Raw genomic sequence first — 72089 nt, forward strand, 5'->3', positions numbered from 1 at the left:
TTTTTTTTAGGCACTGCAACATTTATTACTATAGTAACAACATACAGCCCTCTAATTTGCTTGATTGCAGACTAAAAATCAGAGGAAAAAGCACATTGGTGAAATTTTTGGTAATATATGAATCTTTCAAGTTAAAAAAATGTCCAAGAAAGAACATTGTGTTCTCTCTTGTTGCTATACAATAATGAAACCATTTTATTTTTCCCCCTCAGCAAAAGCTGATTGAATAAAAAATAAAACTCTTTCTGTTTTCTTTTAGTTTTGCCAATTTGAGTATGGAACTTTCCAAAAAGCTTACTACTTCAATATTCTGATATATATCCAGTTTTCTGACAAACCACCCCTTTCCCATTATCAATCCCTTTGATTCACTGTTCTTTATTTTACTGAGGAACACCAATAGCTCTGTTTCAAGGAACCACTTAATTTATCTTTTTTCTCTCTTCAAAGACATATAGAGGCATAGAAATTTTCTCATTGATATTGCTCTGCAATTATATAGGGCTGACAGAAGTGGATTTATCAAGTTTCTGCTGGATTCTTTACTCTGTTTTTAAACTTGCAGAGAACAAATGCTGTTTGAACATTTATCTGCCTGTGTTTCCAGAAGGGTTCAGGGATCAGCCTTGTGCTGGCACATTTAAACATCCTGAATGTTTGGCATCTAATCTATATTTGCTAAGGAGGGCAGAAATGGCAAGTCTTGTTTTCATCCACATTTCCATTGCTGTCAGGCTCGACACTGATTTCTTCAGATCAGCACTTGAGGTCCAGATGTCTCCTGTAAACAGAGAAACCCAGAGAATTGCCCAGCAACTAATTCCTCTTTTACTTGATATGTATCTCATGATTGAGAGCCTGTAGTTGAACTGCAGGACAATAATAAAAAGGTTTTTAACTTGGCTGCTCAAGATAGGCTGGCATAGTCTATCAGTCAATGAGGCTGGCATGGTGGCACAAAGGTTTTGGGGAATGTGTGGGCCCAGGTGAGCTCTGGGAGGGGAATCCTAACCATGCCCTAGCTGGATGGCAGTGACAATCACAGAGAAAGACATCAAAATAAAGAACAGTTCTTTCTGCTAGTTGCTGTATTTACCAGATTGCAGATGCCAGATGCCTTCAAATGGTCAAGTGAAAGCATCTTTGATTATTTCATGCTTTACACCCATTTTCAGGCAAAATTCATAGTTTTACATCTGCAAAGATCCTGGTGAAAATACAGCCACTTCCAACTTCTATTTTAAAGCAGAGATCATTTTGCTCTACTAAAGCTCAGATTTCTTTTAGTGAATCTGTACTATTCAGATTCTTGCATCAGAAGACCATTTTATATGTTATTTTTCACTTGGATATAATTTGAGATACTGTTATTCTGGGAATGTAAAGCAGTAAATGAACTATATTTTACTTGAGAAAAAAAAGAACTCACTTGCCTAGAGGTGTTATTATGTCTGCTGAAACCCAAGTGCTATTCAGTTACCCCTAAAGCTGCATAATTTGCACACAGCAAAAATTATACAGCAGAAACTCTGCTACTTACTCTCTGGTGTAATTCAGTCTCTGTATCCACCTCCTCCAAAGCCATTATACACTTGATAATAGAATGTTCAAAACTGAATACATGATTTATTTTTTTTTTCCCTACAGCCTATTATGACTGACATCAAAAGAGTCAGGAAAGCAGAAATCACACACAATTTGAGTAAACTGATTCAAAATGCACTGCATCTGTTCAATGATCAAAACAACGTGTGGGATTGATGAGGCTTTTTTCAATTTTTTTTAAGTTTTCCTTTTCATGCTTCTAAGGGTGATTGATGTTATGATTCCCATCCCAATGGCCACAGTGTGCTTTTTGGAGGAACTCATAAGGGCCCAAATGAAAAACAAGGAGAGAAATGATAATAAAAGGAGATCTACATGAAAGTGCAGAGGTCCTAGAACTTTGTGGTGAGCAATGTGTAAACTGATCACCAAACAAAAAAGCAACACTCTCAGGAAAACTCCTACAGATGTAAAGATTTGGAGAAGATCAGAGCTGCTAACCCACAGGATTCAGAAAATAGACCTCACCACCATTTCCTCCAGTTTGCAGTTTTCCTGGTGATGGAGATCCTAAAAACCTGAGTTTTAATGACCTGCTGGAAAACCTAGGTGTGACTGTAGCAAACAGAATAAGGTACATGCCTATAGACATCATGTCAGCCCACCCTGATATGCCAGACAGCTCTGTTGAACCAATGCCTGTTGCCACACTCTGCTATACCATAAGATTATAATGTACTACATGCTATCCTATAAAACCATAGGATTAAATCATTAATAGTGATAAGAGCCCAAATACTTCAGGAGATAAGGAAATGAGGTGAAATCAAACCTTGGTTTAGCACATGAGGAGAACACGATCTCTGTCTTTAACCAAGTTTTTAGTTTGTTTTTTGGGGGAGTTATTTTTTAACATTAAGAAAACCCAATTAAAAAAAGGGTAGAAGACTGGTTTGTGTGTGTAAACACACAATGAAAGTGTGCAATTTAATGAGTTCTACAAAGGATTAATAAATTCCCATAGGAATTTAATCAGAAAATTAGAAGATTTCTAAAAAAAAAAAAAAAAAAAAAAAAAGAGCTGAGATTTTCTGGAATAATTTTTTGTAAGAAAATGAAAATGGGATCATTGAAACTGTTTATGAATCTCCAGTATAGAAAATATTTTCTTGATCTCAAAGGATTATTACCCAATTAAAAAAAGGTAGAAGACTGGTCTGTGTGTGTAAAGACACAATGAAAGCGTGCAATTTAATGAGATCTACAAAGGATTATGGTCCCCTTAACCTATAACACAATAGCAAAGAATAGTTCAGGATATGGAACATGTGTCCTTATTTATTGCTTTTGTAAGGAGATGTCTAATTTTAAGGCAGTTGCTGCCATGACATCCATGGAAGGAAATCAACACAGCCAGGGAACCATGGAAAAAACCATCAGAATAATAAGTTCTGGGAGAAGCTTCAGTGACTGCTTCCATTCTCTGAATCTATGGTAGAGCAAAGGGGGACCAGCTATTTTAGAGGTAGTCATCCAGTCCTTTGGACTCTACATCTTTAGCAGAGAAAACACTGAATAAGGAGTTTAGTGTTTTTTCCATGCCTCTTCCAAAAGAGAGAGTTACTTTCACCAGGATTTAATACAGTCCTCTCAATTATCAGCAAAATGTCAGATAGTTTTGTACCTGAAGGCACAACCTGCTGCTAAGTAAAGCTCATGAAAACTTTGGAAGGCATTCTTCCTAAAGCATGGACATACATTTTTCTGTATTATTACATTTAGAATGAACTGGGTGCAGAAAAAAAAATCACAAGTGTGAAACTCTCAGAAGTGTTGCTCCTTTGATTTTAATTAGTTTTACATGGGTAGCTGTAAATACCTCAGTAAATTGAATAAGCCTGTTGGAGAAACAAAAATAAAGAGATAGAAAGAGTAAACATCCATACTGAAGCCTTCAGCTGCAAGGAAAGAAAATATATTTTTAGTGTCTGAAGTACAGGGAGTTAAAAATAAGCTGTAGGCTAGCTATTACCTCTTGATAGTTGCTTTGGATACCAAGGATCATTGCTCTGTCTGTTTGTGCAATGTGAGACATGGAATTAAGATTTCATGAACATAGTCTAATACTCAAGGGAGGCCAATAAATATGCATCAGCTAGGAACCTTAGTTTTAATATGGAAATTAATTAGATTACCAAGAAGTATGTTATCGTGTCCTTTAAAATACAAGTGGTGTTCAGTTACCCATAAAGTAGTGTTGGCTGATAAAAACAATGTTTTAAAACTGTATAGTACTTTGCTGTTTAACTCAATGAGAACATACTGTGTCTCCAGTCTCTTTCCCAGCTTCCCACAGGAATTTAATCAGAAAATTAGAAGATTTCTAAAGAAAATAGCAGAGAGTTTCTGGAATAATCTTTTGTAAGAAAATAAAAATAGGATCATAGAAAGTGTTTATGAATCTCCAGTATAGAAAATATTTTCTTGCTCTCAAAAAGATCTAGAGACTCAAATTCTCAGCAGTAATTTTTTTTATTTTTTTTTTTTCTCCTTTGCACAGTAGATGAAACCCCTCTGGCATATAGGATTATGGAAACTTGGGAGATTCATGTTATCTACTCATAGCATGTATCCATGTAACTGCAAAGGGAAGGATCTCACCCAGTTGGGACATACAGAAAATCACAGAACCATTTAAGTTGGAAAAGACCTTTAAGATCATTGAGTACAACCTGACACTCTCAATTCCACTACTAAACCATGTTCCTTAGCAATACATCTACACATCTTTTAAATCCCTCCAGGGATGGGGACTCCAGCACTACCCTGGGCAGCCTGACCGGGCCTGACAACCCTTCCCATGAAGAAATCCTTCCCAAGATCCAAATCTAAACCTCCCCTAGCACAACTTGAGGCCATTTCCTCTAATCCTCCCATGGTTTAGTGTAGCAGGAAGAGCCTTTCTTGCTCCGGAGGCTCAATGAGCTGCTGACCTCTCCATTGCCTCGCACCAGAGTGAGCTCCTCTCTGTGGGTGTGTGTCCCACCTTTATTGGCCCCCTGGTAATAGGGGGCCTGCCCTAACCAGGCACAGGTGGACTCACACCCACTCTTTGGCAACTCAAGGCACCTGGTTTATCTTGTTTCTCTACAGTTTAGGCTCAGAGAATAACAAAGGACCAAGGGGGTTCTCCCTCATCCTCCCCCCAAAAATCCACCCAAAACCTTGTGGGTCAAGACACTCAATGGAAGGGTTCCTCTCACTGATTAACTTCCCAGCCCAAATGGCTGGGGAAAAAAATCAACCTGGGGAAAAAAAATCAATTTGTCATCAATCAAATCAAAACAGGGAAAAGAGAAAACATGAAGCAGAACTTAAATACCTCACCCCACCCTCCCCTATTTCCTGGCCCCAAAATTACTTTGTCCTGATATCTCTGCTTCCTCTCCCCCAGAAGCACAGGAGGGTTTATCATCCCTTTGTCACAGGGTGTTTCTGCCTCTCCTTTCTCCTCAAACTTCACCTCTTCTCTCCTTCCTTCCTTCCTCACCTCACCTTACTTTCATTCTTATTTAAAGGTCATACAATTTTAGAGTCTGAACAATTCAATCATAACTTTTAAAGGCTAAAGGAAGAAAGATAAATTTAAGGATTAGGGAGATTAGGGGATTTCCTCTAAAAATGTATTGCATTCTATACTATCTGAGGCTTAGTAATTTAAATGAACAGTGGCTGCAACCAAATGGCCAAATCCACCCTGCATATTGTGTTAATTTAATAAAACCCTGTGGGTTTTTTAGCCACGCAGCATCTGCTAAGGTGGCTGTGAAGATTACTTGAAACCAGACAGCAGAACATTTTAATGTTCACTTGGATTCAGAGGGTAAGGTCTCTTTTTTAAAAAAAATTACACAAATGGATGTGAATGAACATGCTGGTGATGGTGAAAAGTAGCAGGAATATATCAAGGTCTTTAATTGAGCTCCATCACTCTTAAAATTAATAGCATGTAATAGCAATTTGGCAGTGGTAGCTGGGCTATTTTAAAGAGATACCTAATAGCATCCACAAGGCTATATTAATTTTCCTGACACCTGAAAGCGTTGGACCATCACATGATGGCTTAATATTCATTAGTCTCTTTTCTAAACCATCTTGGGTATGATACTGGGATCTATAATAAAGAAGAAATAGACAGCTAGATTAGTGTTTCTGTTTTCTAGGACAGAAGTCTACATTCTCTTCCCCTGATCCTTTTTGAAGCTTTTTCTTTTCCTGGCTGCAGCATGAAAAATAGTAAGTGGATGATATTGCCCTTCAGCAAAGAAGTGGTGTTTGACCATGCATAAGCTGTTTATCTGTTGTGGTGTGAAGTGAACTTTATTAGCAAATGAGTTAATGAAGTTTCAGAATCCTTTCAGGTTTTCCTGCAGTCAGGGGTAACTCTTCATTATAACCAAACTTGTCAATGGCAACCACCTGCTGATTGTATAATATGCTGACAAGTTTGAGCCACAGTGTTATGGAACTTTTGCACTGAGATGTGAAGGATTTGCTGGGAGCTGGTGGCCAACACTCATGTGAAAATTGTATTTTCCCTTAAAAAAAAAAATCTATTTTATTTCCTTAATAGTTAATGAAGAGAAACAGTTATTTTAGGATATGGTTTTATTTAATATATTTGAGATGCTTATTTGGCAAGGAGTGCAAGGTCATGCAACCCATGGACTAAATCTCCACTGCCTGTAGCGAGAGTCAGAGGTACTGGGTCATATAGAGATATCTGAGCTATAAACATATATATATACACTTTGTCCTTTAAAACCCATGCTTCACATCCAAAATCAGCCATTCTCCTGGTTTCCAAGCAGTCAGGCTTTAAAACAAGAATCCCAGAATCAGAGAATCCCAGGCTGGTTTGGGTTGGAAGAGACCTTAATGATCATCAAGTTCCAACCCCCCTGCCAAGGGCAGAAACATCTCTCACTGTATCAGTTTGCTCAAAGCCCCAGAGGAAGGAGTTCTGGAAAGAAAGCAGAAGGAAGAGATCAGCAGCAGCCTTCACACTCCCAGAAACAATTCCTTAAGCAATTGCACTTCCACCAGTCAGCTTATATGAGCAGATAAATATTTGCTCTGGGGTGTGCCCAGAACCATGTACATTCTGATGGCACGGAGCAGCTAAGCATGTAATTCATATTTATGAACTGTCAGAATTTAAAAACTAATTCTCTGAATCTAGTCAAGACATATACAGAAAGATTTTACACTTGTTGCAGGCTCAACAAAATGAAGCATTTTGGTTTTTTGCTTTTTATGCAGTAACTTGTAGTCAGAGATTTTAAGTCTGATATAAACCTGTCCTAACCATTAGGCTGAAGACTGGTGGGATTCTATAATCTTGCCTCATTTTTTTTTTTCTTTTATGCATGCTAATCATCAGTTACCTGAGCTTGGAAAAAAGGAGTGGGATTTGTGGTTAGCTGATGCACCCAGGAGACAGGGAGCTGCATTTACACCATGCTCTGCTGAATGCATACATTACTTACACTAATTGGAAGTGGGACTGAAGTCCTGCTCCCTTCTCTCCAGTAACTGACTGGTCGCTGGGGTTCAAAATTACATTTACTAATCTCTCTCCCTCTCAGTGGTCCAATACATACTGAATTATTTCATGTAAAGTGGAGCAACTTAAGGAAGGGCTGAAAGCTTCCCCTCTACTGGAGAAGTCCAGAGCAGCTGATTCCCTTTTGGATGAAATACCCCATGCACACCCTGTGCAGGCTTCATCTCTGGCAGCACACTAAGGTTTCTCAACATTGAGGGGAAGGTTCTGGTGAGCATCCTCTCAGATAAAGGCTGACAGTATTTCCTTCATGGAAAAAAATGATTCCTGAATATTTTGAGTGGGGTTTGTTGTTTTTTTTTTTGATTGGTTGGGTTTTTTGGTTGGTTGGGTTTTGGGTTTTTTTGGTTTCTTTGTTCATTTGTTTATTTTATTTATTTTTTTTTTTTCAAATTTAAACAAGACATTTAATTTCAGGAGTGTGCATAAAGCTGTGAATTCATTCTAAACAAAAGGCAGCCCCCCACAGTTCAGAATAAAACACCAAAATCTTCCAGAGTTGCTCTCTCTTTTGCATTACTATTGCACAAAACCTTAGGGACACAACTGGCTGTTCCAGTTCTCTTCCTTCTGTAATTCCAGTGAATTCTGCTGAACAACTTGGCAGCTGAAGACACTGTAAGAATCCTTACACTTTACACTGTGATAAATCCACCTTCCCAGCTCTGACCCAGAGTGATTTATTAAACCTCCCCCAAGATGTGTGCAGGGGACAGGAGGGTTGAACATCTCTCCTGAATCTTAATGTGAAAGCTTATCTACCTGATTACCCTTTCTCTGAAGTTGGAGCTTCCAGAAATCTTGACAACCAGATGCTCTTTAGTTACATTTTAGCACCTCAAGATTTAGTCATGTACATATTTCCCAGGTCAAAGTCTGATTTGGGGGATCAAAAGCAATTATTTCTCATTTTATGCTTCACAGGTAGATATTTTGTAATAGGAAATTTCACTTGACTGTCCTGTTTCGTGTATTGATGGTTTCTTTCCTAATTTGACCTGAAAGGATTATTATTTTCCTAATACATTTTTCATATGCAATAAAATTACTTCTTTCCCTTCTCTCCCCCCCCCCCATTCTTTCTTGGTTTTAAACATCTTGTGCAAGGGAAGTGTCATCATGATTTCTGAAACTTGAAAAAGAGGGGCAGTACATTCCACAAAGCTCAATAAAATAGGTTTGAATAGCACTAGTGCTTACTGAGCCTCAGTGAAAATAAAGGTAGATGAGTAGGACCATTCAGAATGCCTAGAAAATTAGTTTATTTTCATTTTATATTGTTCTCACATGAGGCAGAATTTATTCCTTAAGACTCAGGGACACTCTGCACTTAACAAAGTTTAAGTTTGCCATGATAAGCCTGAACAAACCAACTATCCTTGTATGGATCTAGGCAAAGTGACTGAATTCTATAACTTGGAACTGTAAAGTACCAAAACCCTAACCCAGAGGCAGGGGAAAGGGAGATAATGTTGTAATACATGGTCTGGTTTTTGTGCTTAGCAGCAAAGATAGCAGAGAGGCAGATGATGGCAATCAGTACCCAAAGAGCAAACTTCTAAAGAGGGAATTCTTGCCACATTAACAGGGTTAATAGGGTCAGATGCAGCTCAGGAAGGTTCTGGTTATCTGCAGACCAGTGAGAGACCACCAGAATTTGACACAACTTACAAAAGGTGCTATACAGGAGGTAGAAGTTAGTCAGTTCCTCTTCTAGGCACATATTAAGAAAATTAAATGTTTTAAATCAATGCTGCTGTATTCTGGTCCTACCTGTATTCTTTCCTTTCCTTTCCTTTCCTTTCCTTTCCTTTCCTTTCCTTTCCTTTCCTTTCCTTTCCTTTTTCCTTTGCTTTTGCTTTTTTTTTCTTTTTTCTTCTTTCTTTTTTTTTTTCTTTTTTCTTTTTTACTTTTTCTTTTTTTAATCTCTTTTTTCTTCCTTCCCATTACCTCCTTGTGCCCCATTTCCCTCACCAAAACACTGTTTTGTCAAGACAAGTTGATTCATACCTTGTGGGCAGAGTCCAGGGCACTGAATTGAACTTTCAGATTTCTGGACAGGTCTACAACCTCTGGAAAATGATCTCAGCCATGCTGCTGACTGTTCAAAATGAAAGACACACAGAAAGAGGTATCTGTTGACACCTCAATCCAAAAACATGATTTAAAAAGGCTTAATGATAGGAAAGATCAGAAGTTGGTCTCATCTGTCCACTTCCTCTTAGCCTTAGCATTTCAATCACTTTTCAAAGAGGCCAAAGAGTTATTTGTGTCCTGGAATGGGCTCTGTTTTGAAGAGCCTCCTTTCAAAACCTGGGGAAGCTGCTGCCATGTGCAAAAAGAAGCTTGGGTGAGGGAAGAGAGTAGTTAACTCAAAGATGATTTGCCCTCATTATTAAAACTTCATTTTGTTTTAATTTATGTTTGTATTGATACTGGTTCCCAGCACTAGGCTTTCCTCCACTAATACCTCCTTAGGAGCACACAAAGCTACATTCATAGATCCTAATAACTGTAATTTCCATCTCAACAAATCTAAACCTGATTCAACAGAAATATCTGCAAGAAAGGATGAACATTTATTTTAGAATTAAAAAAAAAATAGCAAAAACCAACAAAACAGCCCTGGGATAAATTGGAAGGAGCTGCCCTCTTTTCCTTACTCAATATACCAAAGCATCACTTGAATTCCTAAAGTTCCCTCGTTCTTTAAAACATAAAATCCATTCTTAGAGCAAGCTAAACCCTTCCTTTGTCTCATAATTTGCCTCATATCTATCAGATCACCTGCAGATCTTCATTATTTGTGTCTGCTGGGATCTCATTCTCTTCTGTCGTGCTCCAGAACTGCCAATGCAAAGAGAATGTTCTGTAGTGAAATGAGGCAACCAGGTGCCATTAATTCATTAATTGCCAGGGAGTGGGCATGAGCTTGTGTCAAGCCCACCTGTGCCTAATTAGGGTGCCCCCCCCCCCCCCCCCCGGCGCATGAGCAGGACCAGGGGGCCAATAAAAGGAGGGTGAGGCTTGAGTGGCACAGCTAAGACAGAGCACTGCAATGCTGAGGCCCTGGGTTTGAGACTCCTCAGAGCTTCACCCTGAGGGCGATGAGCGCTAGTGGCGCAATGAAGGTAATACAGTGATCCAAGAGCAACTGACCTCTCTGCAGACGTGCTCAAGACTGAGCTGAGCCTGTGCTTCAGGACTCACCTTTTATTGGCCCCCTGGTCCTGCTCATGCACAGTGGAGTCCCACCCTAATTAGGCATAGGTGGGCTTGACACAAGCTCATGCTCACTCCCTGGCAATTAGTGGCACCTGGTTGCCTCATTTCACTACAATGTTCCAGCCCCATGGATGCTGCACAAAAAAAAGGATGGCAAGGACAGTGTCCCAGTGGCTGTTTTAAGAAGAACAGGAAAAAGGGTCCCAGGTTCCCTCATGCAGTCTTCACACTGATAATTACTGCCTATAGGGTCTATAGGTTTCTACCTGTAGAATGGCAGAAATTTGCCAAATGTTTTTTTTGTCCATATTTCTCTTCCTACTTTAAATGACATTTATGCATGGTGGGTAGGTGACCTGTCAAATCCTGAACTGGTGATCCTTATATTCACTGGAAAGAAATGAAAGCTGCATTAGGGTGATTTATGTTGTTCTAAAATAAAAATTTCCTCTTTATGTCATTATTTGTCTCCAGTGACTATAAAAAATAGGAGGCTAGCATAAACTGAGAGCTGTAACTTAAATATTTATAATTAGGTTAGGTGAACTGCATGTTTTGTAAGTAGGACCTCAGGCAAAAACACTTTAAGTATGTTGTTCATTTAAGTGGCCAGAATGGAGACGTCTAACCATAAAATTAATTAAGATCAATTAACATATCAACCTAAATCACTCTGTAAAGCCTGAAGAAGAATAATATATCATGGTTTGTACTTAGAGTAAGACTGAACAGAAACAAAAAGAAATACCAATGTGACACTCTTGGGTTTTGTCAGCTTTGTTTTTCATCATTTATGTGGTCAATTTAAAAAGAACAGCAAAACATGGAATTATTTTTATTTGGTTTTGATTTGTGTGCTATGTGTCTCTGCTATGTTTCTGTCTCTGACATCTTGATCTGTATTATTTTCCAGATCTATCTGTTACATTCTGAGTAGGAATCCTATATAAAGCCAAAGGAAGAATACTTCCTCCCTTGTAATTGAAACCCCCCTCACAGCATTCTTTTAAAGATATAAAATGTAAAAAAAAGCATAAAGACATTGATTAGAAAACATTCTAGCAAGAAGTATCTCCAAAGAATGAGCAATATTCCTTCTCATTTCTGGATTTCATTAGATGAAATATCTAAAATATTATTTTTTAACAGAAATGTCTAAAATAACTCTTTAGATAAGCAGGTTCTTCTCTAGAGAAACTTTATAGACAACTTCTTGAGATCTTTCCAGCTCTATGTTCAATGATATTTTACTTTTGTGTTTAGCTGCAATAATCAACTAGAAAGCATGTCTATCAGGACATGGATTTTGTTGGGAGAAAACTGAGGAAAATCAGGAGCCAGGCTGAACAGAGAGCTTCAGAACAGGCAGATGAATTACTTGCAATTGACAGGTGACTCAAAATGTACAATAATAATTTTGGAGGATCATTAGAGATTGAAATTTCATGTTTATATGAGCTGCCAAACTCATGTTATTATTCCTCCATTAGTCTCTTCATTTAGTTAACATCACAGAACAAAAATTGGCTTTTTTTAGACTGCTTGGTAGATGCTTGATAGAGAAATTCTTGATCTATAGGAGCAATATGTGCTATAGATGAACATGTATATAAATGACTCCTTTCTCTCATTATGCACAGGGAAGTTGTCTTGTCTATAAAGTTTCTCTAGAGAAGAACCTGCTTATCTAAAGAGTTATTTTAGACATTTCTGTTAAAAAATAATATTTTAGATATTTCATCTAATGAAATCCAGAAATGAGAAGGAGTATTGCTCATTCTTTGGAGATACTTCTTGCTAGAATGTTTTCTAACCAATGTCTTTATGCTTTTTTTTACATTTTATATCTTTAAAAGAATGCTGGCATTCCAGAATATGAAAAAAATCTTTGAATTTTTCTCTCTGCTCTTTGGCTACACTTACACTGAGGACAGCCTTATTCTACCAAAAATATTCCTGAAGAATTGGGTCTAACAGAAGAAAGGTGGCAGAAAGTGTCCCACCTGAGCAAAACTCCATCCATTTAATTAGTGGGTAGAGAGGTGATTTATGCAATCAATTACCAGAAACAGCTGTTAGTAATGATATTTATTAGTGACTGCATCTGTAATTAAGGCCTAATCACAATGGAAAATAAACTGCTTATCCTTAATGTCCAAAGTCTTCTGGAGATGGAAAGACAGAGAGCACCTCTCCTGTGCTGGGTTTCTGGTTTTATTCTTTGATTCAGCTGTCCTTGGTTCAGCTCATCTGAATGTTAATTACTTTCCTTTCCATCCAAGTTTCTCTCTACAGGAACTTTACTGCCCCACCAGGGAAAGAAAACTGCTGATGCTCAACTTCTTTGAGCAGCTCTACATTGCTACCAGCTGAGAATGTGTCTTACAGAGCAGGAACTATGAGATGATAGATAGATATTACTATCTAGAAGGTATGGATAGGTAGAAAAATAGAGAGACAAGCAGGCAGGCAGATGAATAGTTCTGCTGCTACTTGACTGGTTCAGATGCCAAGATCTAACATCTGACTGATTGATTATCCTCCTCCTAGATACTTAATGGTTATAATAATAGCTGAGGTCAATCTGCCAGCAGTTGCTCATGAAAAGTAATTAATCTGGTTCATACCCTTTCCTGGGGGAAAATAAATTATGTATATATCTTCCTTTGGTTGTCCTTTGCAGACAGAATTTCCTGGCTTCTATAGAACATTCAAGCTAGATTCAGAGTAAGGGTTTCTTTATAAGAGAAATAGAAATTTAAGGTCTGTGAAAGTTCAGAAGCAAAGTGTCAATCAGCTGAAGGTGAAAGAAATTCATAAAATTGAAATTGTCTGTGTGAGCCACTTTCAGCCACTGCACATCTGGATGAACAAGAATTTTTGGAAAAATCATCTTTTTTTGGCCAGACTGGATTCATCTTACTTAACAACAAAGTGTCTTTTGCCCTGAAATGATCAGGCAGTTGGACTACATAATTGTTGTAGGTCTCTTCCAATGGAATTTTGCCATTTTAATTCAATTTTTCAAGCTATGTGTGTAGGTGGTCAATGGAGAAACACACACACTTCCAAATGGTCATGCAGTCTCTCTTAAGGTGTGAATAACAAGAGGAGAGATGAATTAGAGTTTGGATTGGATTTCATTTTATTGACCATAGAAATGGTCTATAAAACCAACTTAGATTATTTTTCCTACCTCCAGAATGGCTAAAACAAAGCAAAAGAACTTCAACTGCTTACTATTTTTTGGGGACTAATTTATTTTCATCACTCACTAATATTTTTTATCTCTATGAAGACTTCCAGGACATATTCCTCCCCCATTTCCCAGAGCCTCCCGTGAGACAATGTCTAGACATCAAAATGCAATCTAAATTGAGGATTTTAAGCTTGCCAGCAGCAATTAGCCATGTAGGTTTAATTGCCATGTAGTCAGATTTATACATTAAAATCTGTTATATACCTTTGAAAAATCTCTCCCTCTGCTTATACAGTAATATAAGCAAAGACTTTCAGGCTTTCTGTCACCTAAGAGGACTGAACACTCCAATGAGGCTCTATGAGATCATGAATTTTGATTAATTCTTCTGCAATTGGCATACCTGATAAACAACTTCCTTCCATTGTCTGAGCACTGCCATCAGTGTTTGGGTTTATGTTCAGTTCCCTTTACCAGCTGCATTTCCTTTGCATTAAATTTAAAAGAAGTATTTCATAAAAGATGATGCTGCTTCTTCAACTTCTGCTGTTCTCATTCTTTCAGCCTTTGTTTTTCCTGAGACTATGAAGTGCTTAAAGTCCTCATGCTTTCATTTCCATTCCCTTGAGAAGACACTAGAGTGAGACACTAGAGAAATGTATTGACTTTGGATTCAGACAGGTATTAAAAATAAGTTTTTTCTCAATTGCAACACCAAAGCCATGTTGCCATGGTAGTAACTATGTCATTGGATGGATGCTATGCTGAGTCCTCACAGATTCCATTCAACTTATTATATCATATAATATAACTGGAGGTTAGAACCTCTACTTGGCCACATATCAAGACTCAGTAGTCCCACTCAGTCTCTCTCAGGGTACTCTTTTCAAACATAAGCAAGACACCAACCAAAACCTGACACCTAACTTAGTGAACAATAATGATAATTATACAACAAACCACTACACCACGTGTCCTGGTTTGGGCCAGGATAAAGGTGATTTTCTGTCTGGTACTTTTGCTTTCAGCTCAGTCTCTTGTAAGGAGCTGCACTTGCTGAAATGAACAGCAAGGTTCTCAGTCAGTGGCTGCTCTGGGACTGATAACTCTGGGTGTTTAGTGTTCCAGCTGGGAATGGGCTGCAGAACCAGGGACACTGCTCAGCTCTGAGGAACATTTTACCCTCCAGAAGGAGAAAAGGAGTAAAGAGGTCCCACCTGAAACCCTCTTGAAAGGACAAGATAGATGCCAGAATTGACCAGAGTATTCCATCCCATACACCTCATACTCAGGATAAATTTGAGGCATCACAAGGGCCAAACCCCTTCCTGCTTCCCCTTCTTCCCCTGTCCCTGTTGGCTTCAGCATCCTGGGAGGATTCCATCCCTTCCTCTGCCTGTGCTCTTGATCCATCCCAGCCTGAATTTGTGTGTTCCTGCCTCCAGCTCCCAACTGCTCCTGACCCCAGGATTCCAGCCTGGACTTTCCCAGGGCTGCCCTGCAGCCTCGGGGGTGATGTGAGAGTTATTGGGGGAAAGGGGGGAGGAACCTGGGATCAATTTTCCTGTATATTTGTATAGATTTAGTAATTTTTCCTAATTGTGATTCCTGTTTCATTAAAGTTGTGTAGTTTAGTTTCCAACCCCTCAGTCTCTCTCCCTTATTCTCTCTGCTTGCTTTCTCAGGGAGGAGAGGGGGATTAATAGGCAGCATCTGTTATTGGGTTTAATTGCTGGGCCAGTGTTAAACCCTGACACCACAGAATAGATTATCACACAATCCATCAGGTCAAGCAATTTGTACCCTGATCCATCTTCCACCAAATTCTTACTCCACGAGGCTGCTAGCAGATGATTAAGAAAGAGACAGCTCTCCTGTGGGACCTCCAACATATCTGCTGCCCTGAGTAATCCAAAGCATCTCAAAAAATACAAGAGTCCTGTGCATGGACATCTGTATCAAGTCCTTGTAATTAATGTTCCCTCTTTGTGTGGTGGGATTTAACTTTCAATACAGGCATTTAAGTACAAATGTCCATGGTATAAGTTAATTTTAATGCTTGAATCAGCTACCTCTACAAGTGACAAATTTTTAAATCTATTTTATACAAGGTTAGATTTGGCTGATACCAGACCCATCTCTCAATAACATCTCACATCTATACACCATTGTGAAGCTAGATAGAAGTGCTAAAAACAACATATTATTAATTATTTAACATTATTAGTGAATAATGGTCTATAATGCAGGACAGAATTTGTCTCCTTTAACATGAGGAGTGATATCTCAGAGATTTCTGCTCCTCTCCATTGCCCAGCCAGGGAGCCTTCTTTGACTAGTGGAGCACTAGAATTCTGGTGTTAGGCTGTGAAAGTCCTACCCAAATTATCTGAGTTGCAGGCAGATTACTTGGCTGTGGGTCAATACAGTTCATACTTGAATTCTATAGGAAAGCCAACTTAAAAAAAAATTGCCCTAAGGCAAATCCTGTGTAGAGCACCACAGAAATCATAGAGCTGCAAATCTGACATTTTTTCATGTCTTTGACTATAAACTCCTGAGGAAATAATTGAGTGCAGGATGAGGGTTTTTTCCTTGGCTTATTTATTTTTCATGTTAAACTTCATTTCATGAACACTGACCAAGTAGAGTTGCAGAGAAAAGCAGACAGGAAAAATCAGTTCTAAGGGCCATATTGCAGCTCTAGTTGGTATTTTTAGTTTAGTTGCTCCCTGGAACAAATCAGAACATGCAGCAGCAGGGTTCTCCTCTTCAAAGACCAAGCATCTGAGAAGTGAGAGGAATAAATTAAACATTTTGCCTGTTGAATGTGTCCAAGGGTGTCTTCTGAGTCCCTTGCAGAGGGCTGTGAAGTAAGCAGTAGAGCAATCAAGAGGGACAATTGAACAGGTTTGGCACTCCTCAGCAAGTTCATTTTCATTCACCTGCTACAGAGTAATTGCTCTGATTTTCTGTCTAATGTGTAGGATCTCTCCCTTCTGATTTTCTTTTGTGGGCAGCTCCACTTCCCCTCTCTTTTTCACTTTCTGCATCTGCTCCTCTGCTCTTCCTTCTTTTTCTCCTTTAACTTTCCTTTTCACTCTGGCCTTGCTTTTTCAGAAAGAAAAATGCAATGCTGGAAAATATTCATCCCACTGCTAGCTGAAATACAGTTTAAAAGGAGAATTCTTGCAAATAGATGAAGCAGAAACAGAATGCATCTTTGATTCTTGCACTGGGATTCATATGCTGCAATTCAGCAATTCAGATTTTAGTTACCTAAAAATTAAGCTTCTAAATTAACCATAGAACCCTTTTAAAGCCACTGATGAGTAATATCACACCTGCAGTGTGCTTCATTTCACTGTCTTACATGGTTTGTTTAGGAAAAAATAACTTTCTGAAGGGCCTGTCTAGGGGGTTGTCTGTATGGAAAGTCTGTGACACACACCTTGGTTTGGATCAGATGAAACCCAACTATATGGAAAAGCTTGTCTGATGCAAGACGATTAAAAACAAAATAAAAAATCAATAAAGGTTATCAAAGTTTAGGAACTTTAGTTTAGTTTTGCCAAAATATTGATAAGAAAACGGAACACATGAATCAGGAAGCCTTAGATGATGGTTTCATCCGTAAGGAAGATGTCAATTTGCACTCTGCTTCTTACTCTTGATATCATTTATATTTCTCACATCAGCTCACAGCTTAAACTTGGAATCTTAAAATTAATCTGTGTGATTTCCACTGGACCTGTTCTGAAAATGTGAAGACAGTTTTCTCCAGGCTTGGATTTTTCCCTAGAGGTCTTGGTGACTTGTATCTCAGGCAGAATTTAACTTGAGATGAGCATTCCTTGCAGAAGGCAGCTCCTCAGCAATGCCACCAGTTTCCCTTTGACTGGGATGCCCATCTGCATCCCTTTCCCCAAACATCCCTGCTCCACTGCTCCAGGAGCCCCATACTTGCTTTCCAGCTGAGCATCTTCAGCAAAACTGAGCTATTCACCATCTCACCAGAACTAGAGAGGGGATTGTTCCCCTGAATTTGGCATTGGTGAGGTCACACAAGACTTCTGAGGAGCATCTGGGGGGATTGGGATGGTTTAATCAAGAGGAGAGAAGGCTGAGGGGAGATCTTGTGGTTTTCTACAACTCCCTAAAAAGAGGTTGTACTGAGGTGGGGGTTGGTCTCCCACTTAACTGGTGATAGAACAAGAGGAAATGGCCTCAAGTTGAGCCAGGGGATGTTCAGATTGGATATACAGAAGAATTTCTGTACAGACAGAGTGGTCAGGCATTGGAACAGGTTGTCCAGGGAATTTGTGGATGCTCCATCCCTGGAATTATTGAAAGCCAGGTCGAATGGGGTCTTGAGCAACCTGGACTGGTGGGAGGTGTCCCTGCCCATGGCAAAGGGATTGGAACTGGATGAACTGATCCCTTCTAACCCAAACCATTCTATGATTCTAAAATACTTCAGCATGAACTTGGTCAACCTCTTTCAAAATCAGTAATCTGTTTGAAACACCTAAATTCCATTAAGGAACAATTTCTGGCACATACACTGGCCTTCAAAACCAACAAAGAAATCATTAACATGAAGTTCCAGGCAGCTGTAATGGAAACAGTCTTAAGTTTTTTTTCATTAATTTTAATATTTCATTGCTCAAATATGTGGCTATAAAGAAAGACAAATGGGGTACTACTGGCCAAACCCTGAGCAGTCACCTGTGAAGCAAAAAACTAGGAAAATCAGAGGAATTTAGTTTCCCTTTTTTCTCATTGTGTCACTATATGACTCACCAAATGTTCCTCTCCATCACACATCAGAAGCTGAGGTACCAAAGTTCTGGAAGTTTCCTTGCTGGGTACAGAGGTAAACACTTCCTACTAAAAGCCTCTAAATTGTTTTCAAATAGATAATAAATCCAAGTACCAGAAGGAAACTAGTAGAAAAAAACTGAGAGAGAAACAAGAACCCAACATTTTAAATGCAAGATATGAATTAATCAAATTAAATTATATTCTCCACTGTCTGGGAGGAAGGAAAATTACTGGTGTTCCAATAGTTTCTACTTTATTAAAAGCCACTCTATTTTTTTCCCAAAGCTTTTAAAGCAGAGGCAGACCAAGATTAAAATACAACCAGTAGTTAAAAGCTACTTTGCCTTTGTTACTGAGCTTCTGAAAGGGCACTCAGGAAAACAGATACATTAAAAGCTGAGGGATGGAGATAGACAGCTCTTGCCCCTGGTGGCTTCAGTCTCTTTTGTCCTATTTCCAGGAAAATGCCAGAAACAGCAAAGCAAGTGTCATATGACAGCAAATTAGGTAAACATCTGCCTAAATTAGGTACTGAAAACAAACTTTGAGAGTTTCTGGGTGTTTCCGTGAGAGAAATCAGGATGTGAAAAGGTATTTGGTGTATTTAACCTGCTAATAACCCCACAATTGGGACCAAGAAAGGGCTATAACTTTATTTTTAACATGTCCAAGAAACCTTCAACACCAGGAGCAGGTTACAGAGGGAGCTGGGCTGGCCCTTTGCTAATCAGTGACAAAATGGGAAAAAATCACAATTATTCCTGAATAATGTTGGACCCAGCACACTCAGGCTTCTCTGTTGGAAAAGCCAAAGACATTGTGCCAGGGGAGACAGATTACCCTGTGTTCTGGGGTCTGCATATCCACAGAGGTTTCTGGAAGTCTCCTGGCTGGGGGACCAGAAATATCCTTTTAGGTCCTGACCCATCCTAGCAAGAGAGCAGAAGGGCTGCTGAGTGCATGAGGTACCCTGTGGATGCCAAACTAAAGAGCAATTCATCTCATCTTAGCACAGAGCAGCTAAACCAGATCAGTAAATCACATTTCAAAATTATCTGTTCCTCTTTCAACTATAAAGAAAGCCTGGGTTACTTTCCTACCTCTTAGATACATCGAGCTCTTAGGTGACCAAAGAATGCCAAATGAATCAATCCCATCTCTTTGCACTGGACCAGATGATCCCATGAGGATTGCACCTCTAAAGGCAAAAATTCCTTTCTTCATAAGTCTCCCATTATGAAGACCATGAGTCCTACAGTTCCTTTGGCAGACGCAACTTCAGGATGAAAAAAAAAAGAAAAAAGAGAAAAGAATAAAAGGGAAGCCCATGATACATTAGTTAGGTTCTAAACAGTGTATCTTGTTTTGTAATGGTAGTAGTTGTCTTCATTTTCTGCTCAAAGATACTAGAGTAAGTTTTACATTAACAAAGATACAAAAAACATTCTTTGGATCATTATAGTCCCTGTTCTAGAAAGAGACTTTAGTGTGTTTTCAGTATTAACCACGTGAGCAGGTCAAGTTCACTTCCACATCTCCTGTGCATATTTTCTGAGCATACAGCAAAACTTCAGAACATTAAAGAGACTCTAAATTAAGTAGAAAATGTTCATTTTTTCAATAAAACATTGATGTTTCTAAAATATTCTATCTAGCTTTGTCTATGAAAGGAGAAGTAAGTTAATCTTTCCAACACCTTAATTATTGCAGCCTTTTTTTTATCAGAAGGAATGTGACTTATTTTCTGTCTGCTCTGTAATCTGTGATGGAAACATGTGGAAAACGATTCTATTAACATTAGTCTAGGCATAAAGCTCTCCTTTTTATCCATTCTTTCTCTTTTACCTATCCACAAGCACTCAAAAAAAAAAATTATTTATTTATATATATCTTACAACCACCTACCAGAATTGGAATCCATCTATATTTCAGGTCTAACTCTTTTACCAAAACTGACCCTCACAGAGGTCACTGCAAACCTCCAAGATTTTTTCTTTAAAATTCATTAAAAAGTATTTGGACACTGTAAATGCACTAATAAAATAAAAATAAAGACAGGGGACTAGTGAGATTTTGTCCCAACACTTGGAAGAAGTGGCAGTACATGATTTTTAGACCTGACTTTTCAAATGAATCCAGTAGAGTCACAACCAAGTGACCAAACCACCTCAGGGACACCTGTGAAAAGGTTTCCTACAGCTGGAAACAACCATCCTGCTGTGGCACTAAGCCAGGTCAGCCATGAATTCTCTTTTTTTCTTGGCATCTCAGGTGGATTTTAAAGCTTGACTTGAACTCTCTACAACCACTGCTGCTCCTGCCTGTCGTGCAGGCTCTTGCACCAAATCCATGTTTGCTGTTGGATGGAGTATAGCTTGAAGGAGCCCTGCTGCTGGCAAGAGTTATTTTCCCTTCAATATTTGTTCTGAGGCATGGATTAATACATTCAAATGATTCAGCCTTTGCTTTGTCAACTTTGCCATCTGCCTGCTTCTCTCTAGTCTGTCCCAATGGGAGGAGATACCCTGCAGACATCCCAGATACTCCCAGATACTCTCCCCAAAAATTCAAGGAGCTTTAGCAGTCCTCAGAGGGACTGCAAGGAATTCTCTTTGAGCTTGGAGTTGTCTGTAGACTGCCCTGGAAAATAATTATAACCCTGAGTGGTCTCCACTGTGGCTGGAAAAAAATGGTGTGATCCATCTTCCACTTAGCTGTCTCCCAAGAGTGGCTTGCAAACAGCTTTTCAGGAAGTTCTCCAGTCATTTTGGGGGGTTCAGGAGCCTGCAGACCATACTCAGGGTACGAATGTGAATTTTTTCCATGCCTGAATCCACACTTAGGATCACAAAACCTTTAAAAGACTTGGCAGCCTGGCTTCAAGGGCACCCTGGGCTCATCCCAACATATGGCACTGCCCAGCAGAGAGGCCACCAGGTGCCTTTATGATATTTCAGGCAAGAAGAAAGGGAAGAAAGATGAAATGCCCTGCCCATGGCATGGGTAGTGGAGTCTGTTGGTGCTGTACTGAATGCTAAGAGTCTCACTGGAAAAATGGAGAAAGAATTCATCCACTGAATGGAAGATCTTAATTGGGATGTCTCAAGGGAATCAGTCCAAACTAAAATCTGATTTCAGAGGGATGAGATCTGTGAAGGGCCCGGCTGCCACCTAGTGGAGATGTGATGTGCCTTTAGACTAAAAAAAATATATAAATAATACATATGGGAATAACTAACCTCTAACCTCTAGGTTAAATAGCCTCATTACTTGAGAAAAAGTAATTAAAAAAATAAAGTAGATCAGACACCAATGACACTGTGGGCAAAACCACATCATAATCACAGGCAACAGGGGACAAATGAACCCTGAGGTTGTCTTGCCCACTATTTCTTGAACAGTTTGTATTTTCCTCTTACCTCTGTGCAAAAACACACAAGGTTTTTCATTCCTAATTAAAGAAAAGCTGGGATGTTTCAGAGTGATCATATAGGATTTAGGTTACCTCCATCCCAACTAGCTAACTAGCATCTGCACTTTTCAACACAACTACTTTTTTTTTTTTTGCTAGAAAACATGTCAAACACTTTCATAGTAAATCACTTTTCCATTTGTACTGGTCAGTACCATTTTTTCATTTTCCCAGCATCATCCAGAACGTGCAGCAGCTCTATCCTGCTGCTGATAGTGCCCAAAACACCTTGGGAAGGGTGGAAGCCCAGGGCAGGCATCAGCACAACTTCCCTGAGAACCTTCCACTTGTGGCTCTGGCACTTTCCAACTTTTCCACTCATTTCTCCAATCTTGTCTTAAACCCACACAAACTTTTGATGTCTAAGAAGGATTCTCAAATTATTGTGCAGGAGGTAAGGGAACTTTTCAAGGTAAAAATCATTCATCTCCATGTTGACACTACTCATTTTTCATGCCCCCTTATGAAATTCTTCCATGTTTCTCTAGGCCACACTGGATACAGAAGCAGAGTTAATACAATATAAACAGATTTTCATGTGCTTTGTCCCATCAAGATTATTTGGGATCAATATTCTGTTTTCTAATTGTTATTATTTGTTCAGTAAGGAGACAGAGAATCCTTAGCCTCTTAATGCACTTGGTGAGGATATGTCTACAGTTTCTGATATAATTTCAAATCATCAGAATGAATTCTAGCACCAAAACAAAATTTTCTACATTCTGTCTGCTGATATCAGCACGCATGAAAGCAAGGAACTGACCTGGCTGGAAACCAATCTGAATTATTAAAATAAAGATTGTGTTTGGGCAGAACAGGGGAGGCACTACCTCACCCTTTCATCATTTTCTAACCTTGGCTTAGCTGAAGCAGAAAGAGGTGAATTCCATTCTTTATTTAATAGTGTGGTTCCAGCTGTTTGAGCTGATGAAGGGGAACCCAGCTTAGTCACTTCTACTTCATTCAACTATATTGGAAAAAGGAAACAGGTCCACTTCAGCATCCTTCTTCCCACCTTCCTCACACTGCTCTATCAAATTGCAAGATGAAAATTGGGTCAGTGAATAATTTCCTCTGTGGAATAACAGGTAAGTGTTGCAAGAAAGAATTTTTTTATTTTATTTTAAACATTCAAAAAGTGGTTGAGAGCTCAACCTAACATGAGTTGAATTTGAGAAATGAAAATGGACACCTGGAGCCCTACAATTTGGAAGTGGATTGACCAAAAGGAAGGACTATATAAGCTAAGCTTGCAACAAATTGTTCAGTCATCATCAGGAAAGCCCTGCACATGGCCAATTGTGATCCAAATAAAATGATCAAGCTCCATTGAAAGGAAAAGTAAAGACACACAGATTTGTTGCAGACATTTGTGTGTACACTACAACATTAGGTATTTATTTTATGTGCTCCTTTCACTTTAGGAAGGGTACTTTCTGTCTACTGTGGATCAGAAGTTTTGTTCAGTCACATTCAAACTGGCAGGAAAATCCTATTGCTACATAAAATTACAAGTCACGTTTCCACGTTTTTCCTCATACTGTAAAACATTAATATATATTAAGGTGGATAGCCTTTAAACTAAAATATAGCAGAAATAAACATTATGACATGAAATATGAACATTAGGTATTTTTATTTGCAACTGCACATCACTGATGTTCTGCAAGCACAAAAGTAATGAAATATTCATGCAGACTGCAATTCACTTTTTCTGCTCTTTAGTTATGAGATTTTTCATAGCATGTTATAAAATCATTTTCACTAACCAAAAACCTCATCATCATTCTGACATGTTTTGCAGTAGCCAAGATCTGATTAAAAGCTTTATTCTTTATGGGTAATTGTGAGACATTCACCTTAAGGATGCTGTATTAATATAAGAGCAAAATCTAAGCTAGGCAGTGATTGTGTGGTTGTCTCCCTCCCAATCAAAGCTGATGTGGATTATGTGTGTCTGACTTCAGTTTTAATTTCCAGACCTCTCCCCAACCACAGAACAGAGAAATTGTAACTAAACAAGGTTTCATTGTTCCCAAACTATTATAGAAAGAAAAGTCTCCTTTTTCCTACAGATAAACACAGGCAACACAGAAGATCTGGGATCTTGATACATGGGAAGATTTCAGGTATAGATTAGTTTAGATAACAAAACTTGCCAGTAGATATTTTATTAGAATAATCCATATAAAGTTCACTAAACACTTTGGGCTATATAACAATTCAGTGTTTTCTCTTCTCTACAGTGTCCTAGAATAAATCAATGTCATTATCACTGTAGGCCACCCCCTGGCAGAGACACCAAGTGTTTACTCTATTACAGTTTGAATCACACTTCAAATAAAGCTGAACACTGAAAAGGTGCCCTTGCTTCTCTCAATTCTTAAATTATTTCATGATACAAAAACAATAATAGCAACCTTGTTTTGATTTTGGATAAAGACAGAAAAATGATAAGTCTTCATTGTTATTCATCACATGATGCACCATTTAATTTTGTTAATATAAAATATGTGCTGTTGGTAGAGGAGACTTTGCTATGGCTATTGATTGCCATCACCAGTGATAACAGCTGGAAAATCCAAGTAAGCACTGAGTTAGAAAGAAAAAACCAAAATACGTTGTAAAAGGCTGATTGCATAAGAAAAGATTTGAAAAAAATTGTACTAAATTGATGGGCAAGAGCTGAAGACATCTCCTGAACTTACCAGAATGTTAAATGTAGAAGAAATTAAACAATTACTCTATATTGAGATATTTTTATTTAAAAAAATAAACAGAAGACATGGTCCTTACTGATGCCATGCAGTCTGAAATACCACTTATTTTTAGGAATCTGACAGCTATCTTTGGGGACAGAAGAAAACAGTTTATCATTGTCATATAATTGGTCACAATACAACACAAAAGCCAAGTCCAAGTGACTTAATTTTTACCTGAGCTTGCAAAACCCTGGCAGTTGCACATAAAACTGCTCATCTTTTTCAGAGCAGCTCAACCATCATGCCTGGAAGCTGCTTTTTCCTTCTGTCTTTAGTGAGCCCTGTAGCAAACTGCACACTCTGGGAATGGTTCTCCATCCTTAGGTCAGTTTTTCCATTGCTCTGGCCCTACTCCAAGTGAAAGTAAATCATACTTAGCAAAATCTATTCATCAAAGGTTAAGGAGTTTCTGCTACTCACACTTCTCATAGTTGTTTTATCAGACTTTGCATGTGACAGACAAGAACTTGCAGAAATGCAGTCGTATGGGATAAGTGTGCACATGCCTTCTAAATTAATGTTAAGCTTGGTAAAAATTACCTAAACTCAATGTCATTCCCTTCATGAAAAACTGAATAGCTTGAGTGTTTAAATTCTATTTAACACTTTATATTCAAGGCTGAATTTTCTAAAAATGTAATGGAACCTCAATATCTATGCCATACCTAGTCATAACTGATATAAATATCCTAATTAAGTAGCTACAGTCATGCCTTCTGCTTTGAACCACTCTTATTTTCAGTTTCAGCTATCCCATGAGAGCTTTTCAGAGACCAACACCCCAATTCCTTCTCAGGGCTGCTGTAAATCCTTTCTCTTCCCAGCCTGTTCTTGGAATTGCCTTGGTGGTTTGCATGGGCCCAGCTTTCCAGCCTGTCAGGGTCCCTCTGGATGACATCACTTCCCTGGCTGAGGATAAACAGAATTCCACTGGGAGCAAGTGATGTCAAGCAGCACTGGTCCCAGCACTGACCCTGGAAGAACATCACTCATCACTGCTCTTCATTGGGTATTGAACCACTGACCACAACTCCTTGAGTGCAACCACACAGCCAATTTCTCAGCCACTGAGGGGTCCATCCCTCAAGTCCATGTCTCCCTAATTCAGAGACAAGGATGTTGTGTGGGACAGAGTCTAATGCTTTGCACATTTCTGTTGCATGATCAGACTGGCAGGTCACAGAAATGTCCAGAAGAACTGAATGAAAATATATCTGCCTGTTATTCCTTTCTGGTTGGTGCAGTTAACTTTCCTTGTTCCTTTCCAAGCCCTGATGTTCCCATAAAAGAGGTTAATAAATCCATTAATCTGCAGGTTACAACAACCACTGAGTGGTAAAAACCAAACCAACCAACCAACCAGCCAAACCCCCTCAACAACAAACACTGGGAATGCAAATTTATTTTCAAGCTTCTGAATATTTTACTACAATGAAGAGCAAAACCAGCTCACACATAAGAAAATATCTAACAGTACATCTAAAGTATCTAACAGGAAGCTGAACAGGAGCCAGCAGTGTGCCCAGGTGGCCAAGAAGGCCAATGGCATCCTGGCCTGGATCAGAAACAGTGTCGCCAGCAGGTCCAAGGAAGTGATTCTGCCCCTGTGCTCAGCTCTGGTGAGGCCACAGCTTGAGTCTTGTGTCCAATTCTGGGCCCCTCAGTTCAGGAAGGAGATTGAGGTGCTGGAGCAGGTCCAAAGGAGGCAACTGGGCTGGTGAAGGGACTCAAGCACAGACCCTATGAGGAGAGGCTGAGGGAGCTGGGGGTGTTGAGGCTGGAGAAGAGGAGGCTCAGGGGAGACCTCATCACTCTCTACAACTCCCTGAAAGGAGGTTGGAGCCAGGGGGGGGTTGGGCTCTTTTGCCAGACGACTTTCAACAAGACAAGAGGGCAGGGTCTCAAGTCGTGCCAGGGGAGGTTTAGGTTGGAGATTAGAAAGAATTTCTTTCTGGAGAGGGTGATCAGACATTGGAATGGGCTGCCCAGGGAAGTAGTGGATTCTCCGTGTCTGGAGATATTTCAAAAGAGACTGGATGTGGCACTCAGTGCCATGGTCTAGAAACTGCAACGGTGGTTCAAGGGTTGGACTCGATGATCTCTGAGGTCCCTTCCAACCCAGATGATTCTATGGTTCCCAGACATCTCACAGGGGTCTCATTCTTTTGCTATGCAAAACTTTGCTTTTTTAAAAACTTATTTGCAAAGGGCAGTTATTCCTTCATGACGTTTTACAAAGCCTCATCCTTCCCAACACCTCCACATTCTGCTGCTTGAATAATAGAAATTTTCTAACCTCTGCTTACTGGAACAAAACCAGAACACGAGAGTGTATAATTTTTATTTATGAACTTGGAATATTTTTCCTTCTAAAGAGAATAGATAAAGCGACAATAAAAGAGGATTTTTCAGTCGTTGTGCTGCAGTTTGATAAGACATTTAGCTTTTTGTTTGTGTGTCTACTAAAGCAAAAAAAGGAACAAAGCTTGAATAAGCTGAATAGACTCCAGTTCCCACTGCATGAGGTTTGAATCCAAATCTCCAGAGCTGATCATCTGTGATGCCAGTGAACTGGTGTCATCTCAGACATATTACAAGTGAAAGTGTATAGGGAGTGAAGCAAGAAGAGGAGATTTTTGAGCTTGCTGTAATGGAAAGTAGATTGATGAGAAGGGGGGTTTTTGTGTGTGTAGGAGGCCAGACATTTATCACTTCAATGCTTGTCCAGCAAAAAACTTCCAATGGACAGAACTGCTGAAGAAGTGAATCCTCCTCCAATTTGCTCGGCATAAACTGCAATCATTAAGTCTTATGGGGGGGTTGGTTTGTTTGTCATTTCTTTGTTTTCCCTAATCAGACTTTTATATGGGATTACTTCAGATCCTGAGGCCCTCTTTAGCACACAGATGTGGTCATTTTGACTCCAGAACTGGATGGCACAGTCCACCTCGTCCTCCTCCACACTGGCACAGGTCCGTATCTCTTCCCGTGCCATCTCCTGCAAATTTCAGTTTGGACCTCAAAAGGAAAGGAGAATGCTATATTGTGGTTAAATACTGCTGGGGAATAGACTAGGGAAAAAAGGAAAAGATGGAAATAGTGGCTGTAGAAAGACATATTAGTCCAAGTTAGTTTCTCTGAGCTCCTTTTCTAACAGACAGAGATAAGTAGGATCCGTCAAAAATTATTTTGTCTGGCTTGTCTCAGCATGCCCATCACTCCACACTGATGAAAATATCTAGTGTGGGTAGCTCAGAGTCAGCATCCCATGTTGAAAAGAGTAAATGAACCCCACTATTCCTTTCAAGAAGAAAGGACATACTTAATGTGAGTCTGCCCAGTGCTGTTTTCCTACTTAATGACTATGGGCCCGAAAGTCAAGTTTATTACTAGAGCTGTCACAGAGGTAAATAAATTTTTAAAAGGCCCCACTTCTATTTTTAACTTCCCTGTTTTCAATTTTACCTCAGTCCACCTTCCTCTGCTAAACTGAAATGCTTATCAGCACTAACTTTCTCCCATCCAAGTAAATATACTTTGATATTCTTATGCATGCTTAAGTTGTCTCTATCTTCTTCTGCAGAACAGAAGAGCTTGAGATTTCTAGTTCTGGCATTTTAAAATATTTTGTCCATCACTAAAATATTTTTTCAGCTTTTTTTTTTTTTATATATTTTCTTCCATCTTTTTGTAAATATCCCATTGAAAATTCTAGTAATGGTCTCACCAATGTTGCCTACACAAATAAACACATTCTCGCTACATTTCATGTTCTTCCTCAGTTGCTAAGGGATGTTGGTTTTTTTCCCTCTTGTTTCTAGAACACCATAATATGCAGCAAATTTCTTAATCACCACTCACCAGTTTGTGGCTGAGCAATAATATTATTTTGCTATTTAAGACTTTGAGGGGAAAATCTTCAGCAATCAGGAGTCAGTTGTTGACACCATCGTACTCCATACATTATTTTGTTCACAGAAATATAAGAAATATAAAGAAACACAAAACCAGCCACTAAAGTCTGCTTTCACATCTAAATCTAAGTAGAAATATTCCTTCCCGGTAGTTTAATAGGGAGAGTATTTACAAATTGAAGTGCTGTATGTCTGGGCTGACAAACTGAGTGACAAGCTCTGGTTTCCCATCAGAAAAGGTCAGGATTACAAACAGACAAGGGAAAAAGAATGTCAAATAAACACAAGCAACATTAAAGCAGTGAAAAAATTTGTAGTCATAAATTAAACCAAAAGGCTTGTTAATAATTTGAAAACATTTGCTTCAATATGCCAGAAATTTCTGACCAGACTACGTAAGCATGGACCATGGCATGTGTAGCCTGTCTGGAAGTTTCAGCAACCCTAGATTTAAACTTGAAAAATGGAGATTTAGTCAATACAGGGGAATCTAGAGTGGGTCAGCTATTTAACATAGACAAGTGTACACAGTGATTTAAATATTTCACTGACTGCCAGGAATAGGGACAGGTGTCACCTCCAAACCCACCTCTGGCACCTGATGCCCTAAATGTGGTGGTTTATATGAATCAGGAGACTCTTCCTTTTTAGGAGCTGGAGGTATAAACACGTAGATTGCTTGTGGAGGTTGAAACCAAACCCCAGTCATAATGCAAAATGTCCATTTAGGCTATTTTGTACTCAGAAAGAAGGATGAAATTCAAGAGTTTCAACCTATTGTAAAATATGGAGGGTAAACTAGTATGTTAAATATATAATTTTTAAAATATTGTTAATTATTTATTAATAATTTTTAATTATTGTTATACTTAAATATAATTGTTTAAATATATAATTGCTTTAATATACATTATTACCACAATATCTAGACTATATAAATTAACATAGACAGTAGGCTAATTGGAATGATTCCTGTCCCATCAACAGTAAAACTCTTACCAATATACATTTGAAATGGAAAAGCAGATTTATGGATGTGAAGAAATATTAGGAAGATTCATGAGCATATTAAAAATACTAGAAAACAATATTTTGGTGTGGGACAATGAGCATAAATTCAAATTTTTTTTCAATTTAATCACAGACTTTTAGTAGATGGAAAGCTCTTTGTATCACTGCAGCAAATGACTTTCATTTTCAGGTCTGGACCTTGCATGGGCTTCCTAAGGGAAGCTTTAGTACAAAAAAAAAAGGTACAGAAAGGATAAAAAATGCTTGATGGAATAGCAAAGTAGTAACAGTTCTTGTCTCCACTAGATGGCTTCATCCCCATGAAGATAATTGAAAGGAAATTCAGCTTCACTGGTTCCTATGTTAATAGACAACCCTGAGCAACTGAAAAGATTTGATTCCCTGTATGAAAGAGAATATTAACTCTATAAATCTGCCAGCAAAAGCAATATTGTAAAGGAAAGTTTTCTTACCTCTTGGTTCAGGAAACAGTAGAGAACTGCTACAATAAAACCCTGAAAGATATTAATATATATATATGTATATATACTTATAAAAGGCTTGAAGGTTTACACAGCTTGAAACAGCCACTTGCATTATCTGACTTCATGACAGTACTGTGTATGTGAATTAATAAGTATCACTAGAAGTTGGAATATTGTTATAAATTAGAAAAATTCCTTATGTATATCCCAAAAAGCTGATCAGGCAGATAATCATCTAACTTGTAGCACATCACCAGAGTCCGCAATGAGAGCTGGATTGTCAAGAGCAGGTGATAGTGCAATAGTCCCACATTATTCTTAGGAAAGTATAGCCCCTCAGACTGTGATTTAAGAGGTTACAGAGTGTAAATCTGGAAGGGAACACAGACTTCATGAGGAGAGCCATGGATAGAGCTGACACAACTTTCTGTTGACTTCTGTGTCTGTGCCTTGGATCAGGTGAGATCAAATTGTGGCTTGTTGAATACTTTTAAGTTTTTGAACTGAGATAAACCTAGGAAAATCCTAGGAGATCAGTGTGATGAGATACCCCCCTTTTGTTCAGTTAACCTGCTCCTTACACTGGTAATTAATCCATGAAGGGCAGCTCCAAGTGCCAAGGCCAGGATTAAATGTGGAGGGTTCATTGGACAGGGCTGACACACTGAATTAAACCCTCAAGAAGACTAAATCAGCACAGCTGATGGATTTTGGGTGATGCTCACTGATAAATGATGCCTTGCAGCCATTCAGAGGGAGACATGCTCCCTGGTGAGGTTGGATGGGATTGTCCATAGCTGCTCCTTCTTGGCTCTCTGAGAATGAGAGGAAAACAAAGGGCACCTGGATGCTGCCTGGTTCATAACTCAAGTAGCAAATCCACCTGGAGGGGATGGCAGAACAGACCCAATAAATGTTCTTTTCGGCCCCAGGCTCCTCAAAATGTCCATGCCCTGTGTGGCAAAACAGGGCAGTTGGGGGCATCCAAAGTCCACCAAATATTTTGCCTACCCAGGAGGAAAAGGCATGGAGTGTTCCCAGTGTATGAGGCTGATTTCTGCCCCAGGCACCATGTGATGTTTATTTGCATATCAATTTCTTCTTTACCAAAGAACTGGCATGGGGGCTGGTCCTACAGCTTAGTTTGCCCCTGGATAATTTAATGTCAGCTCAAATAATTTTTACTTGACAGTGAAGCTATTTGTATTGTCAGAGAAAGTGTGTGTATAACTGCTGGTAGCAAAAAAGTTTTTTTTTATGCTTGTCTTTGACCCACCATCCAGTTTTCAAATCCATCTGAAAGACCTGCCCTTTAATTTGCAAAATCTGCAAATATCCAGCCTACCCTGCAAGCAGGTAGGATGTAGGTCCCATCCTCAGACACTCTAACTCAGCCAAGAACCATGATCCCCCCAGGGATCAGTGTTGGGCCCAGTTCTGTTTAATATCTTTATGGATGATTTAGATGAAGGGATTGAGTCCATCATCAGCAAATTTGCAGATGACACTAAAATGGGGGGGAGTGTGGATCAGCTGGAAGGCAGGAGGGCTCTGCAGAGGGACCTGGACAGACTGGAGAGTTGGGCTGATTCCAATGGGATGAGGTTTAACAAGGCCAAGTGCCGGGTCCTGCACTTTGGCCACAACAACCCCATGGGGAGCTCCAGGCTGGGCACAGAGTGGCAGAAAGGGACCTGGGAGTCTGGATTGCCAGGAAGCTGAACATGAGCCAGCAGTGTGCCCAGGTGGCCAAGAAGGCCAATGGCATCCTGGCCTGGATCAGGAACAGCAGGTCCAGGGAAGGGATTCTGCCCCTGTGCTCAGCACTGGTGAGGCCACAGCTTGAGTCCTGTGTCCAGTTCTGGGCCTCTCAGTTCAGGAAGGATATCGAGGTCCTGGAGCAGGTCCAAAGGAGGCAACTGGGCTGGTGAAGGGACTCCAGTACCAGTCCTATGAGGAGAGGCTGAGGGAGCTGGAGGTGTTGAGGCTGGAGAAGAGGAGGCTCAGGGGAGACCTCATCACTCTCTCCAACTCCCTGAAATGAGGTTGGAGCCGGGGGGGGTTGGGCTCTTTTCCCAGGCAGCTCTCAGCAAGACAAGAGGGCACAGTCTTAAGTTGTGCCAGGGGCAGTTTAGGTTGGAGATTAGAAAGAATTTCTTTCTGGAGAGGGTGGTCAGACATTGGAATGGGCTGCCCAGGGAGGTAGTGGATTCTCCATCCCTGGAGATATTTCAAAAGAGACTGGATGTGGCACTCAGTGCCATGGGCTGGGAACTGCAGCACTAGTGGATCAAGGGTTGGACTTGATGATCTCTGAGGTCCCTTCCAACCCAGCCAATTCTATGATTCTATGAACTCTGTGAGGAGGGAGCAGCTCCAAGATCCAAGGTTTTTTTGGTGTGATACCAGTTGCTATGAGAACACTGGGTTAAAATCTGCCAATAAGGAACAGAATCCTCTGGGGTCATTTTACCTGGAAGGATCCAATGCAGAGCTCTAAGTAAAGCCGAACCCCCAGGCTGGTGTATTCTGGGAGGAAGTTGAAGACAATATAATGTGTTCCAAATAATGGGATGAGAAGCAGAGTTGACCTTGAGAGACGCCTGGCATAGGACAGGAGAAGAAATAAGGTAATAATACTATGAGTCAAGACTAATCCATGCAATATTCCCCAGTAATGAACAGCAGTTATAAAAGGAGATCTAAATATCTATATGTGAAGCTCATATCTCTTGGGAGTACAGTGGTAGGCAGAAAGAATCATGAAAAACTGTCTGGAAAGAGATTTCTGATGTTTATTGCCTTCTTGGCAATACTATGTGACTGGCATTTCTTGTGATATTTTATCTTTCTGAATGAGATTACACTTCAGGGAAACACAAAGGAGTAGAACATATTTTGTTTCATTGGTTCATTTGAAAATTTGGCATTTGTTACTAAATAAAAAGGAATTAATATGCAGGCTGCCTTTATAGTCTGCATACAGGGAAAGGCATCTATAGGAGGTAAATTTATCCTTCCCTAAAGCAGAGATCTAATGTGGTTTCAATGAATGGTTTCCTGGTCCCTCTCTTGATTATAACTAGGAGGTAGACATCTGAACCATCTTTAGATGGTTACTCTTAGGTGAGGTAAGTCTCATGCTTAGAGTTTTCTTGCAAATGGGATAAAGTTGGGGATTTCTAAAATATAATACCCACCAAACCAAGCCTGTCTGTGACACTGGACAGATGTTTGCATATTTAGAAAGTACTATATAAGAAGGGGTGTTTAAAGAGTTTGTTTTACTTTATTTAGTATTCCATACAATACCTGTACTGAGAGGAGTTATTGAAGTTGATTTGTCTAGGGTCCAGTTTTTTCAGCAGAATTCTGATGATGTTGATAAACAGGGCAAAATTGACCTGTTCACAACATTTGGGAGAAAAAAAAAGGGAAAAAAATAAAAAAAAAAAAAAGGAAAACATATTACCCTCTAATGTAACACTTTGCAACTGAAATCTGTTTTTTTACTTCAGTTATTTTGTGATTTGTGCAGTTTCAATGACACCAGTGTAACATTATTTATGTCATTCCTGTTGGCAGCATTCAAGCATCTCAATATTCTGTATTCCCTCTTAAAGAAATATAAGAAGGTGAGAATTTGACTTTGTTAAGCAAACGTTTTTGTCAATAGCTGCTCTGATGTTTCCAATTTTTGTACTTGCATCACTTTGAATCTCTTTTGAGATGGCTACTGCATTAATACCAGATAATTCTTCAGGCAGAATTAGTAGACTGCATCTGACTAAATACAGGCATCTCCCATGAGATGCCTACACCTGAGCCCATCACCCTGGTCTCACTTTGCAGTCAACAAAGAGCCAGCCAGGACAGTCAATAAATCCTCAGGTGGAGCTGGGGATGAACCATCTCCAAAGGTAGACATCTGTTGTAAGCCAGATGAATCACATCAAAAATTCTGTGCTTTCTTTTGTTGGCTCTGAATAAAACTGAGCAACTTTTGCTAAGCTCGGGGCAATCCTAACTTGCAAATCAGACTTTCTACAGCTACATTTTGGCACTGTGAAGATGCTTAGTTTCCCACCATCAGATTTTCTTGCTGTGCATTTTTATGTCTTTGTACATATCAGCTCTTCTTTAGGTGAGGGTGAATGCTTAATTTTGCCTGAAAGTGTCCACATGTTGCCAGAAAGTCCAATCACATTTTATCCATCAGCAATGCCTGAAGTACATTCCAGCAGAAAAAATCATCACTGCAAGCCCCTGAATTTCTTGACATCAAATGTGGATGTCAGATGAATGCTAGTAAGGAGAAAAATAATAGAGGTGGAAGGAAATGTAATATTATATCAAAATATGTCAAGCTATGACAAGAATTCAACTTGAGTTTCTTCATTCACATCGTTTGCATCTCTGTGTCTTATTTGTATGCATCTGTCTTCCAATTAAATTCAGCTTTTAATAGATGCCCTCAAGGTCATCCATTAACTGCTTTCTCACATATTGCTTGGGTTTAATGACATGTGGGTGTAATCATACATGATAATCATTTAAAGCCCATTAGTTTATTCAATAAATGTCAAGCTCCAGTTATTTTCATTGTTATCAATGAAGAGCAACCTATTGCCCTTGAAACTTTGTATTAAAATCGATGGCTGATTCTGTGCTCTTAGGCTAAAACTTTATTTTCCAAAATTATAAGGATGGTTTAGTCACTCATCTGCAACTAATTTCAACCAAAGTGACAATTCTATGAAATTTTTAATTTAATGTGTTGGATGGATGCTTTTTTTAGGCAGGGAGGGAGCAGGGAGGGAGAAGCTCTCTGCCTCTTTTCAGTTTGCATTATACAAAGGTAAGATTACAACACAAATTCTACCATTGCTCTTCCTTATTTCAAACCTTTCATCAAATAGTCACCAGATTTTGAAGTCTTTTTTCTTCTAATAAATGTGGGGAAACTCAGAAGTACCCACCCCAACAGAAATTATAATAGGTCCTTTGATGAGCCACCAGTAAGGAGAGTCTTGATTAATATCCCAGCATCTGAGAAAATAAAGGTATATTTAGAAAAAGGTGTGTATATAATCACTGCACTCAATTAAAAGCACAACCCCAGTATATATAATATTATAGGAAGTAATTACTTACGCTGTGTCTTCAAAGTAGAGTTTTGCTAATATCCATGTAAGGGTGAAAAGTGTTGGAAAACCTGTCAGAGAGTTAAGAAAAAAACAACCCAAAACTGTATCTAGTTTCACCAATTAATACAAATCTTCTTCTGTGCTGCGTTAATTCAGATCATTCAGTTTCAGAACTGTAATTACCCTTTGTGGCCTGCTGATGTAAATGGAATTACTTCAAACTCACAGAATAAATGAAAAAGAAATCTCCTAATCCCTAGGATGGAATGAAACAAGTTGTCATTGGCTGGTGATCATGCATCACTGTGAAGATATAAAGGGACACAGAAGCTACTTAGGACATGCTACAGGTCTGCCCCACAAGTTAGAAAATGCAACCTCTTACTAAAATGAACACAATTCACCCATGTGGCATCACCTGAAGTCAGAACATGCATGCAAACAGCACATTAAAACCTGTGCTCATCTATTGAGGGTGCTTTTTGCATGGCAAAAATAGTTGAGTTAACAAAATCTTAAAATAATAGCAATATTAGCCCTTTGCAAGCAGATGATGTGATGCAATCTACTTTAAGCCTTCCTAAAAACTCATTTGAAGGCTTCCTAAAACACAAAAATGGGTTCAGTTTGCAATTTACTTCACCTTTTCTGGCAACAGGCCACGGATTCACTTCCCAAAGTGACCAAAAATTCTCTGGGCAGTTGCCTGCCATGTATCATCAGGAAGGAGTTCTCTGCTTTTTCCTTTCCACAACAGCTTTATGTGGGAAAACACTTAATTTCTGAGTTGTAAGTCATCAGAAAAGGGCTGAACAATTAGATTTATTGCAGACTCCAACAAAAAGGGATGGGGATGTCATTGTCCCATGCTTGCACTGTTAGTTAGTGGCTAGAGCTCCTTTATGCACACAATGGCCCAATGCAAAAGATGGTCTACAGCAAGATCAGGACCCAAAAAAAGGTCTGCTATGCGTCCAGATGGATTCAGCCTCAGAAGAAGACTGTGGGATGATATTCTGTGTGAGCAGGAGCAAGATACACCTAACTTTGGTGCTTGTGATAGCTCCTTAGAGGTATCTGTGTTTTTGATGGGGAGAAGAAGGTGAAGAGGACTGGATCTCTCTTTGTGGCTTCCCAAATCTACTTAGTTTTCCATTTGTTTCATGGGGACTTTAATGTCATATTAAAAAAAAACAAAACAAAACAAAACAAAACAAAAAACCAATTTAATTGCTCCTCACTATCATGCATGTAAAATAACATGAAAGCAAGGCCCAAGTTGGATACTTCAATTGGCCAGGCCAGATGCCACATGTTGTATTTTTAATGGGATAGCTAAAACCTTTTTGTAACACCTTGCCTTTTAGTAATTTCAACTGAAAGCCTTACTTACCCCAGCCAAAGAGAACAAGCCACCAAAAATACCTTCTTCCATGAGAAAGAGATGAGAGTAGCAGACAGTTTAAGTAAAGAGCCTCTACCAGCAGCCACATGAAATTGGTCATCATGAAGTAGTGGCAGAAAACAACTGAGATCTTGCATTCAGTCTAGGGAAAAGGAAAGTCAGATTTTTGGCACTACTGACATGTGTTTGAATTGCAGAGGCAGTGGGCACCTGTAATTCTGGCTGAGAAGTACCAAGAGCTCACAATTACATCCATGTCTAGAGGGAAAGCTTCAGATATCCCAAGAATGTGATTTCTCCTACAAATGCACTGACTTCAGAGTATCTTGTATGAGGAGAACAAGACACTCCACAGCCCTTGGACAAAAATATGGTCAAGAACCCATCATCTTCTTTACGGAGAGGGTGATCAGACATTGGAATGGGCTGCCCAGGGAAGTAGTGGATTCTCCATCCCTGGAGATATTTAAAAAGAGACTGGATGTGGCACTCAGTGCCATAGTCTAGCAACCACAATGATGGTTCAAGGGTTGGACTTGATGATCTCTGAGGTCCCTTCCAACCCAGCCAATTCTATGATTCTATGATTCTATGATTCTATGATTCTATGATTCTATATTTAACTTCCCTACTAAGGCTCAGTTTTAAATTTTTGTGTGGCCATGAATAATGCAGAAGAATTGTCCCATAAACCTCTATTTACAAAAAAAAAAACAACAACTCTATTCTAAAAGCAATGCATCTGTGGTTGGGACAAAGCTAAGTTGATTGCTTAGTACTTTAAATGTTTTAAAATCCAGAGCTTCTGGATTGTACAAAAACAAGAAAAGAAAACATTTCCAGCAGAACATTCTTTTAAAAGTTTTGTTATGTGGTACTCAAGAGATCTTAATTTATTTATTTTTTTTAATAATCTTCAGATTACAGAAGTCTGATGGTGCAACAATAATACTTTCTCCTATGGTAAATGTTTATCTGATTTAGAGAGTTACAGGAGCACAAACTGATGCATTCAGGACATAGAGGTTCTGAGGTGTAAACTTATGGAGGTAAAATGTACGTAAGGTCTACAGAATGTTCAGTACCAAATTAGAAAGAATAAAAACCAATTCAATAATAAAAAAAGACCAATAAAAAGTGAAACCACATATGGGTGGTATGGAAAAGCACCAAGTACCACAATATCCTGCTTTTCTTTCACTTACTGTGGAGAAGCTGCAATGATCAATATCCCCCTCTTGGAAAAGGACAGTATCCTTAATGAAAACAGCAATAGCTTTTAAGATAAAAGTAAAAAAGAGCTGTACATGGATGTAATTTCTGGGACAGCGAAGCCTCCTGGAAGAAAAGAAGAAATATCCTCCTGAGGGAATGAAATGGCTTGTGCTGGCAGTAATTAAAATATGCAATAATCCCTTTTTACAGCTCAGGTGCTCTCTCTGCAGGCAAGAGGAGAGGAAAAACCTTTCTCATGTAAAGCAGTTCATCCACCACCTGTATCTTGATTTCCACCCTTGTCAGGTAGTGCCCTGGTGATGTTTCTGGTCTGGCAAATTCCAGGAATCCCAGGTTTGTGTGCAGAATAACCTGAGCCAGGGTTTTGGTTGGCATTGAGGAATGATCTGCACAGATTTCTGGCTACTGGTAGTTAAACCACTCCCAAGAACAAGCATCCAGAGATATCCTGGACTAATGAGACAGTTTTCTGAGTGAACAGGGTAATAACTACTTAGTAAGACTTTCCATGCCCTGCACAGTGAGTGTGTTAAATTGCATTAAACCCCTGTGCAGACAGCCTTATCCAGCATTAAAAGTTTCATCCATAGTTTACCCAAGTTAATCTTATTAATTAAATGAATGCAGATAATTTCTTTAAACAATTTGGCACATCTGCTGCTTACATTCAGTTAATACAGATTAATTATTTTAAAAAAATATTATTAAATACAGACTTTCCAAGGAGCTACAAAATATAGAGAGTCAACTTTTATGTTTTCATCTGGAGTGGAAAACTTTATCTAATTAGCAAAGATTATTAAAAAATGAATTTTATCCAGATCCAGTCATCTCAGGGTCATCTAATCTTGAAGACCATTTAGGGAATTTTTCTGTTAATTATTTTTTTTTTAAATATTGATGATTTTTTTTTTTTTTTTTTTTTTTGCAAAATTTTATGACTGAACTCAGATGCCAACCCTATTGTTACCTATAACTTTTTCCTCCCTGTTACTAAGCCTTTTTCTATCCATTGTTTCTTTCTTTCCCCTGATATGGGCTGGTTTGTTTTCCTGAGGTCAGAATGGATGTCAATAAACAGATCTGTTGACTTCCAGACAGGAGCTGGTAATCAACAGAGGTCAAGAAACTTTCCCCAGAGAAACCTGATTCTCACAGCATAATGATAAACTCTTTCTTGTCCTGTACATATACAAGAAATAAGCAAAGATTAATAATTAAAAAGAAAAGAAAAAAACAACAGAAAACTTCATGGCAGCAAACATCAAAACTGCATTAAATGAAAAAATAAACAACCCCCAGATACTCTAAATTATACTTGAATATCCCTAAAAGATACATAGGAGGAAAGAAATCAGACCAAACATAGTTAAATTCAGAGATCTGTCTTTGTTTATAAATTCTTCTATAGTAATATATCCAGTGCCATGGGAACATTAAATCAAAATTGAGTTCTTTGTTTATATTCTTCTAATTAATATAACATTTACTGAGCTCATGCAAAGCACTTACATAGAGCTTATCAAAATTACCCTCATTCTGGGATCAAAGTGAACTGGTGACTTTTGCCAAAGCAAAAAAACTTTTTTCCTAGTTCAGATTCTTTTTATTTCTGCCCATCTCAGATCACACTTGATTTCTAGCCTTGATTTAATATTATTCAAGCAATATTACCTGAAATATTTATTTTATCCTTCTGTTTTTCTATCTATCATACTCTGTTTTGTCTTGTGTCATGTCCCAGAGTTTAAGATCCTAAGAGCTATTGAAAGCATCAGGATTAGGTGACAACTTTACATACCTGAATGCAACAAGAACTGTCACAGCAATAATGAGTGAGGTGATGGACACACCATATCCTACTGTGTAGATGATCTTTATTGTAGAAAAGTAGGACTGCTATGAGAGAAAATAATTATCTGTCACATAACTTGTAGCCAAATCACAGCTGCTTTACTGATTCTGGCACTTCTGCTTTGTTTGGTGCTTCTAATATTTTCATGTCCCTGACTGTTCCATCCCCCCCTCCTTTTTTTTTTTTTATAATCCCACAGCAAAATTCAACTGAAATCAATCACTAGGATTCTGTTTTGAAGACTCATTCTATAGCTGCATGGCTGCAGCCCAGTCTGATAAAGAAACATCTGTTGATCAGGATGGTTTTAAGCTCATTGAAAAACCCCAAGCCTGCGGTCCACAAAAACATTATTAAAAATATTATGCATTTTTATAAACACTGCATTTTATACCATTTGTTCTCCACAGCACCAGTAGGACAATCCTGCTGGCAGATGGCTGCATTATGAATGCAGAATTCTTTCAGCCTTTCCATGTGTTTTTCCTCTTTGCTTGCCCTGCTTCCCTAAGTACAATTTTGCCATCTATTTTTCATCTCCATTTTAATTGTGGTTAGTGGCTTTTTTCTTGGGGTTTTTTATTTCCTTTTTTTTCCTTTTTTTTTTCTCTTTTTTCTTTTTTTTTGTCTTCTTTTTTCTTCTTAATCAGAATGTCAATCACAATCTCTATCCCTTTAAAAAACACCTCTGCCAGACCTGACCTCTGAGTGAGGATAGGATGGCTTCAATTATCACACATGAAAGCTGCAAATCTTTCCCTTCAATCCAACATTTTCTGTCCCTTGGGTCTTTTGTCAATGCTTTTAGATCCTAAAATCTACACAGCTATGGAGAGTGGCTTGGTGAGTATTTCTGCCACCCTTGGGTGGATCCCATCTGGTCCCATAGACCTTTAACATCCACTGGTCATTTCCTCCCAGACTATGGGGGCTTCATTCTGCTCCCCATCTTGGTCACTCAATTCAGGGAGCTGAACCCTCTTGGAGCAATTGGTATTGATGAAGACTGAGGCAAAATGAGCTCAGTTCAGCCTCAGCACAATCTGCCCTTCCCCACAGTGAGCACATTTGTAAAATGTTTGTATCTTTATGGGTTAGAGATCAAGAACTGTGTTTTCCCTGTATGTTTCATCTCTAAATATCACCAATTCTGCAAATCTAGCTGACATTTGTAATCTATGCAATGCATCTGCATTACATAGATGTAGATTTTGCAGCATTATTTATTTATTGATTGATTTATTTATTTACTTGGAATTGTATATTTTGTGCTAGGAAGGCTGAGGAACCAGAAAGCCCTCTTGTGCTTAGATGTTGCTGAGTTTGGAAATCTGGTGTAATAACTCCATGTTTGTTGTGCTGATGCTTTGATGCCACAAAATCATCTTGCTGACTGATGTTACTGAAATGTCTTAATTCATATTCCATGAACATTTCAGGATGCAGCTTTAGCTTTTATGTCTGTGAGGAGCTTGACCAGAACTGCATGGCTGTCTGAAATGTGCAGCTGGCTTGATTTTTATTATACTCTTATACCTGAATAATAAAAGAACCTAAGCAGCTCTCCAAACTAAGGGACTCAAATGAAATTTTGAATTGCATTCCATACTTGGGAAGAAATTTTAGCTTCAGCTGAGTTTTCCTCTCCAGTGGTCTTCAGGAATAGAAAGGAATCTGGCAATGTCAGCACACCACTCCCCATGTGTTTACTGAATTAAACTTACTGCTTCAAGTGGAATCTCATCTTCTACTGGACAGGCAATATGGTAGGGAGGAAATGGGTCAGACCAGCCTTTCTTTGTGCAGTTCCTTCTTACTATCCCAGCTGAAATAGAAGCAATTATTCTTTCTGATGAAGAACCACGTAGCACAAAAAATAAAACCCAGGAAAATAAAACCAGACCTCTTGCTGGTATGAAGGTTATACCAGGAGGAGGGGGTTGTCTCCAACAGCATCTCACAGAGCTGATGTTTTGCATGTGTACATTCAGGTTGTGACACACAAAAATTTTCTCTCCATGACAGAAACAATGAGTAGGAGCCAGAGAACCAAGGTGACAAAAGTAGAGGTGGGAAGGAGTAGGAAAAAAATCATATCAGGAACAGGGAAGTCCATGGAAGAGGACTGGGATGCACTGCTCCATCAGACTTTTGCCTCCTCCGGCACTCACTCCTCTAATATATCCCTTCTGACTCCCACCTTCTTTGGGGCTTACTTTTTCTTTGCAGATCAGAAGCTGGAATAAACAGGTTGTTTTATGAGGACAGCACATTTCCATAAAAAGATTTATGAATCAGATGAAGGATAAGTCAGAAAAAGCCAGGGCAGGAAATGAATCTGCACAGATGAAAGGGATTTTCCTTATCCCTTATTTATAACCAGCATGTGTTGGGTGAGGCAGAGGTCAGGCTTTGCAGTTTCTTTTTCTTTTGGAACTGCCAAATCAAGGTCTTTCCTGGAAGATTCTTCCTCCAGTATTCACCCAGAGAGTGAGCAGGCAGAAGGGCATTAGTTGCACAGTCTTGCAATCCACCACACACCTCTGCTGCCTCAGTGACAAAATTTTCCTCCATATCTCCGACTTTGGTCTTAAAGAATAATCACATTATTTATTCCTCTGCCTTTCATTTCATCCCACCCTAATCAGAGCATAAATCTCTTAAAGCCTCATGCTTAAGCTCCAGACTTCACAACCTCCAGATGAGCTCTAGAAAACTCACGCAACAAACTGATCCCAAAAGCTACAGATACCATGGAAATCACTTGGCTCAGGGGCTCATCAAAGGCTGTGGGCTTATAGCCAGCCATGGATAATGCTTAAAATATGAGGAGAACTGCTAAGCTCCCTCAGATCCTACTGAAATCTTTGCAGTAATGCTCCAATCCAACTAGAGGGCAGGAACTTGCAATGCTGCATCTCCACTCCTCATTTTTAGAAATGCTTTTGCCAGGCATGCAGCACAACAATAGGAGCACGAGCATGATAGAACATCACCTGGTTCCTTCATGAAGTGAGAGAGGAAATCTGGGCATGGTAAGGCAAGAGTCTCTCCAGCATCTGCCTCTGACCAACACAGTAATTTGTCCCAAGTTTTCTTGCAACCTCAGACAGAAAATGAAATATATTTTTAAGTGTAATTATACTTGAGCAGCATAAAAAAATAATTAAAAAATCTTTTTAAGCTTTGACCCTCCACCTTTTACATATATTATAAAAATAATTTAGCACAGTTTTTATTCAATAGTGAGAAAGAAATACCTCCAGAGGACAATTTAATCTGCTTTAGTTAGGGCCCCTCTATTAGACTGGGGCTGGTTTCAGACATAATGCAGTAAATGAACATGTATTGTGGAAATAGGAGGGAGAGTGATGACAGAAGACCATATTACAGAACTTGTTAAGGATTGTTACAGGACTTACTAATGTATTTCTAAAGATTAACACACCCTCACACACCAAGCATGATGCTATCAGAACATCTGCTTTGGTAAGGAACTGGACAAGGACACAAGGATTCACACAAAAGTATTGATTGTCTATATTTGAGTGGGAAAAATATTGAAGAAATAGTGTAAAGGAATAGGAGTAGATGGAGGATTAGCTGACAAGAGAACAGGGATGTGGGGCAATAAGGAATACACTCAAACTTGGACATTGCCAGCATAGCTGTGTCCTTGCTGTCAGGATGCTTCTTCTCTGTTGCTCTTTTCATCCCTCACACATAGATACCTGGTGATGTTGCATTTCCACCCTCTTCTAAGTCCTGCAGACATTCAGCCTCCTTTTTCTTCAGCTCTGTCATGAAACCACATTCTGGGTGGACATTCCCAGCAACCTACAGGGAGAAATTTCATCTGATTAGTAAGAAGGGGCTGAGTAGATCTCATGAGCCATTAAGTCCAGACCCACTTCTGCAACTCACAGGGCCCTGTTACAGGCATATTGCACCAGCTTAGGGTTTAATAGTTAAAGGGTGACACTGGCCCTGCATAAACTGCAAATTTTTGGCAAATGAACCCAGCTCAGCTCTGCCAAAGGCAGCTGAGCTTTGCTACTTCCCATCACAACAACTCTGGTGGTATCTGGGTAGTAGTTGTGGCTTGGTACTGAAAAATTTAAGATTTCTCTGGCTGTGTTGGTAGTGAAAGGCCTCTTTGCTAGAGCTTAGGTTTGAGTGCTGGACTCATTTACACCCTGATGTTCAGCCCTGCTAAATCTGGGCCCAGGGAGACAGAATGTACTTAGACAGGTTCCTTTTCATGACAGTGAAGTGTCCAGCAATGCAGTGCATGCATCTGCTCATCAGCACAGATATGTCCCTGCCAACCTCCAAAGAAATCACATACAGTAACTGCAAAATTGTCTTCTGAATGAGGTCTTCACTTCAAATGGAATGACTTTGTTCCCCCCCTTCTGCCATCTACCTTTCTTTACACAGGGTGGGAGGTGAAACTCCTTTCTTTGGAAAAAAGACCTCTGCATCAAACCTCTGCATGGGTGTGTTGGTGCAGAGAAAAAAAGAAAAATGGCACCCAGGATTCTTACAACAGGAACCTTCTGGTCGCTTTAGTCCTTATTTGTGCTTACCTGGACACCACAAGCGGATTTGAAGGAATCCAGAGTACCTTTGCCACCAAAGGGCACAATCTGCAGGAGGCTTTTACACCCCACAACTTCTGTGGGTGTACCCACTGTGCAGAAGTACCTCTTGTTCATGAAGAAAGCAATATGAAGTAGCTGTTGTTCATGAAGAAAGCTTTATCCAGCCATGGTCTCCAGCCCAGGAGGCCATCTGTGACCAGAGACACATTCACCTCAGCCCTGTGCCCTGGCCACAGGTGCCAGTGTGCTCTAATAGGTGTGAATATGGATATAAAGACACAGATACACACAACAGAAACTTAACGCAGGGTGAGTCTTGCATGGGGAACAGGTGGCTGGCATATGGCTCAGCTTCATTCTACCCAGGGAAGATGAATATTCAGATAAAATTAATATCTGGCATTCAGTTCATTCAGGGGGCAGATGGTATCCATTCCAATCAGCTGGTGTTTCCCCCTAATGTTAATGTCCCTATCTCATGTTGATCTGCAGAGCATTTGAACTGCATACTGGCTAACAACTTGAAGCTCTGGGGCTGCTGAAGAATAAGAGATTAATTACACAGCCTTTGCTCTTCTTGGGTATAGACCTTGGCAGTTGAAAATGTCTGTACCCACCTCTATAACCTTCTGCTTCCCATTTTGCTGCACATGGTTGTGTTTTTCCCCCCACCCTGGCAGACAGGAGTCCCATGAACCATCTCAGGGTAGTAATGATGAGGAGGGTCCTATACTCCAGGGTAGATATGAGTGGATGGAGCAGAGGCCAGCCATTGCCTTAGCCCCAGGAGATGGACAATCTGACACATAGGGTGCCTCACTGATGTCATCCCCAATAGTAAAACCTAGATAGCCCCTCCACTTCAGTAAGATATGCAGTGGCAGACAAGATGACAGAAAATTGGCATCTGTCTTGAACACCTTTCACTGAATCATAGAGTTGGAAGGGACCTTAAAGATCATCATGATCCAACCTCCCTGCATTGCCAGGGACACTTCCCACTGGATGTTGCTCAAGGCCACATCCAACCTGGCCTGGAACACTTCCAGGGAAGGGGCATCAACAACCTCCCTCAGCAACCTGTGCCAGTATCTTACTAACCTCATGGTAAAGATTTTTTTCCTAATATTTATCCTAAATCTACCCTCTTTCAGTTTAAAACCATTACCTCTTGTCCTGTCACTATCCTCTCTGGTGAAAAGTCCCTCCCCAGCTTTCCTGTAGCCCCTTCAGGTACTGGAAGGCTGCTATGAGGTCTCCAAGGAGCCTTCTCCAGGCAGAGCTGCTCCAGAGGTGCTTTGACCACCTGATATCTCCTCACTTCACCTGGTATCTCTTCCCATGCTAAGCACATATTCTTCCCTCTTTAAACTCACCCTGTACAATGAAAATCATCTGTGCTGCAAAACTAACTACCCATCATGTATGGCAGCTATTGCAAGAAGTGACTTTATTAGTCAGTAGAAAAAACAGTCATCCCATTTACTGAAAAGCTATTTTACAATGTTCCCTTGGTTCAGTGAACTGTGCCCAGAAAAACCCTCAGTAGGGAGGAAATGTATCCATTTGCACGGTCTTAAATTATTTCTCCTGGCAAAAAAAACACTAAGTTTTGCCTGTAAAAACTGTCTTGAACTCACTAACATGTTCATGGCAAGATGGTTTATTTAGCAGTCCAGGAAATCCTTTTTTTTCCCCTTCTTTTTCCTTGCTAAGTCTCTGGACTTAAAACATCACTTTACCAGATGAATCTGACATAAAAAGGTGAGTCTGATCAAGTTCAAGGCATTTAAATTATTACCTCTTCCTTCAAGAAGACCCAATCTTAAGAGATGCTCTCACAGTTCATATTGCAGTCACCTCTAACCACTATTTTAAATAAACACTGACTGCAAATCTGCTATGACAGAAACTCATGTAACATAAAGTAAAAGGATTTATTCCATTTCTAGGCTGTGTTCCAGATATATTTATCCCCCCAGAGCATTTGATTACCTCCAGCAGGCACTTATAATTTCCCAACAGTTCTGAACACTATTCCCAAACCGAGTGTAGAATCAGGTTCTGAACTACTTTGAAAACATTTATAGACTTCATTGTTTAATCTCATTTTCTGCCTCCTTCCCTCCTGCCCACTTCTCAAAGTATAAAATAATGGGAGACAGGTAAGTGCCATTCTGTAAGATGAGAATAAATGTCTGTGCATGTGATTCAGCTCCCTTTGGTGTCTACTTCTATAGAGACATCATTATCTGGTGGAGTATTTCAGGTTTCTTTCACCAGCATAACAGAGATGCTGCCATTTTTGTGTGTAGATCAACTGGATTATTTTATCCACTTACTTTTGGATGGAACGAGCTATGATTTCAACTCAATTCACTAGGAATCCCCTGACAGTTTAAATTTCAGCTTCAGCACTGAGTCAGATGAATACTACTTAAACCAGCTACTGTCATTCTGCAGGCTTGTGAGCAGCTCATTACAGCAGAGCTGTTTTGTTTGAGACCTCATTTCATAATAAGAAAAATATTTCTAGTTTGTAAGATCCCAAAAGAAATGAAGCTCCATAATTTTTTTTATTTTGCCACTTTGGTAATTCAGTTGTGTTAGGATCCTTCTCCAGGAGATCCCCATTGACCTTCTTGGTCAGCCTGGGCTGTATCCCACCCTGGATCCCATCACCAAGCTTGAACCTGAATGTCTGATATGCTGGAGATGATGGGATGAACTCTGGCTGGCAAGGTTACATACTCTGATGGTTATTTATAGAATAAATATAACTTAGAAAAAATATAAGTGCTTTTCTTATTGATTTACTTTCCTCCCATGTGGAATTAAGATAAAGAATTATGTATTGCCCCAATATTCTTTTTTTGAAGAGCAGAAATTATAGGAATTGTGCAACAGGAACCATAACAGACAATATTTCTGAAAGGGGCATAGCTAATATTTCAAGTTGTTGTCCTCCTGAATAACTTTATACAAAAATCTTATAGGTGATGAGAAAAACTAAATTGCAAATGGAGTTAGCACTGATATGTTCTAAATAAATGTTCTAAAGAATTTAATAATAATTCTTTAAATTCTTTAAATAATAATTCTTTAAAATAATAATAATTAATAATAATTTAATAATCTAAAGCTGTTGTATCAATAAATTAAAATATTAAATGGAGCTGTGGGTTAGCACAACCTCAGAAAATGAAACAAATATTTACCCTTGTCAGAGAGTCCCTGTTGAAAATCTTGTTAATGTGATAAAAATAAAAATGGCAACAACAAAAATAAATCTCTTTGAGATTCTAAAGAATCAAATGCACACACAAGAAAATAAACTCTTCTTTTTTAATTATTCCCAGTGTTTGCACAACATCATTCAACATTTGCTGCTCAAATTATGCTTTTCCTCTGTTTTCTCTCATATACATCAGAGTGGTTCAATATCTGCATTCTTTTCACTTTACTGTAGGCACTATGCAAGCACTGACCACAAAAAAAAAAAAAAAAAAAAAAAAAATCTGTTTATGGAAGCTAAGGCTCAGCTTCTTAAGCATTTAGAAGCTCTCCAGAAGTTGAGTTCAGCTCTTCCAGGGAAAACAGGCTATCAAGTTACACCAAGAATGAAAACAGATGGCTCTTTTACCACCATTTTCTACTCAAATAAGAGTTCTTTACTTATCCTCTATTATAATCAAACACACAACACAGCCTAAAGGGTTTTTCTTATACATTTACACATAAACTTGGTTTTGATTGGTGGATAATGTTTTTGTAAACAGTCCAACTTTATTAAAAAAGTGCAGTTTCTCCTGAGTAAATGCAACAGGTTCTTACTGAGACCTTCAGTGAGGTCCTGGTCCCTGGTCCCTGGGTATGCTGGTTGTGAGCAATCATAGTTTTCTGTTCACACTACAGGGAAGCTGGGGTTTTGACCCAGATGATACAAAGGAAACCATAGCTTCCCATCCCCTAAAGATCTTTGGAGTCATTAGACAGCATTTGATTTCTTTTGACCCCCCCAAAAAATAAGCTGCTGTGCAACCCCTTATGAAATGCTCCTTCAGAGAAGACATTCCCAGGGAAGAGGGAAGGATACAGTAAAAAGATCACAAAAAGAAGCTGCTGAAAATGTAATTACACTCAAAAGCCAAGAAAGAATTCTTCCCACACTTTTCACAGACCTGGCCTGATATCTGTGTGATCCTGAATTCTGGTTTACAAATTGCAGCCCAAAGCAAAATACAAGCAAGAAGACCTCCAGGCTTTTAAATAAGTGTGAATATTTCTAATTCTGCCCAAAGCACCTCTCTGGGTTCAAATACTTTGTTACCTGTAGCATCTCAGCTTTCACACGTTAAATAACACACACACTACCCACAAGGGAGATGAAATTGTAACTAATAAGATTGCACAATCTGAAATTAAATAAAACTCCATCAAAACTCAGCTGCTCTGGTGTAGCAGCCCTCCTCCAGTTTCTTCTTCTTTGTTATTGTCTTTCAAAGCCTACACATTAAAACAGGGAGTTGTGCCAATTATGTTGTTTCTGCTTAGTGAGTGTGTAGCAGGAAAGCAGTGAAATGCATCGATTCAGAGATCCTACAACCTGTGTCCCTTCTGCTACCATTCACACTTTTCATAGAGTCTTTCCTTGTTTATCTGGAATTCATAGCAAATAAAGAGAAAAGAGACTCCTGCAAAATAAGTGAAGCTGCCTCCAACCATCTGCTGCAAGAAGAAAATGAACAATTATTGGAAAACAATGAAGGAAAAGCTGATTTTCAGTCAATTACTTACAAGCTCTGCCAGACTCAGGGTGTACAGAGCACAGGAGTAGAAAGCACCAGAGTTCATGTTCCAAAGCAAGAGCCAGACTTCACTTCTTCAGCCTTTTTTAGCATCTTTCACCTGCTTTTTGACTTCCTTTTCTTCTCTCAGTTGCTGATTTGAAGCCTTTATCTTTTTGCACAGCAGTGACGTGACAGTACAGTGAAGTGGGAAATAAATATTAACAATCTAAGCTGTATTTAACCTGCTTGCCACCTTTATGACTTTGCTGCATGCTCAAAAGCTGTAATGAATTAATTGAATGGTTGTTCTCAAGATTATGGGACCCCTGTACCTCCTGGCAAAACCCTCTTTCTTTGTAATGCAAAATCACTTTAGGAGAGATGGGTAGATAGGGATAGATTCTAGATAGGATAGGTAGATAGGTAGATAGGATAGTTTCTAATTCTGTATTAAAATAGTGTGGCTGGCAAAACAGAAACTCTCTCCTAACAGCTAATGTTAGTCTCGTTCTGATGAAACACATTTCATAGTGTGGCTTCAATGTATCTGTGGGGGGGTGGTGTTTTTATAGACTATAATGACCATGGTCCTGTATTTTAAAATACAGGGTCAGAAATTACTGACAAAACCTGCTAGGTACTTGTTGGACATAAATTTGAAGGGAAAATTCAGCAGGGATTCTTCTCACCTTGCTTCAGACTTCTGAAAGTTTTGTGTCTGTATCTGAACTAGTCATCTTCTCTACCTAAAATATAAAAATATGTATACTCAACTCATTCTTATATAAGATTCAGGGCAGGCCAGGTGAATCCCACTCTGGAATATATATATATATATATATACTCAGTGTAACTCAGAGCTCAATGTGTAATGTTTGGATCTTGTAAGGTCACCTCTGCTCCAGCCATGCAGAGGAGGATGGAGCAGAGGTGACCTTACAAGATCCAAACAGAGAACAGGGGAATGGAGAACAAAATTTTAAAGGTATTTAAAGGTATTTCCTACCTTCTCTACATGTATATATATGAAAATTTGTCTTTCTGAAGTCAATTTGAAGGACTTTAAATTCCGTACCAACAGAAAGCAAAGGTTCAAAAAGCATAATCAAAGACACAAGGTAGGGAATAATTTTAAAATTTTGCTCTCCAGTCCTCTGTTCTCCTATTATGCCATTCCTTAAAAATCATTTCTAAACCCCCATCTTCCCATAATGGCCCAGCCTACAATCCTGGTTTTTGCACTACTTTTGTTTCATCTTCCCCAGCTCATCTTTCTGCAGTGAAATCAAATGGTCCCTTACTGCTTATTGCCACAGGTTGGGTAGAGGAATTCTAAGACCATAGAAAGGAACCTCCCAACTCCTTGAGTCACTATAGTTAGGAGGAACTAAAGTTGTACACAGGAAGGACTCAACTTCACTTGGCAACATCTCTGGGAATGAAGCTTGAGGGGCTTGGTTGTAGGATGGAGCTGGAAGGGACCTGAATATGACAGGAAAATGGCTTCAGAGGACTGAAGCTGAAAAACTTTCCTCTCAATGTGTGTACAAAGATTTATTTCTTTTTTTCCCCCAAGCCTTATACTTTCCCTAAATTAAGCAAGCTTTCACAGGGCTGTCTCTAACAAAATTAGAGGTGCAATCCTGATAATTCTCACAATCCAGTTACAAAGAATGAAGCTCGAGAGTTTGTAAATTACCCCTTCTAAGTGGATTTATCAGATTTTTCCTAACCTAGTTTCAGAAGCTACAGAATCTCAAGAAAGGAAAGACTTCCTTGCAGAGGCATAACATGGAAAAAATTCATCCCATAGGGTTAAATTTATATTTTCATCTGGTGAAGTTATGAAAAAAAACTAGTAAGGGAACTTAAACTTACAGAGTCTTAATTCACCATTGCATTGGTTTTAAAAATGTCTGGCAATAGTATTCAAATCCTACCAGTGTTTTCCTGATTACCTTCAATCAGTATCCCAGGAGACAGGCAGCATGAATATTCACACTACTCTAAGAGTTTTCAGTAGAAAGCCTACACCAGGAGTTTTAGTTGCTTTACAAGTATTTTTTAGTGTTATATTCCTTGAAAATCCTACACAACTACAGTGACTGGTGCTGTTCAGTCCAGTAGAGGCTGTGTTACAACATCCAGCTGTATTCCCTCTTCTTCCCTCCCCACAGAGACTTCAGACAAAACAAAACAAAAAAAAACCTTTGGCTGAGCATCCATCAGGTTTCCTGTAATATATCAGTGTTATTGAGGCTATTAGTCTTATGACTACCCCTCTGCAACCCTTTCAACTAACTGGTGCTTGAAAAAAGTCTGATCAACAGCCCTGTTTCAGAAGGGTAACACCTCACATTTCGCTGGACTGTGCTTTTTTGGTACACATATTAGAAAAAGATGTTGCCTATGAGTAAGCTCTTTGGTGAAAATTCATCAGAATTTTCCATTTCAGCCACCACATCTAAACCATCCTAAGTGCTTCTTCAGTGCTGTTGAAGTCCTGCCTATAAAAACTGCAGAAGGAATTGCTCACCACTTTCCAACCTACCAGAGCACATAGAAAGCCCTGGGTAAGATATCTGAAAAGGTTTTCGTTTCTCAGGGAGAGTAAGAGTTGGTAGAGAGGGGTCTCATGCTGGAATCCACCATGTAGGGACTCTGATAATCATGGGTCTTTTTGGAAAACTGGACTTCTCTGTCTTTTCAGCCTCATTCTGCCAATCTGTAGCACAGACATTCCATTAAAATGAGTTCCTTCCTACTGTTGCTGTTCTGTGCAAATTTCCAGCTGTTTGTGGCTAAGGAGAAGGAGATGTCTAAAAGGAATAATGGGCTGATGGCCTAATTATGGGGTTTGGTTTAGGTTGGGTTTTTTGGTTTTGTTTTTGTTGGTTTTTTGTTTCTTTGTTTAGGGTTTTTTGCCTGTTTGTTTGTCTGGTTTTCTTTAAAATGATTTTCTCACTAAAACAAACGTTTCCTCAATAACTTTGAGCTGCTTAGTTTCACCATAAAAGCCCATCCCAAGGACCACTATACCACAGGCACAGACAAACTTATCACCTCCTACCAGTTCTATTCAAGTTTTTCAGTCTTGAATATCACCACCTCTGCAAATCTGCTCCCACACCTCTCCTGAGCTGAGGCAAACATTTGATAGGGCAATAATTACTACATCTTCTCTCCACTCATCACCTCCAGGCCCTACACACTCCCTGTTGCATCCAGCTCCTCTGCCAAGTTGTTTCTAGTGGTGGCAACTTGCCCCAAGGATGGCAGAGCTGCAAAGAAGAGATGGAATATGCAGAAGAGGAAATGTGCTGCTCCCTGTGGGTCTCCGAAGGTGAAATTCTGACACGTTCACAGAATCATTCTCAAGGATTCTCTTGCTGGTCCTTGAATAATACAGTTGGTAGCTCATGCTACAGACTCTCATACTTTGTAAGATCCTGGCTGATGCTACTACAGTTTGTTGCCTTATCCCAGCCCTGTTTCTGCACTCCCTACACAGAGATCAGCATCCCAAAACTTAATTTAAAATTTTGGGGTTTTTTTTCTGCCCCTTTTTTCTTCTCTGCTAAATCCTCCCCAATATTATAGGGACAAGGATGTTTACACAGAGAATTTACCACATTTACACAGTGATGAAGTGGCTAGTTATTATATTTTATTATTGAAAATATCTATGAAATCTCCATTGTTTGCACCCAATTAACCTGATTTGGTTACTGGAAGTTATTATGCAAGAAATAAACACACAAGAAAGAATCAAACTAATTTATCAAAGCTCAACATCCTCACTGAATGAAATAGTTGGATTTTGCCAGGAAATAAAAAAAAGAGTGTAATTATTTTAGAATACCCTTGTCCTCTCTTCATAGCCTTGAGAGCTCAGTGCTCATATATACCTGATTTGCCTTAGGAAGATCCAAGTTTATTTCTCCTTTTACCTTAACCTCCATCCTTTTGCAGTTCTATGTTGCAGATACCACTTGCACCAACAAGCACAGCTGGACACTGCCTGACTCCTGGAGCACAAGCTGGTGGGTGATGGTGGGAGGGTTAAATTTTACTCATGGTATGAAACCTTCCCCAGTACAGCAAAGTTCAAACTTAATGAAGAATGTTTTCACAGCAATTAATGATATCTAGCTGTCTTGTGGTGGTGGGAATCTGGAGGAAATCTTAATATTACACTCAAATATTTCACAATCTGACCATTTACCTAAAAAAAACCCAAAATGATAACTTTTATTGATATAAAAAAAATCCAGGAAGCTCCTAAAGTTAAAAAAACCCCAATCAACTAGAGTTAAATGGTCAGGCTTCTGAGATGACACTGCTGAAGTTTCACATTTCCCAAGGTTCATTCTCAGAAAAAGGGTGCTAGAATTCAGGACTGAGAAAAGAGCTGAAGTTCACATTTTTTCTTGAAGTTATTAATCCAATCAGCAAGGTCAAAAGTGAAAATGGGGTCAGGACTTCTTCTGAGGTCTACCAAAGTCATGTCCACAGGCACACACAGCCATGATAAAGTTTGTAATACTGAATAAATGGAAATTTCAGGCTCTACTGTTTTGTCCCTGAGGTTCTTATTGCCATGATAAGTCTTTAAAACTATTGAAATGTAGTGGAAAAGTGTGGGAGGTCTGGGAGGGGGGAGGCTTGTTCTAAGTCACTTAACCACAGCTCCAGGAATAGGCAATTTTGTTGTGCAGACGTGACAGAAAAACATTGAGTTTCTGAGGGAAAAGGAAGCATTTGAAACTGGAAAGCTTTAGACAATCCAGAGCTTAAAAATTTGTATTAAAGGGGCCTTGGATTATCAGTCAAATACAGAAGATTAAAAATATGCACTGTGAATTAAGTGCAATTAATTTTTCTTTGCACCATACTGTAAGACAGTGATCGTTTTGCTCACACTCTGGATGAAATGAGCAGATGGATTTTAATTAAAGCCATTGAAACACAATGTAAAACGTAGAGCATTAACTTCTGATCATGGCAAATTGTTAAATCTGTTAAAACACTTGTATTTGAGAGGTTTTGCATCACTGTGTGATTGATTTTGTTTCCACAGGGATGAATTTTCTAGCTTGGCAGTCAGGCTATGGCACACTCAGTTGACCACAGTGCAAGCTTCAGCATTTCTTTCCCCTTTCAGCTTTCCTTGGGCTGCTTACTCCCTGCCAGAGCTATTTGTGGGCATAGCAAGGAACTGGAGCAGGGATCTGATCCAGATTAGAAACAAACTTTTCCCCTCACCTCTAGGAGAATCAGTTCCTTGGCTTAACTCACTTTGTCTCAGAAATGGTGTTGGTGTGAGGGAGAAGCTCAGGTATGGGAGCTGGGGCCAGATTTAGGAGAGGGCAGGCATCTCTGAAACAAATCTGGAGCCCTGGCTTCCAACTATCTTGTCTTTTGAGTGTTGTGTTTAAAATCTTTCTTAAGGCAGGAAAAGAAAAAAATTATAGGCAGAAATGGGAAAACACAAAGTCATACACATGACCCTCACCAATGATCAAAATAGGATGTTTAGGTTTTTTTAGGGGCATCTTGACACTGAAAAACTAGATTGAAGGGGGTGAATCACACACCCCTATTGCCTTCATCTTTGGTATAGTCTAAGGTTTAATCAGTGATATTTGACTCAATTTCCTTATTTACAAGTGATGAGGTTTCCTTTCCATCTGCTTGCTACACAAATTGAGGCTTCAATTCACTGCTAGAGCTGTTAGTAGACATATATATATGGTAGACATATATATATGGTATATTTGGACAGACTGGAGAGCTGGGCCGATTCCAACGGGATGAGGTTTAACAAGGCCAAGTGCCGGGTCCTGCACTTTGGCCACAACAACCCCATGCAGCGCTACAGGCTGGGGACAGAGTGGCTGGAGAGCAGCCAGGCAGAAAGGGACCTGGGAGTCTGCATTGACAAGAAGCTGAACATGAGCCAGCAGTGTGCCCAGGTAGCCAAGAAGGCCAATGGCATCCTGGCCTGTATCAGAAACAGCATCACCAGCAGGTCCAGGGAGGTGATTCTTCCCCTGTACTCAGCACTGGTTAGGCCACACCTCGAGTACTGTGTCCAGTTCTGGGCCCCTCAGTTTAAGAAGGATGTAGAGGTCCTGGAACAGGTCCAAAGGAGGGCAACCAGGCTGGTGAAGGGACTCGAGCACAGGCCCTATGAGGAGAGGCTGAGAGAGCTGGGGCTGTTCAGCCTGAAGAAGAGGAGGCTCAGGGGAGACCTCATTGCTGTCTACAACTCCCTGAAAGGAGGCTGTAGCGAGGTGGGAACTGGACTCTTTTCACAGACGATCTTCAACAAGACAAGAGGACACAGTCTTAAGTTGTGCCAGGGGAGGTTTAGGTTAGATATTAGAAAGAATTTCTTCACGGAGAGGGTGATCAGGCATTGGAATGGACTGCCCGGAGAGGTGGTAGATTCTCCGTCCCTGGAGACATTTAAAAAAAGACTGGATGTGGCACTCAGTGCCATGGTCTAGCAACTGCTCCGGTGGGTCAAGGGTTGGACTAGATGATCTCTGAGGTCCCTTCCAACCCAGCTAATTCTATGATTCTATGATAATGTAACATATATATTACATATATAGTAATGTAACAAGAACTTTCTTATTCTGCCAGTCAGGCTACAGAAGTCCTGGTTAACACAAGCACATTTCATAAAATTTATATACCAGATATTTCAACTATCACCCAGAGATGGACAAAATTTTCAATATTTTATAACAGAGGTAACAACAGTTTTCAGAATACGGTGATATTCTACTTCAGAGAAAAAGCAAAACAGGAAGAAAAAAGTCCCAAAATGAACAAAAAACAATTTTAATATAAAAGGAAAATACTTTTTTAAAAATTAAAAATAGTCCAGGAAGATAATAAAACAATTTTTCTTATTACAAGAAAAAATGGAGTTAGCACATTGCTCAGCTTTAATAGGCTTATATTGGATTTTAAGATGAGAACACCATTCTCCTCTGAGACAATTTGGAATGATCATCTTGACTTGGTTACTGACACTGGATAAAGTTCCTAGAGGAAAATTTTGGATGGGATGTCAGGAAAAATCTTTCTGGCAGCAAAATTGGTAAAACTTATGATAAACCAAATGATGAAAATGTGGAGGCTCCATTTTTGGAAGCTTTTTGAAAAAGATCAGAAAAATACTGATTTTTCAGATTCTTCAGGGAGTGAAGACTGACAGAGCCTTGGGGCTGGAGAGTGGGTTGGTTGATGTCCTGAAGTCTCTTAAAGTCCTGTTGCCCTGTGCTTTGATGGATTTCCAGCAGCTCCAGAAGATTAATCTTTGAAGGACACTGCCAACAGAGCTCTCTTCAATAGTGGGCAAAGCAAATGGCCTTTGAAACAAAAGAGAATTTGAGAGGAAAACAGCAATGTCACTATTCAGTGACAAATAAATAGGAGGAAAAGCAAAAAAACTATCATTTGGTTTATTGCACAGTTCCTCAGAGACACAGGGCCTAACATAAAAGACACCCAAAAGAAACCAGCAACCCCAAAACCTCAAAAAAATGAAAAAGCAGATTTCTGTTCCATTTTCCATAACTATGAATAACAATTATGCAAGATTCTCTCTAGCTACAATAACTGAGGTAACAAAGTAATTTAACACCAATCTAACACTACAACAATGAGGATTTAATTCTGTGACAGATGGCTGCAAGGATCTGCACTGGTAGTGAATCACATCCTCCCTTGGCAACCAACTCCACAGCCTAGTTTCTCTTGTAGCTGTGATGTTTTTTTCCTAATATTTGATCTAATTCCTCCCTGCTGCCTTGTAAACCCATTTCTTCTGCCCTAATGATGGGAAGGAATAACTGATGCTTGCCTCTATGTAACATCTTTCTTAGCCATCCTCAGTTAAACATCAATCTGTTTCTCTCTCTGGGATCACACACCCAGTTATTTAAGGTTTCTCTCTGAGATTTTACTTGCCCAGCTTCTTCATTCTAGCAGCTTTCTCTGAACTCCCTCTGGTCCCCTGTCTTATTTAATAACAAATTTGCAGTGTTTATAAGCATATTCTGATGAAAAGTAAATATATCAGAATTTAAAAATTATTTTGAATGCCATGTAAAAGCCAATGCCATGTCTAAGGTGGGCTAAAGGGAGTAAGAAACAAGTTGGAGAACCTTAAACATTATATCAGATATGTAGCTTATGTAGTTTAACTCCTCCAGGCAAGGCATGGATGAGGAGACTCTGACAGTGAAGACTCTGACTGATCAGCTTCCATCTTCCATCTACAAGATCTTCTCTCATTTCATTCCCTAAAAATATCCTAACACAGCCTACAAGAAAGCTTGGGGAGGGCTTTTGACATGGGTGTGTAGTGAGAGGACAAGGGGAAATGATTTCAAACTTAAAGAGGGGAGATTTAGGTTGGACATTAGGAAGAAATTCCTTTGATTTCAGGGTGGTGAGACACTGGAACAGGTTGTCCAAGAAAGTTGTGGCTGCCCCATCACTGGAAGTGCTGAAGGCCAGGTTGGATGGGGCTTGAGCAACCTGGGCTGGTGGGAGGTGTTATTACTCACACAGAGGGGGTAGAACTCAATGATCTTTAAAGACCTTCCAACCCAAACCATTCTGTGATTCTATTAGCTGGGGTTTGTAGCCAACAGATCTCCAGATAAACTGGCCATGCCTGTAGTGTCATGTAACAGTTGGTGATCTTGAAGGTCTTTTCCAACCAAGAAAAGACCTATTTCTGTTCCTCTGTGCTCATGGCCACCAGCTGACTCAAGCCTCTTGCATTTCTGCAACTCCCTGGTCCCTCCTTCTCACTGAAATGATCCAAGTTTGTAAAATTATGATCTTTTGTGATCAATGAATTGTCTGGAAAGATTTGACGTTTTTGTTATAAAGAAAGTGACTCTGGCATTATTTTCTCCTATCTGATCCCAAGCCTGCAGGAAGCTAAGCTGTGTGCACTATCTGGATTTGGTGGCTTTCCGAGCTTTGTTCCAAATAATGACAAAAGAAGAGGGTAGAGCATGACTGAGCCCTAGTACTGGGAATGGGGAGCATGACCAATTGACCTTTGAAACAGCAGAAGTCATCAAATTTCCCATTTGTTCACTGAGCAGAAAGGGGGAAGTATAGTAATTTCCCTCTCATTCCCCTCTTGTTCCATCAGGATACCCGTGTGCTATCAAAACCCCACTTCCATACCAGGGTGGGGGCAGAGACTTGTGCAGGAAGAAATAAACTGCAAACAAAGCCGAGTTGTAAACTTATCAAAGAAGTCTTGTCAGAAGCAGGAAACCATTTGTAAATTTAGCTCACTTCTGGGAAGTTGGCGTTGTAGGATACAGGGATGGGAGCACTTGTGGCAACAGTGATTCTCCTCTGGTATGTTCTTGGAGATGGAGTAAAGAAGCTCAAAATTTTCCTTATTTGTGTCACACGACAGAGAGCAATGAGATAATTAGATATAGTAATTTAAGACCCAGCATTCATGGTGTAAGAACAATAAAGAGTATTTTGAGTGGCTGGCACTTAGAGTGGGATGTTTTACTGTGTCTTGGAGAGCACAAAGGAGCAGACTCTTCCCTCTTCTGTGAACAATAAAAAAAAAGCAGAAATCTGCCTTCCAGATTTATTCATTATTTCTGGTAATTAATTTGTGCATATTTCATTGTCTGGGATGTGCCAAGTAGTGAAACCATCCTTGACACCTTGGCCTTACACAAGAAGTGTGTAATTTTCACACCCAAGTGCCTACGTGATCTGGAGCTTGGAGGAGGGTAAGGGTGTAGAGAAACATTGTAAACCAGGTGCCTTGAGTTGCCAAAGAGTGGGTGTGAGTCCACCTGTGCCTGATTAGGACAGGCCCCTATTGGGCATGAGCAAGACCAGGGGGCCAATAAAGGTGGGACACACACCCACAGAAGGCACCTCAGCTCACTCTGTTGCGAGGCATGGAGAGGCCAGCAGCTTGTTGATCCTCTGGAGCAAGAAAGGCTCTTCCCGCTACACTTCTACCCTGGAAGCGCTGTGTGGTGGCTGGAGTCCTGGAAGAGACCAGTAGCTCCTCAACCTTCAGGAGCAAGAATGGCTCCTCCCGCTACATAAGGGGGTGAAAAGTCAGCAACAGCTTGGTTTGTGTGACACAGGAGGGTTGAATGTCTCAACTGGGATGAGTGTCTTTGAGCTGTAAACTTTGGGTTTAACAGTAGACATCTCACCATGGTTATAAGATCACTGCTTGCCTCTGAAAATCTGGGCAAGTATCAGCAGAGAAAGAAGTTTTATCCAGATGCTAAAATGTGCAATATAGATTTTAAAAACTTTCAAGATGAAGCTGATTGGTTTGTTTTTTTTTATTTTGGTGTTGGGTTCCTTTCCTACCTCTCGTAGTACACATATAAGCAGTTTTAACTTGTGGTGTGGGGAATGTGGTTTTTTAGATTTTTTTAAGGACATAATTTTTTTTCATTTGAGTGTTTCCATATTATGCATTGGCCATACTCTTTTAGGAACTTTTTTCCAAAGACTCTGTGAATAATATGCCTTGATTTTTATTTTTTTTTTTTCATTTATTTTCCACTAGGTATAGAATAAGCAGCTTTTTTTTTTTGCTTTTTTTTTCTTTTCCTCTCTGTTGGAATCTCAGTTCTCTAAAAAACAAAGCAAGGGTTGACTAGCAGGGACTAACTTTTCAGCTTCTGTCCTAATATACCACACCTCTTCCTTTCATAAAACACAAGTAATAGAATAGGGTGGAAATTTACTCTTAGGCCATTTTCCTGACCCCCATCAACTTTGTCATAAGGCATTTCTCACTCTCTGAGTAGAGAATATCTCCAAACACCCCATTTTGTGTGTTTTGTGAATTTCCAGCAGGAGTCCAGAGTTTTTCAAGCAGATAAAGCTCTCAAACCTCAGTTGTCATACCAAGCTCTAGCCCATGGTGTAAAAAGTTCTTGTGCTTATTGACTTTTGTCCAAGATCCAATCTGGTAGATGTTTTCTCACCAACTATGAAGGCTAAATAAATCACCCCTGGATGTGTTCATTTTATTCCCACTAACCATAGATCCATGGGCAATTGCTGGTAGTGGGGTGACAAATTTGCAGCCCTCCCAGTTTCACAAGAATTTGTCTGTTTGGGTGTAAGTCCCTTCCTACTGGATCTGTCTTCCAGCTGTTTGAAGAAGTTCAGAAGTTTATTCCACTTGACTCAGGCCCAAAGGCAGGCTTGTGACCCAAGCTGAGGGTCTGAGCAATAATTCTCAGAAGGCTGAAGAGGAATAGCTGTTTATCCAATATGGTTTATTGTAACCATTGGTGAGATCAGAGCAGGGCCAGCATAGCTGTAAAAGGGCACAAGTGAGAAGAAAACTGTGTTTAAGAAGAACAAAACTATTTGAGTAGTGTTTCCATCTACTCTGAAGCACTTGTAGCATGAAGAAGGCAGGAGAGTTACTAAAAAAAAACTTCAAAAGGCTCAAAGAGGGCAGAAGTACCTGGTCTCAGTGCTGTCAGAGAAAGTCAGGCTTCTTAAATACTAAAATATATAATGTATATTGTGCTTATTTCTTTTCTATCCTTCCATCACAGACAAGAAAATTAGAGTAACTCAGCTTCATATTTCTTCCAAGCAACATTTTATTGTTTGTTCTTTTTATTTCCTCATAATAGTTCTCAAGAGAACTCAAATGCCATGTTGTAGTCTTTTGTCTCCAGCTGCTAGACAGAACACTTTTTGAGCAATGAAAAAGAAAGATTATAGATAGTATATCTTAAAATTGTTCTGCACAATGGGAAGAGAGAAGAACTCTCAGATCAAGTGGGACACAGGACAATTCTTTATGCATTGTATTATATGATGTAGATTTTGTTGAGACATTTTGCTATATCTTTGCTATATCTTTTTAAAATATTAAAAACTCACTCAGAACTCCAGTGCAGCATGTCTAAATCCTCAAAACCAATGACAGTGATATTAAGCTGGAAATACTGGCTATAATTTCATCCTGTGTAATTATGTCAATTAAGAAATGGCAGTCAACTTGATCTGAAAACTGCACCTCAGAGTATTAGCATCTCAATAAGCAATTAAACTTCACAGCACCTTTGTGAGATACCTTTGCAGTTTTAATATTAAAAGATTCAGACAGCTTGCTGCTAGTGTTGTAATTGCTGTATAAACACAGACATTTAATTTCCACATCCCCCCCTCTGCTTTGTCATAGAAATTCTGCAGAAGTCAGAGGAAACTGAGGCAATTACATATCACAGGCAAGGTTTTCAGAAATATGAGTGAATAAGGAAGAGATGTCTTTAGAAAATGATGTTGAGATTGGAGAACTTAATTCACCCCAATGTCTGAAAATTTCACCTCAGGGGAAGAAAACTCAAACTTGGGCTTTTGTCCTCCACATCCCTATTTGGGTGCATGTTATGGTTTGTCATGAACACTCTGAAATTCTGCAAACATCCTCTGTTTGGGTTTTTTTTGATTTTGCTTGGACTTTGCCTTTTTTTTATTTCAGGATAGCAAACATTGCCTATCATGAGTTGTCCAAGACTGGAAATGGAACTGATGTCTGGGCCAGAGCCCTTCCTCTGCTCTTTTTCTAGACATTAGCTCATGTTCTTTGAAACCTACACTTTGCAACTTCATTGCTATCACGGTCTGCATTAAGCTTTAATTTTGGATGACTTGGCTTCTGTTGTGGTTAAATTGAACTCTTATCATAACCCAAATACAAGTTCTCCTTGTGTATTTTCCCAGAACACAACAATATTGGCTTCACACCAAGCTGGCACTCTGCACCCTAGACCTTGGCTAGGAAATTGTATCTGTAGATATGTACACATGCAAACATTCCTATACACACATGCACATCCCACATCCCTGATGCATAACCACACACTCTTTCAAGCCCTGAGATGCCACAGGACACTAGAAAAAGCTTATGAAAGTTTCAGGTTTATTCATGATGTAAAAAACATCTTGATCTAGTTAGAAACATCAGTCCCCACTCCTGGTGGCTGCAAGGCAACTGTAGGCTTGCATCGGCCAGCATTAAGTATATCCATGTCAGAAAGTTGCTCCAAATCTTGAAATAAAATTTTAAAATATCATTATTTTGTATTTTATTTGACCAAACCCCTGGAGGAACCCTCTCCTTCCCCCACTGCTTTCTTTCCTGGCTGTCTTTATTACAGGCAGGCAGCCCCACTTTCCAACTCTTTGTAAGTGGTGGAGAAAACACACTGGGCATCCCACCCAACTGAACATCCTGGCAAGTCTCTTGGGTCTCACTGTCCCCTTACTCTGCTTATTTGCAGGGCCTTTGTTTTGTTGGTTTTTTTAAAAAGAACAGAGCCCTTCAAAGTGGTGAGGAAAAAGCTGTGTCTTCGGATGCCAAAGGGACAACACAGAGCCACTTTGTAAAGCCTCTTGGCTCTGCTCCCCACTCAGAGGAAGAAGGGGCCTAATGAAGAAATGCACTTGGATGGTTCTGAAAGCACTTTGTCAATCATCAGATGGTCCCCACACCTCTCTGGAGCCAGCCTTGGGAGAGGGAGGAGGGAAATCTGCATCTCAAGTCTGTCTTTGTCACACTGGGAGATGAAGAATTAACCTTTGCCCTCGGTAAAAGTCAGGGAGGGGAGAGGGATTTCTCCTGCAAAACCTCACAGTGTCCAACACACTCAGGCCAACACTGTGGCAATTCCCCATGGCAAGCCTTGCTGATCTTATCCCCTTTGTTGAAAATGACTGAGACTCAATATTCTGTTAATGGTTTAATTATTTAATTAATAAAATTGCAATAAGCAAAGCAGTGCTGGGTACATGGGAAGTCTTCACTCCACTCACACAACCCTTAAAACTCTGGAATTACCTTTTATTGATTACAATTCTATGCATATTCAAAAGAATGTGGGTTTACATACATATTCATAGGATTACATCATACATACATTATTCATGACAGGTGGAGTCTGGGCAGAGTCTTGGCAGAGTCCTCTTTTGGGGAGATATCCAGGGGTCGTCAGGGGGTCTTTAGATGAAGTAAGAAGCCTCAGGCTTGAACTTTTTTACCTTTCTTGATTTTGCTGACTTCATTATATTGATACAAGGTGATATCAGACCCTAGCCATAACTTTCCCCTTATCTTCTGGTTGTGACATCTTTATGTTCTCTTTGTGCAGATGTTCCCATTCCTTTGGTGCCTCGTTAGCCTTGGCAGTGCCTTGTTTTAAGAACAGGACCTACACTTTTAATTATCTTTGAGACAGAAGTTAACCTCGTTAGGGCCTTGTATTGTTCACACTGTTTCAGTGGAAAATTACATGTCTCAACTGCTTTGTCTAACCCCCTATTCAGCCCCCCCATTCTTTCTCAGTTTAATTATTTCCTGAATTTTACTGGTTAGGAATACAAATTCATCAACATATATTACACCTTCCACTATCTTCAGGCTGCTTTTTGGTTGGCTTTGAGGGGCATTTCTGCTCTGCTGAATCAGTGTTATTTGTTCATCTCTCTTTCTCAGACAGTAAAAAAGATGCTTCCCATGAAGCACCCAGAGGAACTAAATAAAACAAATCCCCAGGATGCAGGAGAGCAATTGTCTCACAGGGTTTGACACAGCAGCTGTGAAGTCTGAATACAATGCAGTTTCCACTACACTGCTCAGCAAAACTCTTCCATCTGCTGACTTCTCTGCGTGGGCAGCAAGACTTTCCTGTTGGTCTCATTCTTCCAGCCTCCTTCTCCAACCTCAACCATTGTCAACTTTTCAGTCAGTCATCATGCCTTTTGTCCCCATTTCAGCCGAAGACTATTTTTAAGCTATGTGACAAAGTTGTACCGTGTTCACAAGGCCTTGAAATTACTTAATCCAAGAAGAAAAAGTTTGCAGATTACATCTGCTGCAGTAAATACTGGCTTGAGATTTCCTGCCCTTCTTTTAAGCTCAGATGAGGAGGTGTGTTCCTCAGTGACATAATGGCAGACTGAGTAATGCATCCACCATCAGGTTTTGCCTTTCTGCTTCAGACAGATTGTATCAGGAACAATGTGTAAAAGGCTCAAGGGCTTCAAGTCCTGCCCTGGCAGATCAGGGATGGGGTTAACACAATTTTTCTGCAGCCCTCCATCATCAAAAGGATCACTTGCTTGTTCTTCACTGCTGCATTTTCTCTGAATGTTTCTAATTCATGGGACAAGGTGTGAGCTTTACCTCCAGGTAGAACTTGATGCTCTTAGGGATCTTGTCCAACTTTAACTATTGAACCCTTTTCTTATACTATGAACCCATTCATTTTTCACCCTAATTTTCAATGAGACTTCAATTTCTAATGGGGTGACTGGGCAAGAAACAAAGCAGGATGTCAGATTTTTTCCTCCAGCTGTAAACCAGCTAGTAACTTCTATGATGTGCTGTGGAAAGATTTCAGTCTCAGAAGGATTTTTGATGCAGGATGGAGTAAGTCCAAAGCATATGGAATGTTCAAGGAAGATGCTATGATGTCCTGAAATACAGGAGGTACCAAAGTCCTGTGTGGAGGTTGGGAGCTGAGCAGCCCAGTTCCTATTTGTGTGATGTGCTGATGGGTGAAGAGCATCTGCTCTGAAAGTCACTGAGGAAAGGTGCTGCAGAGCTGGGAGAAAAAATTCCTATGAAGTCAGTGACACAGGTGTCAAATAAATCATCAGGGCCATGTACTGAGCAAAAATGGGACTGACATGGTCCACTGCCATGGTCCAGAATGAAGCAGAGGAGAGGCAAATCATACTGAGGTAAGTATTAACAATGATCTGAAATAAAGATGGATGGTAATACTATGGGGTGTGGGAAAAAGAAGAGACTCAAAAGGGATACAGCAGACTCAGTCCCATCCCCAGTCTGCTTTACTGCAGGGAATAAAGCAGAGCAACCTTTCTGAAACTGCCTGGGCAGAATCAGAGAAAGAAGTTCCCACTGTGTCACATTTTTCAGCCTCCAGTTCAAACACACCATGGCCTGTTTGTTCCCACAGTGCAAGGCTGACCTTAAAATCTTTTTTTAAGGGGGCTTTTGCTAACTGCAGCCCGGCTGGTAACAGTGTTCCAGCCATCTGCTCCTATTTTTAAAACCCCAGGTTGCAGACAGCTTTCTTTAGCTCTCACTCCTCTGGGGATTGCCTTAAACAGAACAGCAGAAAGCAGCAAGGTCTCCTGTGAGCATCCCTGGCATCCTGAGGGACTGAAAAGGAGGCAGGGCTGATCCTGTGCCAACCAGGATGTTTCATCTTAATAAAGATCCATTCCTATGACATCTCAACTCTGGAGGGGCTGAGGAGCTTCAGGCTTCAATAAGTAACCCTCAGGCAGCATTTAGGCCAAGTGAGTGAATTACCAGCTGAATTTAGGTAAGAAAGATGTAGGGAAAATGGAACTTTTGTGTCACCTCGAGAGAAAGACTTCTTGGCTTTGGGTGGGTGCTGAAGATCATAGAGAAGGTCAGAGAAAGCTCAGAAAGTTCCCTTTCATAGAGTCATAGAATGGTAGGGACTGGAAGGGACCTTTGGAGATCACTGAGTCCCATCCCCCTGCTAAAGCAAGTCACACAGAAATGCTTCCAGACAAGTCTTGAAATTCTCTAGAGAAGGAGACTCCATAATCTCTCTGGGCAGCCTGCACTTCCCTAGAGTAAAAACTTTTTTCCTCATATTAAAGTGGAAATTCCTGTGTTCCTGTCAATGTCCATTGCCCCACATCCTATCACAGGGCACCACTGAAAAGAGATTGGCCCCTTCTTCATGATACCCACAGTTGAGATATTTATAAACATTAAATAAGATCCCCTCTCAGTCTTTTTTTTCTCCAGTCCCAGGTCTCTCAGCCTTTCCTCATGAAACAGACACATTCCAGTCCTCCTTGGAGCTCTCCATTGGACTTTCTGTAGTACATCTCTGTCCCTCCAGAACAGGGGAGCCCAGAACTGGACACAATCATTACTTTGAGAATTATTACTATATAAACCCAAGCTTCCATAGGTTTCTTCTATAGCCTAGCAGTTCACAGGCTGCCCTTCCCACTTCTATCTCCATCACAGAAGGTTTGGGCTCCAAGAACTGCCAGGGAATGCCTCCAGCCTGCCTTGGCTGTCCTGTCCCATGTTTCAGGAAAGACTGAGGTCTTGAAAACCATTACAAAACAACCAAACTGCTTTAACCAACCTTAATCAGACAACTAGGTACTAAAATGCTCAAGTTCATCTGCATTTCTGTTACAGGATAGGCAAATAGTTTCTATGTAAATCTGGACGTGGCTAGTAGGCAGCTGATATCTTTGAATAGAAAATCCTTCTTTCTCACCAGAAAGGCTTTCTGAAATGTCTGCTCTGGTGCTTGACATTCCCACTGACAAGGGATTTATTTCTGATAATTTATATATTTGCCCTTTCAACGCTAAACTTAGAAGTTCAAATCTGGAAGGTAAAGATCAACATTAAGTATTGCAAATGCATTTATTTTTGTTGAAAATTATATGGTTTGGGGTTTTTTATATATTTTATTTAAAACTACAGGTCCTGTCTTAGTGTCCTGTCTACATATGTATGTGTAGGCATATACAAGGGAGACAGGACTCCTACTGATGTTGATCAAGGTCTCATCCTTATTATCCACTTACTCAACTAAGCCTAATTTTTTCATCTGAATATCTTATTAAGTTTCACCATGTATTGGACCTGCAGGGACTTTAATGGGAGCTTAGAAAATTACTTAATATGAATTCCTACATTTTAAAAATTTTGAAAATTTAGGTGAAAACACCTAATTCAGATGGTTTGGCTTGCAAGTCAAAGCATATCTTGTCTGGAAAAGAAGAACTACACTGCATATTATTATTAAAAATACTAATCCACTTCAAACCTTTTGCAGCATACAGTATGAAAACATAGTATGTGTTTTTCATGTTGTCCATTTATTGTCCCACCATAAAAGCACAAGAATTTAAAAAACAGAAACCAAAAAATTATCAAGTAACAAAAAAATCACAACCATACAAACACAAAAAAACCACCAACCCATAAAAAACAAACAGTAAAACTGATATGTCCAAAACATTGAAGGGACTCGAGCTCAGATCCTATGAGGAGAGGCTGAGGGAGCTGGGGGTGTTCAGCCTGAAGAAGAGGAGGCTCAGGGGGGGCCTCATCACTCTCTACAACTCCCTGAAAGGAGGTTGGAGCCAGGGGGGGGTTGGGCTCTTTTCCCAGGCAACTCTCAGCAAGACAAGAGGGCAGGGTCTCAAGTTGTGCCAGGGGAAGTTTAGGTTGGATATTAGAAAGAATTTCTTTCTGGAGAGGGTGATCAGATATTGGAATGGGCTGCCCAGGGAAGTAGTGGATTCTCCGTGTCTGGAGATATTTCAAAAGAGACTGGATGTGGCACTCAGTGCCATGGTCTAGCAACCGCAATGGTGGTTCAAGGGTTGGACTTGATGATCTCTGAGGTCCCTTCCAACCCAGCCAATTCTATGATTCTACGATTCTATGTGTATGAATTTAATATTAAATCTGAGTCTTCATCAATATCCACTGGGATAACAGGAATTGAAAAATGTTCTTCACATGGACTCATTGGTAACTTTAGATAACTGTAACCCACATACACACTTTTCCATATATAAGACCACATGAACAGAAGTTTATACACCTGCATATGCACACATTTTACTCAGTCACATAAAAGCCATGCACAAGTCTGAGAATCAATCTCAGCACATTGTACCCTATCAGTGTGGGATCTCTGTGCTTTCCAGACCTCAGCTATCACTAAACCCTATAAACCACAAAAAATGAAATCTGCAGACCTTGCAGCTCTTCCACTTCTATCCCGTTTTCTTTATGCATGCAAAATATTCATGTGAATGTATTCAGCTAAACCCATAGGACTGGGCACCATTTAAATCATTTATGCTGATCTGTACATGGAATAAATGTGTACTGGTGAAACCTTGCAGCTTTTCTGTGGCCATTATTAAAATTTAACAATGATTTCAATGTTTGAATGGACTCAGGAAACAGCTATTATTTATCAAGAAACCAAAGTCAAGGCTTCTTAACAATATTGGACAAAACTGACTAATTAGACAAACAATCCTTTAAGGAAAGAAAGCAGTTATTGTTCAGAGTGAAAACCCTAACATAATAATTAACCACTCCAAATGTTTTGACAAAAGGTCAGATGCAATAGAAGCTCAAAGTGCTTTAAAAGTCATGTGAAAAGTCCCCATGTGACAAGCCAAAGTACTTGAAAGATGAAATAAACATCTATGGGAGTTTGAAGTGCCTAAATCACTTGTCTTTCATGTCCCTCAAAGCCTAATGTTCAAGATCCAAACAAATCAACAGCTTCAGTGCTACTGAAACTCCACAAGGAGTTAGAATTCCTCTCAATTCTCTGACAGGAGTCACTTCCAGATTGCATTTGGTCCCCATCAAGAAGACCAAGACTCTTACCAAAGATGATATTCCCATTTTTTTTTTTTATTTTAGTTTTCCAAAAGCTCATTTCCATTTACCCACCAGAGAGAGAAAGGAGACAATTGAAAGTAATTCCATACTAAAAATGTCACCAACACACACTCAGTTACCTCAGGATATGTTTGTATTAGTAAATAAAATTATCCAGTGCCTGTCTGGGTGGTCCAAGAGCAAGTAGTGGGGTATATTTTACAACAATACAGCTTATTTCTCTTCCTCCCATTTCTGGCACACCCTGTAGGGCTGGTAAAGAAGAAGAGAAGAACCTAATTCTGGGTACCACATCTGGAGTAGTGTGGTTTGAGGGCATTGTTATGATTTTTTTTATGTTTTTCTTCCAAGTACAGGGAGGGCACTGTGGTCATTTTTGGCTGACATCCCCAGCAGCATATGGTAAGAGTTTTTGTGACAATCAGAAGAGTGTTTTATCTATTGTTTGTTTTAATTAGTGAAGCACAACTTTCACATTCCTTCCAGTATTTTTCTTCCAAGCCATGTAAATGAAGATGGGAAGCTAGATCCATAAAGCATTTTCTCTGCATTCAATAGACTAATGTAAAAACTTATAAATGCTTCAGCATCAGCAACGATAAGGATGAAAGCAAAAGTTTCATTAGAGCCAAAATAACCCACACAATAAATCTCAGTCTGTCAGTTAATGTCTCCTTTATCAATAACCTATACAAAGAAGGAATCAGAAAGATTAACAGCAATGGAATAGCATGGATTCCCAAGGAATAAGGCACACTAAAATCCAGCATCTCACTGAGCAATGCACACTTCTGGAAGGACTTCCCAGGCGTTTCCACCAGCAGCAGACAGGTTAGTGCTGCTTGGACACAAAGGTCCATTTAGAATATCATAGATCCTTCTGGCTCTGACAGAAATAAGAGTTTGAGATTCACTCCCAGGCCTGGCTAATGATGAGCCAGAGCTGAGATCAAATCTCTTAGAGGAGGAAGTGCTATAGAGGTGAAAGTGTTTGTGTCCACTCCCTAGTATCATGAAAAAACATTTTACATTGCCATGACAGCACAAAACACTGTGAAGCCAGAGAGGAATATAATTTAGCCCTTACTTCACTCCTTGAACAATGCTAAAAGATTTTTAAGTAACTCAAATTTGGCTCCAAGACAGAAAATACACTCACAGCACAAGTGACCTCTCTTCTCACATAACACTAATAAGATATAGGATCTCTCTTTTAGACAGATTGCTACCTGCAAGTGCTATATTTAATTTCAGGAGAAAAAAAAAAAAAAAAAAAAAAAAAATCACTGTTTCCTGTTGCACTTAAAGAGCAACTTTTTAACTCAAAGAGCTGTTTGGCTCCCATGCTTCCAGCAAACTTCTGTTTGTTTATTTGTTTTCAATGGAAAAAAAATAGGAAAAAACCCCAGACCTAGTAGATGGTAAACTAGTAGTTTTTTGTCTAGGAGAAAGGATACACCTTTCAGAAAAGGGAACTGGCCACAAGCTAAAGGGAGAAGAGATGAAGAGGAAGGATCCCCTTTAACTGTTAACAGTCCTTGTCAGGACCTTGAAAATGAAGAGTAAGGGAAAAGGGAAAGTTTCTAGAAATGGGCAAGTAATATCACTATGTTGATCATTTTCCACAAGCTGCTGGATTCCTGCTCAAAGACAAGAATAGAAACAAAACAAAGGAAATAGCACAATGAGGGCAAGTCTTGGCAAATTTTAGAGCACGACAGATGAGGAAGTTCAGGGGATCATGAAAAAGGGGAGTGTATTGAGCTTCTGGGGTTCTTTTTTAACCAAAATCTATAAATTTCATAGCACAATGACAGAAAAAGTCAAAGATCTTTAGTTCAAACAGGCCTGGCTTAAGGGCTGTAGGATATTCAGTTCAACCAAGGTGAAAGGAGAGGGAATCCTTCGGACCACTAATAAAATCCACAGATCAGCTGCCTTTTAGGTGTTGTGTCACTTACCTCTCCTCAGCCTCCATTCCTGTGTTTATTTGATGCTCAGCCTCTTCACCTCATTCAAGTTATTCAGTGGTTTATGAGAGTTTTACAGGCAATGGGGCTGATGCCCATATCTGAAGACCACTGTAGATGAGGTAGATAACTTCTACCAACACCTTTGACCTGCCCATCTCTCCCTGGGGCACTAGAAAGGATGTAGAAGAACAGGAATAGCCATGGACAAGCATCTATAGTTACATGGAAATGGTCATGAGCACAGGTCTCTATAAGGTTTTACTCAGAAAAAAAGACACATGGGAAAAAAAAAATGATCAGGGTGTAAATTGGGTTTTATTCTAGTGAGAAATAGTTTGGGTTAAATAAATAAAAGACAATAGCTTCAGAGGGAACAAGATTTCACTGAGAGTTGAATCAAAGCCCCACTATTGCCAGATCAGGGTTTAATGTGCAGATCTTTGCAGACCTGAACATATTAGGTTTGTCCAACAGCACAAGGGAATCTTGAAGTCAGCAGGAATTGGGTCTTCTCAAGGACATCATTTGTAGCCTTATGTGGCATCTGATTTCAAGAACCTAAAGCAGTGTGATCTTGTAGATGTCTGATGCCTGATTATCGATGGATCAATTTAATCAGAGTTTTGATTTCATGATTCATCTTTAGAAAGTCTGTAAAATGAGTCGTTGGTCTCCAGAGGGAATTTTGGTTAAATAATTTTTGCAGTATTAGACAATTTATAGAATAAAAATATGGTCTTTTCAAGGACATTGGACTTGAGTAAAATGAAACCCAGCACCATCCTTGACACAGGTGTTTATACAGCTCAGGTCTCAACTGAATCATAACAGTCATATCCTTGATATAATTTTATTGTGTGACTCTTGGCACATCCAAACTTCAGCTGCATAAAAAAAGGCAAAACACAGAAATACTATGAGAAACTCTTTATTGGTATTATTGTGTTGTTTTATTTTTTTAAAAAGATTAAGCTCTGAATTGTGACTGGTGCAGCTGGTGGATATGGAAAGACAATGGAAGCTTCCTGGCTCAAGTTATGTTTCAATTGCTTTTCTTTTTTTGCACGTGTTAAAAGTCTATGTAGAGTCAAGCAACACAAAATCTAAAATTAAATTGCCACAGTTGTATTTACTTCTAAAGATAGATGACTAAAGTCAGGATCCATATCACCTGAGGTTGTCTATAGAATTGATGGACTGGCAGGGGTTTCTCCAGGGATGAATTCAAATCACCCTGCTCAGGCTTTTTCTAAGTTATCTTGTGCTGGTGCATGCAAAACCAGATGGTTCTTTGCCAGCTCTCTAAACTACAGTGAGCAAATCCATGCAGCTGGTGCTCTCTATCCCTAGGATGGCAACTGGCCCTCAGGCCAAACAAACTGGACCATTTTTCCATTGAACAACTTTGCCCAGGAAAAGTTTGGGAGAACTTTGGAGTGGCACAGAGTCACTGACACATCTCCCTGTATTTGGAAACAT

At 39.6% G+C, this 72089-nt stretch overlaps 1 protein-coding gene across 1 annotated transcript; it reads right to left on the reverse strand.

Moving 5' to 3' along the window:
* Positions 1–27548: 27548 nt before the first annotated feature.
* GHRHR (growth hormone releasing hormone receptor) lies at positions 27549–49164 on the reverse strand. Its single transcript, XM_008502234.1, has 13 exons — positions 49108–49164; positions 43438–43543; positions 42703–42810; positions 41431–41531; positions 39653–39750; positions 37821–37953; positions 36604–36757; positions 35218–35278; positions 35043–35112; positions 33376–33467; positions 32537–32666; positions 30052–30093; positions 27549–27671 (listed from the first exon to the last, which is right to left on the reverse strand). The coding sequence occupies exons 1-13, from the start codon at positions 49162–49164 to the stop codon at positions 27549–27551; spliced, it is 1275 nt and encodes a 424-aa protein (XP_008500456.1).
* Between the last annotated feature and the right edge of the window lie 22925 nt (positions 49165–72089).

This window comes from Calypte anna, chromosome 2, assembly GCF_003957555.1.
Source record: "Calypte anna isolate BGI_N300 chromosome 2, bCalAnn1_v1.p, whole genome shotgun sequence".
Classification (NCBI taxonomy): Eukaryota; Metazoa; Chordata; class Aves; order Apodiformes; family Trochilidae; genus Calypte; species Calypte anna.

Excerpts from the sequence above, each read along its gene's own strand:
- GHRHR (XM_008502234.1), bottom strand. The coding sequence starts at position 49,164 with ATGAACTCTGGTGCTTTCTACTCCTGTGCTCTGTACACCCTGAGTCTG. Across the intron at positions 39,751-41,430 it reads ATGAGATTCCACTTGAAGCA|CAGTCCTACTTTTCTACAAT; the intron begins GTAAGTTTAATT and ends TTTCTCTCATAG. Across the intron at positions 36,758-37,820 it reads ATCATTGCAGCTTCTCCACA|ACTGAATGCAAGATCTCAGT; the intron begins GTAAGTGAAAGA and ends CCTTTTCCCTAG.